The following is a 65,867-nucleotide window of genomic DNA, read 5'->3' as shown; positions in this document are numbered from 1 at the left end:
TTGGTAGCTCTAGCTCTGGATCAATTCCAGGGGGGAAATTATACTTTGAGCTCTCTAGACTGGATTACTTACTGTATTATAAATTCCTACAATCCTGCCAAAGCTATTATGATTCATTGTTTTAACGTCTGTTTACCCCTCTAGACGGCAAGCTTTGGGACAGTAGCCACTCAGAAACAGAGCCCCTGCGCTAAGTGGTAGAAACTTACCTAGACTACTGAAGGAGGAATAACCAAATTAAATAAGATCCCTCCTTTGGCTTCTCTCTGTGTGCTTCCTCTAGTGTCTTTTATTATCGTCTGAACAATGATCCTGCCAAAATCCTACCTGCACATTTGCTGAAAAAAATGCCACTTTGGCAAAATATGCTCCCTCTGCTCCCGCACTCAACGATGCCAACCCAGCTGCGTTTCTGTAGGGATCAAGTTCACTGTTGTGCATTTTGTTCGCTGTTGTCACTCCAGTGCCTGGCATCGTCCTTAATCAATATTTCTTGAATAAATGAAGGAATGTAAACAGACAATAGAAGGGAGGGTCTGTGATGTCCTTTGATAAGCAGAATTTCTTAATTTTAATGTACTGAAATTCATTAATGTTTCTTTTCATGGTTTGTGGTTAGGGTATCTTGTGAGAAAATCTCACCCTAAGGTCACAAAAATACTCTCCTACAGTTTCTTCTGTTAGGTTTATGGTTTTACCTTTTGTTCTAAAGTCTTTACTCCATCTGGAGTTTACTTTTGTATGTGGTGTGAGGTAGAGACACAGCTTGATTTCTTTTGTCTCATAGAGTGAGTCAGCTACTTACCCCATTTGCTAGACCTGTTTCCACTGATGTCATTCTACCTTTATCCTATATCAAGTATGCAAATGGGCTGTTTCTGCTCTCTCTATTTATTTGTCAGTTACTAAACAGTACCCATTGTGTTTTTTATGTGTTTGTTTGCTTTGACTTTTGTGGTGTTTTATATCTGACAGGGCAATTCCCTCTACTTCACTCTTCTTTTTCAAAACTGATGTGGCTATTCACATGCCTTCATAATGTCATATACATTTTAGAATAAGTGTATCAAGTTCCCAAAAATTTAACTTATGTTATTTTAGGGAGAATTTACATATTTATAATATTGAGTTGGTCCATCCAAAGAGTTTATCTCTCCATTTATACTGAATTTTATGTCTTTTAGGAGCTTCAAATTTTTTCCATAATGGGCAGCTGGTTAGCTCAGTTTGTTAAGAGTGCAGTGCTCTCAACAACAAGGTTGCCGGTTCAATCCCCACATGGGCCACTGTGAGCTGCACCCTCTGCAACTAGATTGAAACAACTACTTGAGTTGGAGCTGATGGGTCCTGGAAAAACACACTTAAGACAAATTTTTTTCCCCATAAAGATTTTACATAAATGTAAAGGAAGATGGGAATTGTATTATTTTTCATTTTATACAATTGTCATACTTTACAAAAATGGATATAGTCCATAGAAGTGTAACCTAACCCATTGCATCTGAAAGGAAACACTGTTTGTAATTGTTTAAAATGGGCTTGAAGAATTATACCAAGGTTTTCCTCTGACTTGGAGTGGTTTTCTCCTGGACTATCGGAATCAGCAGAACCCTTGCTGAAGGCATCTACCGTCCCATCACCTTCTCCACCACTATCTTCTCACTGTCTGAAGCCAAGTCCACAGTGTCCTAGAAACTTCTAGAAACTTCTTGGGAATGTACTGTCCATTCTTTAGACATTGAGACTTCCCTTTCCTGACTCATTTTCTTGTCTTCCTCTATTCTGAAGTGAGAAGCTTTTCTGTGTGTGTGTGTGTGTGTGTGTTTTAAAGATTTTATTGGGGAAAGGGAACAGGACTTTATTGAGGAACAGTGTGTACTTCCGGGACTTTTCCAAGTCAAGTTGCTGTCTTTTCAATCTTAGTTGTGGAGGGCGCAGCTCAGCTCCAGGTCCACTTGCCGTTAGTTGCAGGGGGCGCAGCCCACCATCCCTTGTGGGAGTCGAGGAGTCGAACCGGCAACCTTGTGGTTGAGAGCCCGCGCTCCAATCAACTGAGCCACCTGGGAGCTGAGCAGCAGCTCATTGACTTCATTCTAGTTGTGGAGGGCGTAGCTCACTGGCCCATGTGGGAATCAAACTGGCAGCCCCGTTGTCCAGAGCTCATGTTCTAACCAACTGAGCCAACCCATCTGCCCCTAAAGTGAGAAGTTGATTCGAGATCTTTAACAAGGTGACCAATATGGACTTTCTTTCCTGAAGGAGTAAGTCCAAAGGATTGTTTCTTCTTCACCCAAGTCAGTAAGGAGGTTGCCGCCTGGGGACAGCTAACACTTCACCTAGGGCCTGAGGACTCCATCCGTTCTCTCCCCCACCCCATTAATCCCCCTCTTTTTGTGAAGTTATTTATTATGATTCTTTACCATTCTCATCTCTTTTCAGAGAAGCCAGCCACCCTTCCGCTCTGGCCTGCTGTTTCCCTCCCACACCTGGACCCACCACCGTCTCTCTTCCCAGGGGCTTCTCAGTTTCACAGCAGTGCTTTCACACTTGCTACATTTCCAGGTTTGGGTTTTGAAGAGAGAGCCAGCAGGCCAAGTGATTTCACCACCTTCTCAGCTTTTAATGGTTTTCTATGAGCACTTTATTAATAGAGGAAACAAGCCATCGGTTTCACATATTTTCTCCCGGTTTGCCATTTGCTTGTCTTTGGTTTTATATTTTTTACCCTACAGAAGTTTTCTGCATTTTCTCTTTTTCTTTATGGTCTCTGATATGGGGCCCCTGGGAAGGGAAGAAAGGCCTTTCTCCCTCCAAAATAATGAATATATTCATCCTTGTTTTATTCTAGAACTTTCTTGGCTTTATCTTACATTCAAATACCTGACCTACCACCAAATAGAAGTAGAGAGATGAGGGTCTTGTGGTTATTTTGATTATTGGTTTTCCAATGATCTCAAAGGTCTTTATTTGTGTGCCTTATTTTCTACATTAATGCATTATTTTCTCTTCATTGTATTGCAGATTCTCATATCTTGGAACAAATATTATTTTGTTCCATTGATATGAATAAGCAGTTGTCAAAGGAAAAAAGAGATACATATAGATGGTCAGTACATCAACAGTTAAAAAAAAAAAAAAAAGAAAAGAAAAAGAACTCTTTGTCCCAGAAATTTCAGTGCTAGGAATTAACCCTATAGATATATTTGCAAAACTATGCCAAAGATAAATGCATAAATATGTTCGCTGTTGCATAGTATATTATTGCAAAACCCAAGATGGTTAGCACTTTAAATGTCTATCTGCTAGGAAATGGATAAATTATCTATGGTACATTCGTACAGTGGGACACTGTGCAGCAGTTAAAAAAATTAGGAAGACTTGTAGGTACTGATATGAGCCAATCTCTACAAAAAGTTGCTGAATAGTAAACACAGTATAATACTTTTTGTATCCATTTATGTAATATTATATATGTGTAATATATATTACATGTTATGTATTATATATAATATTACATATTACAGAGGGTGCCAAAAAATGTATACACATTTTAAGAAAGGAAAAAAACTGTATTAAAATTGTAATAATATATACCAATAACAAAAGATGAATACAAATCACGTGTACACATTTTTTTGGCACCCCCCATACAAGATCTGACAATTAAGTTTGTGAACTTTTGCAATGATGTTGCTAAACTTTTTTGATATCAGAGGCATTATTCATTATGAATTTGTACCAACTGGACAAACAGTTCGCTAAATTTACTATTTGGAAGTGCTGAAAAGGCTGCGTGAAAAAGTTAGACTACCTGAACTTTTCGCCAACAATTCATGGCTCTTGCATCACGACAATGCACCAGCTTAGACGGCACTGTCTGTGAGGGAGTTTTTAGCCAGTAAACAAATAACTGCATTGGAACACCCTCCCTACTCACCTGACCTGGCCCCCAGTGACTTCTTTCTTTACCCAAAGATAAAGGAAATATTGAAAGGAAGACATTTTGATGACATTCAGGACATCAAGGGTAATACAACGACAGCTCTGATGGCCATTCTGGAAAAAGAGTTCCAAAATTGCTTTGAAGGGTGGACTAGGCACTGGCGTCAATAGCTTCCCAAGGGGATTACTTCGAAGGTGACCTAGTGATACTCAGCAATGAAGTATGTAGCACTTTTCCTAGGATGAGTTCACGAACTTAATTATTTGACCTTGTGTGTGTGTGTGTGTGTGTGTGTGTGTGTGTGTGTGTGTGTGTTTGTGTGTGTGTATGCTGGACTTTGGTGTAGAAAGATTTACATTTAACTGAAGCCGTTAACCTTTGGAGAGGAACTGGGTAAAAACAGGAAAGCTTTTGATTTTCATTGTCTTTCTGCACTTCAATTGTTCTAGTGATGGCATATATCACTTCTTTTTTATTGTCAGAAGGGTTTTTCTGGATATTGTGTTATGAGGCATTTTTGTTTATTTCTTTACTATTTGGAAGTACATCCTAATATCGTTACCTCAGGAAAAGGGGGATTTACTGGAAAGATACTGAGGTACTGAGGTACCTCATTCAAAGGAAGTACTAGGCTGTCTGTGGGAGGAGACAAGAGCTGCTGGGCCTCTGGAGCTTCTGGGACCGGGGGCTGGGATGCTGGGGGCCCTTTCTTGTCTCTACTTGTCTTTGTGTATCAGCTGCATTCTCTCTCAGCCACGAAAAAGATGAGGAATGAACATGGCTGCCTCGTACATTTAAATTTCATATCTTACAGCTCCTACAGCAGAAAGAGATGGACTTCCTCAATTCCTGATTGACAAAATTCTCAGGGAAGGGCTTTCTTTGGCCTGGCTTGGGTTTGGTGTTTTCTCCTGGACCCATCAACTCCGGCCAGAGGTGGGGTGCCTCTAAGTGCCAAGCAAACTCTCTGGGGTCACACAGTTGGAGAAGAACAGTTCTCAGTAGTAGGGAGGGTGCTGGGAAGGTAAGGCACTCCTTCCTTCAGTTACTCATTTGTTCAGTAAATTTTTATCATGCACCTACTATGCGCTAGGCTCTGTGCTATGTGCCTTTAACAAAGTAAACCAGCAAGGTCTCAGCAATCAGAGAGCATAGGTTCCAGTGAGGGAGACAGTCTAGAAATCAGTGTCTGCTGTCCCTCCCTGTCCTAGCTCAGCCAATTCACTCTCTCCATTCACAAAGGGAAAAGGGGCTCTTTTTGTTGCATGCAGAGGGTGCCCTCATCAGAACAGCTTGGGGATGTTTCCACAGTGAGGACAGTGATGACTAAGAAACAGAAGCTTGGCAGGCCTGGCTGCTGGGGCAGCTGTAGCGGTTCTGAGATACCAGCCAAGAGTCAGTAGGTGAAGGGAGTGGCTTCCTGTTGAGCTAATAAGATCTTTGGGTCTAGCTTGGAAGCCAAGGCGTACCCAGAAACAAAATTGTCAGGCAGCTCACTAAAAGTCTGTGGATTTTCATTATAAAAAACCCAGGCCTGAGTCAGGTACCTGACTCTACCATTCTACCAACTGGCAGGAAGTCTCAGTCCCTTAGGCAATTGTCATCCTGAGCAAACAGAAGACACACACACACACACACACACACACACACACACACACACACACAGTGGCTCAAGTCTGTGCCAGCACTAGCGGGATGGACTGTGGCAAGGATGGGGGTGGGGTGAGGGTGGAGAGATGGGAGGAGGGGAGGGTGTTCTGGGTAAGAGCCTCTCCTGGAGACACCCCAGGGGAAGGTTTCCGATGTGCTGACTTTGCAAGAGATGCCCATGGGATTCACTGATCTGAGCAAGACCACCACCCAGGAGTTATCATTCCAGTCGGGGACCCTACAGCAAGGCGCTATGCTGGAGAACGTGATACATGCTGGGCCAATAACTAAAGGTGCAACACATGGGCTGGGGCATCAAGGGACAAGGATTTCTACTTACTCTCCCTCCACCCCAAACTACTCTTCCACGTGTAGGTTGTTAGTCCAAATGTGCCTTTGTCCCACTACTGTATCTTTTTTTTTTTATTAAATTTATTGGGGTGACAATTGTTAGTAAAATTACATAGATTTCAGGTGTACAATTCTGTATTACATCATCTATAAATCCCATTGTGTGTTCATCACCCAGAGTCAGTTCTCCTTCCATCACCATATATTTGATCCCCCTTACCTTCATCTCCCACCCCCCAACCCCCTCCACTACTGTATCTTATATGATGTGGGCTGTGCGTGTGTGCGTGTGTGCGTGTGTGTGTGTTTATACATGATGTAGTGATGGTGATTTAAATTGAGGATTTAGCCCATATATTGGAGAATGGATGAAAATCGCACCTGGAGGAGACTGTGTGTAACCTGAGGACACAGGACTCTGAGGTTGAGAGCTTTTTTGAAGGGCCCCTGCCACAATCATTTTTGGAAGCAAGACATCAAGTTTCAATCCTGCTGGGGAGGAAGTAGTGTATTTTCAGTCGCAGTAATGAGAACGGGGTCGTGACAGGGTGTTTTGGAAACTAAATATATAGGCAGTGGGCTGGGTTGGTAAGAAGTGGAAGGCTCTGGAGAGGCAGCCACACCTACCACCCTTGGTAAATGTGGCTGCCTTAGGCCAACCCCATGACCATACCGTACCTGAGCCCATAGCCGCACGGCATCAGATAGGTAACGATGGCAGCAAAGGTCGAATTGGCTGCATCTGCAGAGAAAAGCCAACGGCTCGACTTGGGGCCAAAATCGAGGTGAAATGAGGCAGAAGCCCCACAGTATAGAGAATTCACAAAGTCGAGAGAAAAGGCAGACTGGTCAGGAGTGAGAGGAGTACAGCAAACACAGCGGAGACAGGAGAGGCGGGCGTGGGTGGTCCTAGAGCTGTCCTAGCCTCTGACACTGGTCCAGTTTGTCCCAGTCTGTGTAAGTCTACAGGAAACCTGGCTTGTGGATTTGATTCTTGTAACACAAAGAAGCTACCTACAACTTCATGGCTCCTGTGTTGTTTTTTATTATTATTACCCTTTTGATAGTTCTGATGTCACTGTCTGCTTCTAGGTCTCTCCTTTCACCTCAAGACCATGTCTGACTCATCTCTATAATAACAGCATCTGACCCTGTGCAGGGAATCTTGCAGGTGCCCATTCATGTTTGAACAAATATCTGTATTTATCACAACTCTTGGCCCAGGCACTGACCCAGACACTGTGGACTAAGCAGCAGCACAGATTTTAGAGTCAATACGTTTCAGCCACATGCAAGGAGCCGAGTTGGGCCAAATAGTTTCTTTCTGGGAAACATGGAATGATAAGGCAGTTAGCAGTGGAAGCAGAGGCTTCAAGGATGTGTAGGAAATGGACAAGCTGTGTGGACCTTCTGGTGTTTAGCGTCCTCCTGTCTAACATGGGGGCAATTAGGAGGGACCTCACAGTAGAGGAAGGAGACCCAAAAACGGTCAGGAAAGTGTTCTGTGTGGTGTAAAATGAACACAGGTATACAAGTACACGATTAATAAAGCTGACTGACAAGTCTCATGCCTTATTGCCAATCTATTTGTGTGACCTTGCACCTGACTTTAGAGTCCTCTTTCATACATTCAGGACAATGGTAACTGCTTTGCTGGATTGGTATGAGAAAGCAATGTGTAAGGCATAAAAAGTACTTAGTCCAGTACCTCCCACCCGTGAGGAAACATATGGATATCTTCTTAAAAAACCAGATTCCTGGCACCCCATCTCTGCCATCTTCCTAAATGGGGATTCTTTGAAGATGGAGCCTAGGAATCTGAATTTTAAATAAGCATCCCAGGTGACTGATTAGGGTGGCCCAGGGAAACGTGAAGAAACACTGAAAGTATCAAATAAGGTGTGTGTGTACCGGGTGGGGGAGGCAGTACTATCATATGTGGCCACCAGGGGGCAGCAGGGAGCTGCAAAGAGAAACTTGCCTGTCTGGCAGGTGCCCCAGAGGGGCTGACGATGGGTAGACATAGATGGCTTGTGAGAGGTGGACCTTATATTGCAGCGTCTCCTTTGCCCCGTGGAGTCTTTTACTCTAGATTAATCCCCTGTGACTACCTGTCTCGTTACCAGATCTGATAGACACTTTGCTTTTGCAACATTCTACCAGCAGAAACTGCATCAGTGTGACCTTGGCCAGGCTGGGGCTAGTGGTAATGTTCCACATGGGTGAATACGGGAGGCAAGGGATGTCACCTGCAGAGGGAAGCTTACGCAAAGGACACTGGTGCATGTTGAAAGCAGGACCTCCCATCTCCCGCTGCCAGTTTTGTTCTCCCAGGTGCTCTTGAATCGAACCCGCTCGTCATGAGAGGATCATGTCTGTGGCTGGGGAGCTGGCAGAAGACCAGGCAAAGGATGCTGGGATGGGGCAGCTGCCTCTGGAAGCAGCCAAGATGTCCCTGGCTGCAATAGGGGTGGGAAAAGGATTAGGTGACAGTCCCCTAACCCAGCCCGGAACTAACACCCTCCTCCCCCTCACTCAGCACCCTGGCCTGCCCCACCCCAAGCCTGCCAAAGCTCAGAATAACCCTGAGGACCAGACAGCAGGATGGCAGGAGCTCTGCTCAGCGTCCTGTTCCTCTTGCAGCTCCTCGGTATGGACAGAGGTTCGGGGAGTGGTCGGACACATAGAGATACGAACATAAAGGGACGGGACAAGACAAAAACAAGATGTAGACTAGGATGCAGTATTTGGTCGCCAGGCACAATATCACTGATTTGGAAGACACACACGGAAAAATACGTCAGAGACAGATACACAGAGGAGCAGAGCCCTGCACAGACCCAGAGGGGACAGAGGAGAGACCCCCCCAGCCTCTTCATCTCTAGTGACTCTACTGCTTGACCCCATCCCCAGGAGGAAGTGAGGGGAAGAATGAGGAGTTGCGTCTTTATCACCATCTCTTTGACAACTATGACCCAGGACTCCGGCCAGTGAGGGGGCCTGAGGATACTGTCACCATCAGTCTCAAGGTCACCCTGACCAACCTCATCTCACTGGTAAGATACCCCACTTCCATCCCAAGCACCACCACTGAGCCTAAAATTTCCCTTCCGGCCCCAGCCGCTGAGCTCTGTCCTAAAGTTCACTTCTGGCCCTGGAAATCCACTACCGTCATACTAATCTCTCCACAGAATGAGAAAGAGGAGACCCTCACCACCAGCGTCTGGATTGGAATCGTGAGTGAAATGTGGGGAACAGTGTGAGAGGTCTTGTTCAGGGGACCCCTTTCTCCCAAACTCCTGGCGGGCACCAGGTGGGAGATGAAGGGCACAGAACCTTCCGTCCCTACTTTAGGATTGGCAGGATTACCGACTCAACTACAGCAAGGACGACTTTGGGGGCATACAAACCCTACGGGTTCCTGCACAACTCGTGTGGCTACCAGAGATTGTGCTGGAAAACAAGTGAGGACCGGGCGGACGTCAGGCTGGAAGGAAACCGAGGCCTGGGGGTGCTGGGCTGGACCTGACTGGGGCGGGGGGGGGGGGGGAGGGTTGCTTGGAGGGCGGGGAGCCACGGACCTTCGCAAACGCTGGGTATCCCCGAGCCCACAGTATTGACGGCCAGTTCGGCGTGGCCTACGACGCCAACGTGCTGGTCTACGAGGGTGGCTCTGTGTCTTGGTTACCCCCGGCTATCTACCGCAGCACCTGCGCCGTGGAAGTTACCTACTTCCCCTTCGACTGGCAGAACTGCTCGCTCGTTTTCCGGTGGGAAGATTTATTCAGAGGCCCGGACGATTATGGGATTATGGGAGGGGGCGGGGCTATATGGGGGAACTCTAGCTTGGGGGCGGGGCTTTGTGCTGGAGGCGGAGCCAGACACTGGAATTGGGTGGGGCCGCCTGCTGAGTTAGAAGTACGCATGGAAACAAGGGTGGTCTGGTAATAGGCTGGAGCGCTATTACCCCGCTAGATCCCACCTTACAGGGTAGGGCCTGAGGCAAAGGCTGGGTCTGATCTTCTGGGGTGGGGGCCCCGGCCCTGGCTCCGCAGCTCTCAGACGTACAACGCCGAAGAGGTGGCGTTCGTCTTTGCTGTGGACGATGATGGCAAGACCATTAACAAGATCGATATCGACACCGAGGCCTATACTGGTGAGGCCCCTTCCTGCTCCGAAAAAAACCGGCCTCTAGATGGAATCCAGAGAGGGGAGTCCAGAATGGGGCTGCCCCAGACCATCAATACTGGGGATTGACTTTGGCAACCATACTTTAACGTGCCCCTTTCCTAAAATCATTCTCGATTGTTGGACTAGTCCTACTTCCTCGCAGTCGTTTTGTACCCTCGCCGGGAATGCCCCTTTCTTTCCGAATTGCCCTCATGCCGATGACCCATGTCCCAAGCAGTCTAGACCATCTGCCCCACCCACGCTGGTCCAGACAGTTGCATCCTCTCCTCAGCCGGGAGTTACAGGTTCCCGCCGTCAAGTTGTGGGGCCGCAGAGCAGAGCAGGGCACCCCATCCCCCTGAGAGCGGGCTGACCATGCCATCTGTCCTGCAGAGAACGGCGAGTGGGCCATTGACTTTTGCCCCGGTGTGATCCGTCGCCACGACGGTGTCTCCCCTGATGGTCCAGGGGACACTGACGTCATCTATACGCTCATCATTCGCCGGAAGCCGCTCTTCTACGTCATTAACATCATTGTGCCCTGCGTGCTCATCTCAGGCCTGGTGCTGCTTGCGTACTTCCTACCAGCGCAGGGTGAGGAGTCACCCCAACCCTAAACCCGGGATTGCTCGTGAGGGGTAGGGGCTGCTCTCACTGCTCTCACCTCCTCCAGCTGGCGGACAGAAATGCACCGTCTCCATCAACGTCCTGCTCGCCCAGACTGTCTTCTTGTTCCTGATTGCCCAGAAAATCCCAGAGACGTCTCTGAGCGTGCCGCTGCTGGGCAGGTGAGGGCACAGCGGGTCCCCGAGGGGCCCACACGGGGTCCTGGCTAACGCGAAAGGCGGAGCCGTCAAACTGACAAAGGGCGCGGCGGGGACGGGGCCAAAACCAAATGATACTGGGAGTAGCTTAAGCGGTTTGGTCTCTGCCTGGGCTTTATTTGAACGCGTGTGGGGCTAGGATGGCGATGGATTCCCTAGTTCCCCGTCCTCAGCATTGTTGCTGGACGCCACCTTGAGGTCTCTAGGGTATCTCTGTTGGGGGCGGGCCGGCTCAGTGCCTGCCTCCCCAGTCGCGCCTCTTCTGGCTCCCAACTCACCCCCATCCCAAACTCACCGGTTCCCCGGGGGCTTCGAGGCTCAGCTGGCATCGGCATTGCTGCAGAAATGAGGCGGACCCTTGCAGATCCCGTCCACACAGACATAGCCACGTACCCTGGAGCAGGAGCCGGGCGCTCGCGCCCGCCGCAGCCCGGGTTTGCAGAGCCCCCTGCCCCACGGCCTGGGCTACCCGAGCCAGTCCTCCACCCGGATCCCCGACGTCTGGGGCCTGGGCCGGGCCGGGGCTGCCGTTGTCGCCGTCTAGTCGGCGCACCTCCTGCTGCAGCCCCAGAACTGAGACGTGCAGCGGGAGTACAGGGTTAGTGAGGATGCGGAGGCCCCCATCCCTCTTCCCCGCCTCTCCTCCACCCTCCAGCGCCTCCCACCTCTAACTAGGTGGGCCGAAGTTTAAGACGCTGGCTGCGACTTCTCTTAGCACCAGCCCCAGGGTGGGTTTCGGGGCGGGAGGTTTCTTTGGCTCCCGAGGCTCCAGGGACTTCAGTTCTCTGAACCTCTGCTCCAGATACTCATGAGCTGCGGCCACCGCGAGTTCCAGGGAAGATAGAAAGGGGGGCTGGAGGGCCACCTGGAGAAGCAGTAGGGGCAGTGGAGCCACTGGTTCGTAGGACAGAGGTCATGGTGTGTGTGGGGGGTGCTGGAGACCTTCCCAGAGGGTCTCTAGGTGCCACTCTTGGGCGAGGCCACTGGCATCGCCTCACCTCCGTAGAGCTGTGGAAGGGGTAGACCCACAACAGTTTCCAGGGAGCTGGGAGTCCCTTTCCTGGCTGCCAAGGGTGGTAGGAGGGGTTGAAGGACCGGGACACGCGTTATGTCCCCGCAAAGGAGGAGCAGCTGAAGGGAGGGCCTCCACCCCCTACGGAAAGGTGTGTTTGTGAGGTGAGAGGACGAGCGGCGCCCTCTGTGGCTGCGGGGTCGTGGGGAGGCTATGATACCACGCACTCCGGGCTCCTCAGGTACCTCATTTTCGTCATGGTGGTTGCCACGCTTATTGTTATGAATTGCGTCATCGTCCTCAACGTGTCTTTACGGACGCCGGCCACCCACGCCACGTCCCCGCGACTGCGCCACGTAAGCGCCGGGTGGGCGGCTCCGGGATGGGAGGCGAGGCTTCGAGCTGACCCCCGCCCCGCCTCGCCCGCGCCCCCAGGTCTTGTTGGATTTGTTGCCGCGGCTGCTGGGCTCGGGCGCTCCCCCCGACACCCCTCGCGCCACCTCGCCCCCTAGACGGGCGTCGTCGGTGGGTATACTGCTCCGTGCGGAGGAGCTGATACTGAAAAAGCCGCGGAGTGAGCTGGTGTTTGAGGGACAGAGGCATCGGCACGGGACCTGGACTGGTGAGCAGAGTGGCCTGGGCAGGCCAACCCGGGCGCCCGCTGCGGGAGAGACTCCTAATCACCCCCGGGGTTGCCCTTCCCCCCGCAGCTGCCCTCTGCCAGAGCCTGGGTGCCGCCGCCCCCGAAATCCGCTGCTGTGTGGATGCCATAAACTTCGTGGCCGAGAGCACGCGAGACCAGGAGGCCACTGACGAGGTGGGGCTAGAGCCAGAGGCGGGGTGGGGTGCTGCAGAGGCCCCCCACTAGCTCTTGTGCCCCAGGTTCTCTGCAGCCTTTAGACTCAGCGTGTGCCCTCCCCTTCCCCAGGAGGTGTCCGACTGGCTGCGCATGGGGAAGGCCCTTGACAACATCTGCTTCTGGGCCGCTCTGGTGCTCTTCAGTGTGGGCTCCATTCTCATCTTCCTCGGGGGCTACTTAAACCAAGTGCCCGAGCTGCCCTACCCGCCGTGTATGTAGACCGGCGCCCGTGGCCACATTTTAAACTTTCCACCTATTCCACGAGGAAGTAGGTTTTGAAAACAAGCTGCTGCCCCTGCTATATTAGATCCTTTCCCACTGCCGATAATAAAGCAGTAGTTTGTAAACAAGTGTGTGCACAAGCGTGTAGGTCTAACCACCGCACAGGGATCAGAAAGAGGGCAGATGGCTCATGCAGGCTCTTGGGGGCCAAGCCTCTGCAAAGCAAGGACCACCCTTGATTCAGCCTTTATTTCTCAGTTTTGCTCAGGCCCCAGCCCTATGAGCTTCCAACTCTATTTGATAGCCACACAGGAGACCCCTTGGCAGGACTAGCACTTAGGGAGTTCTGGAGCCAGGAAGCCAGGTCCCTCTGGCCTGGCCCTGCTGGAGTGAGCAGAAACCAAATGCCCTCAGTACAGGTCCTCCACAGGTGCACAGGTTTAAAGCTGAGGGTGTGCTGGACCTCCTTCAGTTGTTTCTTCTAGGTTTTCTTGACGGAGCTCTGCCCATCTCCCGGCCCCCAGACTCATTCATTGCAGACCCCCCCCCCCCACCTCCAGCCCCTTCATCCCAACTCTGCTGGCTTGCCCTGGCTAGTATCCAGGACTGTGAAAGGAAACAGAATAAAATGGGGCCTGAAAGGATGGAAGCTGGTTGAATTGTCTTTATTAACAAACGGGATATCCAAGGCCACTACATTGAGGGGTAGGGGCAGGGAGGGGACAGGGCTACTTGCTGCTCACACTATATACAGATGCAAGCAAGGGGGTGTGGGGGGTCAGAGCTCCCTGTTCCCTCCATCCACCAGGGAAGGGCAGAGGCTAAAAGAGATGGGAATTGGAAAGGGGAGAAATGTTTTGGCTGGCGGGGGTCCCCCCTCCATTCCCTGGGGTTTGGGGGGAGGGGAATCATTAAAGTGCTTTCAGAAAATGAGGAAATGGTCCCTGCCCCTGGAGTGGCTTGTGACCCCCCCCAAAACCTAGGGCCCAGTGACCCCCCCCAGGGTCTGGTACATTCAAGGGGGGAGCCGGCTCCCCTGACGTGCAAATAAAGGGGCCCAGGGCCCTGCCCAGTCAGCAGCAGTGGGGTACCAGGTCCAAGCCCCAAGCACTCTCCTCTTAAGTGGAGAAAAAGGGGGTTGGGGCTAGGCCCACTCAATTCCTGGTAAGGGAAAGCTGTGCCTCTCCCCAGAAGTTGGGACAGGCACAGTTTTGGGGAGAGAACATATTGGGGAAGAAGATGGTCACGTGATCACAAAAGCATCAGGGGTCAGAGGTCACGTTCCCAGCAGGCTCCAGTGAATCAAACCAGTAAAAGCAAAAGCCCAGGGAGGGGAAAGAAGGGCGGCCTGGGAAGTCTGGCTGTGGGGGGAGAGCTGGGTCCATGTGGAACAGCCCCAGCCCAGGGCCCGTCACCAGTTCATGATGCAGTTACGGTTCAGAGTCATGAAGTAAACTTGGCTGCTGCCCCCAGAGCGGACTGAGGCAAAGAACACCTGGGTGGGGACAGAGAAGAAGTCACTGAGGAATGGGGGACATGGGAGGGGGCTCAATTAATGGGGAGAGGGAAAACTGCAGAATTTAGTCTCTCAGAGTGTGCCCCATCTTCTCTGAAGGGCAGAAAATGCTTGGGGAAGAGAGTAGCTAGCAGACTTTTAGGGTGAAGAACCCTGGAGAGTTCTCAGGAACTGAAGGCGAGGGAAGGGCAGGCTGTGACTGCATGTTGTGTTCCCCGAGGGCCACAGAAAGACTCCCCCAATTGTCCCCTGCTTGGCAGGGACCTAGGGTTGTGGAAGCCAGCCCAATGCAGGAGCCTGGGCCCCTTCCAGGGGGCAAGGAGCTCCCACCTTGTCATTCCGCTCACACAGGAATTTGAGCCTCTGAGCTCGTTTGTGCATGAAGACCCCATCCAGGTGGCCCGTCTCCACGGAGCGGATCTCAATGGCTTTTTCGCCCCAGCCCATTATCTGGTTGGAGCAGATGTAGGCTGGGGGAGAAGGGAGTGGAGGGGCAGTGAGTGGGCTCCAGACAAGCCCCACTCCTGGCCCAGCTCGGGACCCACAGCTTCGGGCGGGCACTCACCCACAGAGGTGGGCATCTCTCCCCACTGCAGCACCACATCCTTGATGATCCGCCCGTACGTGTTGACGTACACACCCTCGTCCTCGTAACACAGCAGCATCTCCATGCCATCAGTGTTGGGGAGGAAGATGATGGCGTGGGGTGTGATCTGACTCTGGATCTGGGGAGGAGAAGGTGGGCTGGAGGCCCTGCGTCTGGGGCCCCGACTGGCGGTCCCGGTCTGCCCGCAGCCCCGCCGCACTTACGTGCACAGGGATGTAGATGTCATAACTGTTGCCCGAGTCGACATCCACAGCATGGAAGCCGGCACTGGAGCCGTAGATGACCTTGAGCCGCTGTCCCTCCTCTACTGTCAGGTCAACCAGCAAAGGGCGGTGAGGCAGGTCGGCGAAGGACTGTGGAGGAGAGAAGGGCTCAGGAACACAGGCGGAGGAGTCAGACCTTAGAACAGTGCGGGGTCTGAGGCAGGGATTACCTTGAAGGCCATGAATTTGTGGTAGGGCTTGGGGGCCCAGGCATACACCTCCACGGAGTTCTTCAGGGCAATGACCAAGAACTTTATGCGTTCATATTTCACTGAGGGGCGGGGGAGGGAAGAAGAGGGACGCTAGGACTCCCCTTCTTGGGCTGCCGGCCCCCTCCCACAGGTCTCTCACTACACCCCAACCCCAGGCCCCAAGACTCTGTCTTCAAGGACGTTAAGCCCAGACCCCCGTTTCTCTCTTCTCATAAATAAATGTGCCCCGGCCACTCTGTTGTGACCTCCTCACCAACGCGGTAGTGCCCGCAGCCCTCCATGTCCCCCACAGTGGTCCAGCCCTGCTTCTTCTCCACTTCCGGGTCATTGTGCAGAATCTTGTTCCGGAGCCAGGACAGGTAATACACCCGCAGTTTGTTCCTTTTCCCTGAGTGGTGAGGATGGACAGACACACACACACACACACAAACTCCCTCATTGGAGGTCCAGATTCTGCCTCCCGCCATCCTTTTCTGCGTACCACAAGGGGTGAGAAAGTGTGGCCCCACCTTCTGGCTCCTGGACCAAGGTTGCCCTCCGCCCAGGCTGAAGATGGTGAGAGAGAGCGGAGGAGCTGAGCCCCCTCCTCCCAGCCCTGCCCCCGCCCCTGTACTCCACACACACACCTGAGATGGTGATGAGCAAGTTGAGTCCTTCCAGCACATCCATTTGCTGGAAACGTCGCCGCCCAATGAGTCCGTATACCTTGCCCTGCCCACTTCGATCCAGCAACATCAGCCCATTCTCTGTGCCCACCAGCAGGTTGACGCCTACAAGAGGAGCCCTTGGGCAGATCAGAGGCAGAGCCAGGCCCTCACCTGACCAGGAGCACAGGGACACACCAGATCCCTCTTTTCCTTCCTGGCCCTGGCTTACCCCAAAGGGCTGCACACAGGATCTCGGAATTGAATCGCTTCTTGTACTTCCGAATCTCAGGGGTTTCACTGTGGGCCCGGGTGTTGGTGGGGTTCACGTTGACCACAGAGCCTTTCCGCACATCATACTGTAGCTGATCCAGCCGACTGCCCTCTCCACCCACTAGGGCTGCCGGGGAGAGAGGGAAGGGAGGTGGGCTGCTGCTCCCTTACCGTGTCTCTGCTCAACCCACCCTTCCACTTGGTCTTGGCTCCTCCGAATACTCAGAAGGAAACGGAAAGACTGGAGAATGGAGGAGGTGCACAGAGGAGTTGAAACAGCTACAAGGCCTGGCAAAGGCCTTGTTCTGTCATGCAGGGCCCTGGGCTGCTCTGAGCACTGGGTCAAAGCAGCCTCAGAAGCCCTTATTGCCTCTGTGCCCGGGCAGGTGCTCAGGTCAAAAGGAAGCTGTGACTGCTTCGTGAAGCCATGTCATCAGAGGCTCACCTGTGCCTCTCTCAAGGACTCAGGGCAGACCTGTTCTCCCATCCTCACCTGTGATGGGGATGGTGTCCCCACTGCCTCCAGGCTGGTAGATCCCTAAGTCGACAAACATCGTAAATGAGCTCTTGCCAGGAGCCTTTACCAGCCCACGAGACTGGTACTGTGGAGGGAGGGGCAGTAGTCAGGCAAGCACGAACCTCATCCTGTGGCTCTCCCCCTGCTATTGTTCCCAGGTCCCCAGTCCCCCAAGATCCCTGGCCAGCTAGCTCCCAGGTGCTCCGCCCAGCCACCGGAGTGCCCCCAAGCACCCCTGGACTCTCCCCTGGCCCTGTGGAGCTGCCTGCACCCACTTACATCGCTGCCTCCATCCTTTGAGGGGGGGCTTTGACCTTTGCTGCTCTCAGTTGGCGAGTGGCTGGGCTGGACCACATCTGGCAGGTTCGTATAACCATTGCTGTCAGAATGCAGCACGCATCGTTCCTCCTCAGGAGTCTAAAGCAACAGAGGGAAGGGCCAGTGCTGGGGCCAAAGAGGGTACAGAGTAGGCGCTGAGAAGAATGAGGTGTCTACTCACACGCTGGACCACCATGGTGCCACCCCCGTAGGGGGTCTGGGTCCCGGCTATCTCTTCCACATCATGGACCACCATGGTGCTGACACTGTCTGTGTCCCCATCGCTGCTATGGGAGAGAGGAAGGTCATGAGCCCTCCAGGCCCTGCCTGCCACCGAAGTGCCACTGGAGCGGGTGAGAGCAGGATGCCTAGCCCTGGCGGTTTCCGTCTCTATGCAAAACACAATGCACTCAGCACTCACTGAGCAGCCTTTTCCCCACTGCTGGGTGTTCCATGCCCAGCACTAGGGGAAGGCTGGCTGAACAGAGGAACCCAACAGGCCCAACCCTCACTGACAGGGCTGTGGGAGAGAGACGGGGACACTAGTCCTTGTACCCCATTCTTTAGAGAAGGAAGGGAAGAACTGAGCAGCACTGACAGCCAGGGTCCCCCACTCGGGAAAAGGGGAACCACTTTCCCTGAGAGCCCCCCCCACACCTGCAACCCTTCTCTTTGGGTACCTCCAACGTGGGAGTGCCCCAGCGTGCCCCCATACCGGGTCCCAGGGGTATCTCTGCTCCCCTCTGATGGTTCACCATTGCTTTCCTCCTCATCATCCTCACTGCTTTCCACCTCCTCACTGGACGATGAGTAGTCCATGGCCTTCTTGGGGGGCCGGGGGGCCTCATCCAGGGTCCGCTCTTTCAGCAACACAAAATCCTGCAGGGGAGGAGCTGCATGAGCAAGGGAGGGGAGAGGGCGGTAGAACAAAGGATGCCAGAGGAGAAGAGGCAGGGTAACAGAGGGGCTCTGGCAAGCAGGCCCCTTCTCACTAACCTCACCAATGGCTCGCTTATAGCTCTGGGAGGGGCCACAGGGGAAGAAGGGCAGCCAGGAGACGGCAGGAGAGAGGTTAAGAAAGGTTAGTAACTGAGAAGTGCATCTTGTTACCCCACAGCCCCTCTCACACAGATTAACGAAGGCCCCACCCCTGGCACCCAGGCTCAACAGGCTCCCCAGCCAGCCCCCCAAAGCCCCAGACCAGGAGAAGTCAGGGCTACAGCTGCCACCCGAAGACTTACTGCGGGCCGGCCTGGCCGTGAGCGGTGGTCATCAGGCTTGGCTTTGTTCCCAGGGGAGAGCACTGGGGAGCTGTCCAGTTTGGAGGAGGCTGGATGTGGCAGGATGGGAGAAGGGAGGTCACTGACACCTGGACAAGGGATGGCCTCAAGCCATCCTGGGCTGACCCTCTCGGGCCTGAACCCCCGAGCTCGGTGACATGTTCCACGCCCAGCCCAGTCCCCACCCACCTCCAAGGCTGTCTCAGTCCCAAGCTGCCCAGGGCAGGGCCCACCCTGACAGAGCAGGCCGCCAGGCCCAGCTCACTTACCTCCCACACGGTTCCGCTCCAGTGAGCCGGCCTGGGGGAGGTGCCCGTGAGAGACGGGGAGGACGCTGTCTGAGTGCTCCCAGCCAGGGTCGCTCCTCCTGAGGTCAGGGTTGCTGTGGGAACGCAGAGGCAAGGTCAGGAAGACAAGGTTCTCCCCTCCCTGGGGGGCTGAGCTGCACCCAAAGAGCCATCACCAGGGGAGGCAGGTGGCAGAAGTGAGGGTGGGAGTGAGTGGGGGGACAACTCCATTACCTACAGGCGTTGGGCGGGCCAGGGGGCTGAGCAGGGGGCCCTGGAGGCTTGGGGGTCCCCCGCTCTGCCCGCCTTTGCAGATAGATTTGCCAGGCGGAGTTGCTGCGAGGTCTGTGGAGGGAGCACAGGGGTGCCGGGGGCAGGGGCAGGGAGGGGGCTAAGCTGACTGGGTTGGGGCTTGCCCACCCCTAAGTGGGTAACCTGGCAAAATCCCCTCTGCCCCCGGCCCTGCTCCCTAGGCTGCTGCCCAACTCCACCCAGGTGTTACCTGGCACGGACAGCCTGAGCTGGCCGGGACCCTCCGGCCCCACTGGTGTTAAGGGCAGTGGCAATAGATGAGGTCCTCTGAGGCACCTGAGAGGAGAAGAAAGAGGAGTCTGTATGGTTGGCGGGCACTGCTGGGCCCTCCACAAACATTTTATCCACTCCAAGGCTCTGAAAGGGACTCCCCAGGTTTTTACGGAGAAGTAAACTGAGGTCCGGGAAGCTAAGCCATCTGTCCAGGGTTATGAATCTGGGAAATGGTAGTGCTGGGATTCTAACCCAGAAAGTCCAAAACCCTGGGCATTCTTCCACCCCCACACTCACCACAGGCATCACCGTGACACTCAGGAGTCACAAGACGTTAGGGCAACCCCTGCGGGACAGGGGCCATGGCCTTCCCTTCTCTTTCCTTCCAACCCTGAACCCATGTCCACCTTGCTGCTCCAATTCCTCTCTTACCACAGTTAACCCTCGAACAACTCAGGTTTGAACTGCTCCATTTATACGCGGAGTTTTTTCAAGAAACACGTACAGTACTATAAATGTATTTTCTCTTCCTCATGATTTTCTTAATAACATTTCCTTTTCTCTAGCTTACTTTACTGTAAAGATACAGTATGTAAAATACGTGTAACATAAAATATGTGTTAGTTGACTGTCTATGTTATCGGTAAGGCTTCCAGTCAACAGTAAGCTATTAGTAATTAAGTTTTTGAGGAGTCGAAAGTTATACACAGATTTTTGACTGTGCAGGGGATGAGTGCCCCTAACCCCCACATTGTTCAAGGATCAACTGTATTTCTCTGCTCTTTCCGGGTCCACAGGGCTATCCTTACCTTGGGTGGGGCCTCATTATCTGGCCGGACCCAGGCTGGGGGGTTCGGGCTGGGGCCAGGCCCTTCGGAGGTGGGGTCTGAATTCTGGCGGATGACAGCTCCTCGGGCACTGGGCGTGGCAGTGGGTGTGGGGACGGCAGGGTCGGGGTCATGGGAAGCTGGGAAGGCAGCCAGGTTTCGGGTGGGCTGGTCCTGCAGGGACTGGGATCGGGGTACAGGCGCTGCATATGGCTTCAGTGGGACCCGGTGTGCCACCAGGCTCTGCGGGAGAGACCAGGGAGGGTGGGCTGCCCGCTCTGTGCACATCCCCACCAGTGAGCTGGGGCCTGGGCTGGGAGGAAGGGGTAAGTAAAGCCTCTGGTTTCCAATTATCCATCGAATGAAAGGGGCTCCTAGAGTCCAAGAACAGGTAAGACATAGGAACAGACATACAGCAGCAAACAGGTGACATCTCTGCACATGTATCCTGAGGTTTATGACCCCTGGCTAAGAGTGTGTATGTACGACTGTGTGCGTGCGCACGTGTGTATCTGCGCTAAAGCTCTCTACTTCTGTGTGTTACGACAGGAATGGGGAGAGACTCACCTTGTGTGGTCCCTCCTGGGGCTCCACCGGCCTCTGCATAGGAGGAGTTTGGGAAAGTGGTCCTGGGGGTCCAGGGGAGGCCTGGGGGATGGGGGGCTCAGGCCCTGTGCTGCTTGGCTTGGTCTTGGCCAAGGGAGAGTTCTGCTGCTTGTTCATCCTCGTTCTCTCTTCTACCTGTGATACGACAGGATGCCAAGCAGGCCAGCTTTTGCTTCCCTGTTCTCAAATTTAGGTCCCCACCTGCCCCACCGCACCAGCCCTCAGGCCTGTGCTGCGTGCCCCTCTCCCCTTCTCAGGACTGCTTCTTGCAGCTCCCAGGCCTCAGGCAGTGGAACTGGGAGGATGGTGTCTTAGGCGGCAAAGGAGGCAGTGAGTACCTCTCGGGCCCAGGCTGGTTTGTCAGCAGGATTCATGCCCCGACCATAATGGTACAGGGGCTTCCTGTCCCCAGGCAGGATTTGCTGCTGCTGCTGCTGCTGCTGCTGTTTCTGAAGCTGCTGTTGCTGCTGCTGCTGCTGCAAGGACTTGAGGTAGGCGTGCTCCTGCTGCAGCTGCCTCTGCAGACGCTCTGACTGCCGCTGCTCCTCCAGCTGTTTCCGCTTGTATTCCTGGGCCCAAGGGTAGGGAGAGAGGGCTCAGCAGGGGGTGGCCCTGGAAGTTAAGAGTCGGCATGCCCTTTCTTTTCTCCAACTGCCTAGAGAAGAGATGTCTTCCCTTGACGCTTAGGAGAGTCCCTTCCCTTGAAGTGTTCCCATCCCATTCCGGCAGAGAAGCTCTGAGTACGAATCTTCCCAGAGAAAGCTGGGGGACCCCGTTACCAGCAGTAGGGCCTGTTCCTGGAGCAGCTGTTGCTGAAGGATCTCGAGCTGTCGCTGCTCCTCCTCTAGCCTGTGACGAATATATTCCTGGGGGGCGGGGGGCGGGTGGGGGGCAAAGGGCAGGGAAAGAGAGGCGGAGGAGGGGCAGCGGCGGCAAAGGAGTTGGAGGAAGAAGGGATCAATGGGGTGAGGATGAGGAGGCGAGCAGGGGAGAGCAGTAGAGAGGACAGGGATGGGATGAGCCCCATAGAGGGCAGGGAATGAAGAGGAAGCGAGGGTGGAGGACCCATGAGGGAAGGTGCAGGGGCAAGGAGGCAGGAGTGGGTAAAGAGATGGGGAATGAAGGCACAGAGACAGGAGGGCAGGGAGCCAGGGTTGGGGTTGAAGGGTGGGAGAAAACAGAGAGAAAGAGTGAAGCTGGAAAAGATAGGGGGAATCTAGGGGTAGGGAAAGAAGGGGGAAAGGGTATTGGGGAGCAGGGGGCCAGGCAGCAGGAGCGGGCAGGGAGGCGGGGGCGGAAAGGGTGAGTGCGGCGTGCGCTGGGGGCGCTGTACCTGCTCGCGCTCCGCCTGCCGCCTCTCCTCCTCCCTCCGCAGAACTTGCATGTCCTCCAGCCGCCGCTGCTCCTTCTCCTGCAGCTTCCGCTGCTCCCGTTCCCGCCGCTGTTGCTGTGGGTGAAGAAAGGTGTGGTCTTAAGGAATGACGGCAAGAGAATGGCTTCGGCTTGTTCTGACAAACCTACCTACCCCTCCACAGGAGTGTCCGGGCTTGGGAAAAAGTGCTCGTCTAAAGTAGCTGTGGGCTTGGGACCAGAGAGGCTGAGAGGCTGACTACTGCCACTGGAGTGGACCGAATTGGATAATATCTTCTCCTATCCACTCCGCCACCAAACCAACCAACCGACGAACCAAAGAAGCAGTAACAACAAACCCTACACGACACATTTCTGGCCTCTCAAATCAACCTCTGCCTGTAAGTCTAAATAGTGTGCTGCAACGATAGCCTTTGGCCACAAGAGGGCAGCAGGGATTCATGCACAGAAGCGCAACCTAGAGAAGAGGGATTTCACCAGTTCCTTGGCAAACATCAATAGCTCACGTTGCACTTTCACAATCTTTCAGACCAAGGGTCTGCCCAAAGAAAAAGAAAGAGCTCTCTATTAAAATGAATTCCTCCCACCCACCTTCAATTAGTCAACTGACAAGACTACTTTCCAGCAAATCTAAGCCGAAACAAAAGCAAAAGGAGGGTCAGTCTTCAAAAGTGTCTTCTTTCATATTCAGAAAAACAGAAAGGGAAAGGGGAAAAAAAGAAAGAAAAAGGAAAAGATACAGAAAAAGAAAAAAGCGCAAGCCCCTAAAGGGCCATTACAGTTGGGGGAATTTCTCTGTTGCTTATTTCTACATGGATCTGGCTCCAGGAAACACCCTGGTAGACATGATTTTCTGTTACTCAACTAACTACCTGAAAACAACATTTACTAAAAGAAATCTGCACTAGGTTCTCTTGTGGGAAGCTTTCTTGCAAATTAGAGTTTGTCCAACAAAAATAGGGGCCTGCTTTGGGAAGCAGTATGTGGATAGAACAGATGCTTCCATTACTCAGATCATTTTTTTGTTGGGTCCAGCTCTCCATGAACTTTGAAATCACGTAATTGTTTCAACAAAAATCTCATTTAAATCATTTTTTAAACCAAACCTTTCCTTTCCCACCATGCTCCCCTGCAAAATAAATACATTTAAATACATATGCATACAGATATGTGTATTTTTTAAATTGTGTTAAAAAAGTGCAGCTATTTAAAAACTAAGATTCTCTATTAAACTGAGTTTCTCCCACCCACCTCCAACTAGCCCAACTGACAAGACAGTACTTTCCAGCAAATCTAAGCCAAAACAACTAAAATTAAAGGAGGGTCTTTAGAAGGAGCTTTTTCATGTTCAGACCAGATGGCTGCTTGACAGTCAGATGCCCAGAGGCCTGAAGTATTTGTACAGACCCCTCGCTCCTGGAGATTTAAGGTCAGTGGGGCTGACAAACCCGGAGTGGAGGTTTATATGTAGAAACAAGGACAGGGACGGTCTTGTCCGTGGGGAACCGGTATGGCTTTTCAGAAGTAGCTCTGTTCTGAAGGGATGCTGACGGCACAATCATGCCAAGAATCCACAGAGCTGGTGGGGGCACAGCGTGGCTGGGGGCCCGGCTTCTAACAGGACAGAGCCTTCCCCCACGTGTGAATGAAAGAGATCAGAAGGCCCTGCCGGCTCCGCGCCCCCAACACAGGCTGCCCGAGGCCCCGCCCATGGCAGCCCCTCCCCCACCTCTTCCACGCGCCGCCGCTCTTCCTTCTGCTCCTCAATGCGGCGCTGCCGCTGGTGCAGGAGGTGTTTGATGTGGGCCTCAGGGTCGCGCTGCTGCTGCTGCTGCAGCTGCTGCTGCTGCTTTAAAGCCTCTGAGTTGCTCTTATTCTCCTGCTGGAGCCGCAGAAATTCCCGGCGTAGTGTGGACTCGCCAGGCACGTTCATGATGGAGCTGGGTGGGGTGGCGAAGCGCAACAGGAGGCTGGTTTCAGAACCGAGCCACTTCCCTCTCCCATGCCTGGGGAGCCTGCCTGGGGAGTCACCTGAGTGGGCGCTTTACCTGGACCAGACGGTCTACCTCAGGTAACTCCCAGGTGGCCAGGAGGACGGCCCGACCCCTGCCCAGTTTTGAGCCCTGTCCTCCTGTAACATCTCAGCCTGCGGCCCTGAATCACCTTCTCCCCACCTCTTGCTCATTCATCTGGTCCATTTTTTCTCAATGTTCAGACTGTTTTAGGGTCTCTAACTCTGTGCCCACCACCCCCAGACTGAGAGTCCCCAAGCCAAGGACCCCTGATGTGCCCCCAACCTCCACCTGCCAAGCCCACCTCGGCTCTCCTTCTTCTCCATGGCTGTCATCTTCCTCTTCGCTGCCGCTGTACTCATATTCTGTCTCCTCTGCAGGGGGGAGAGCACTGCTGTTTCTTCACCCAGCGCCCCAGACCCCACCCTGGGCTAGGGAAACCTTAGATGGGGACAACCAATAAGGTCTGTGCGGATGAGCGTGCACCTGGGTCCCCGCCCACTTCCTTGGAGCAATGGGGTGACAGTGGGTCCCAGGTTGGGCCTGGAAAGAGATGCAGATTAGAGCCTACAGCAGCTGCGATGTGGTGGAATGTGTGCATACACTGACATATGCATGCACTCAACAGGAAGCGTTCGTAAGGATGTAAAAGGGCCACACTCGTTTGGAAGGCTGACTTGGATGGAAGTGAGAGAAAAACCCCTCTGGGACCGGAATTTCGGAAAAGGAGATCCCTTTGGCCAGGGAGAGCTGAGGCCTGGGTGGGGAGCCTGAAGAGGAGCCAGGAAGAGCACGGGCTGCTGAAGAGGAGCAGGGGCTGCAATGTGTCTTGAGACCAGCCCCCTTCCTCCTCACACTGACCTTTCTCGCCTCGCTTCTTCCGGGATCGGTCGATGTGGTCCTTGAGCTGAATGCGGACCTGCCGCTCTGTGGGCTGGTCGCGGATGAAGGGAAACTTCAGCAGCTGCTCCGTTGGTGGGCGGCTCAGGTAAGTCTTGATGAGACACGTGTCAATGAAGTCGATGAACTTCTTAGACCTGGAAATGACAGTGGCTCAGCTGGGAGGGCCCCCTTGGAAGGGGGGGTCAGAGTAGGAAGAGGGGAGAAGATTCCTTCAAAATACAACTTTATTTCCCTCCTGTCTTCACATCCTAACAAGCGCCCCCAGTGCAGTGCCACCCCCTCCCAAAACCTCTTCTATGATCAGGCAGATCCAAGCCTGAACACAGAGGGTTAAGACAGGGGTGGCCTTGTCCAGAGACCTTCCTAGACACCAAACCCAAAAGACCTACCATTTCTTGGACTTGAGCCGGGGTGGCGGGTTCCGAGGGATGAGGAAGAGGGCTCGCATGGGGTGCATGTCGCACAGAGCTGGGACATGGAAGAGATACCATCAGGCCCTTTGCCTGCTGAGAGCCTCAAAGCCCTTCTCACCACGACCTCCCGAGCCCCCCTCCTCCCAATAGCCACTTTCTGGGCCCTCCCTTCTCTCTCACACACTGTACTTACGGGGGGCTCCCTCTGCCATCTCAATGGCTGTGATTCCTAGAGACCAAATGTCACTCTATGGAGGAGAGAGAGGAAGGGACAGGTGAATGAATGTTCCCGACAACTCTCTTCACTTACCATCCCAGGTCTCTTCAGGACCACTTCCTGGTTCACTTCCACATCCCTTCCTGAGGCCCCTCTCTTCTAACCCTGTACTATCCCCCAACTCGCCCAATATCCCCATTCATACTTTCCTTGCCACAAAATGGTCCCCAACCCCTCACGTCTAAGCTAACACGTCATTAGACCTTCGTTTTGTCCAAACTGCTCAAGCCCCCAATATTTTCAATGTACCCATCACCCTCATCTCACTTCTTGCCCTTGACTGCCTCCATGCTCCATACTTTCTGGTCCATACCCTGTAATCATAGGTGGCATCAGGGTTCTCATCACAGGCGATGACCTCCGGGGCCATCCAGTAGGGGGTCCCAATGAAAGTGTTCCGCCTGCCCACTGTGCGGTCCAGCTGAGCACTCACCCCAAAATCCACTGGGAAGACATGGAGGGAGGGTGTCATAAGAGAGCATCACGTATGCTCCCCTCATCTCAGACCCAGCATGAGCGCGTCGCAGGCAGCTGAGGTCCTTGCCTTACCCAGACCAGACACTCCCCGGCACCTCTTCCATCCCATCAACATCCTGAAGAACCTGACCTAGTCTTCCTATATCTCGGGGGAAAACCAAGGTGAAAGGACCAAAGGACAACATCCCAGGTCAAAAAATCTCATCTACCCAGAGGGACCTGCACAGCACCTGGGACATAACAAACAGCAGGGGAAAAAATTCTTGAGTGATTTTCAGCAGGAGGCAGGGCATCCCAGAGGAGGAAATGGGAAAGGGAGAAGCAAGCTTGCCTCCCAGCCTACAGGGAGTGGGAATTAAGCCACCAGAGGGGACAAGGGGCCTCTCATTCTGTCCTGGGGGTGAGAGGGCCCCGTCTGCCTAAAAGGAATCAGCGCACCTAGCTTGACCTCGGCATTCTCCGTCAGCAGCACGTTCTGCCCCTTGATGTCTCGGTGGATCACCTTGTGGGCGTGGAGATGGGCCAGACCCTGGGGCGGAGAAGGGGGAAAATTAGCTTTGGTGTTGGAGGTGGTGGGAAAGCAGGACGTGGATGGGGATGAGGGGAGGGGAGGTCATCAGTCTTGACGGGGCCGGGCTGCAGGAGCTGCTCCTCTCCACCACGGGCCCATGTACAGGCTGACCTTTCCCGGGGGGACTTCCTCAGGGTGCTGGCTCCCAGGAAGGCCCAGCAGCTGAGGGTTGCAAGTGGAGGAGTGGCGGAGCTTGGAAACAGAGGTGCTTGTCTCCAACAGTTTGAGATTCCCCAAGGTCGGGACCCTGTCTCCACCCCACCCCCATCAGTGCAGGGAGGGTCCATGCCCAGGGAGACGCTCCAGCAGGGGTGGCCCAGGAGGCGAGGGGGGGCCTGCTGCTCACCCGGAGAATCTCCCTGCAGATGTAGGCGATGCAGTCCTCCTTCAGGGTGTTCCCTTTTGTGTTCTTTACCAGGTCTGTCACAGAACCAGCACCGCAGAACTCCATCACCAGCTATGGTCCCAGGGAGCACCAGAAGGAAAAGCGTCAGTCAGGCAAGGCCTTCTTCCCCTTCCCTCCCCTGGAGGAGAACCAGAGGCCTTGGGGCCCAAATTGGTACGAGCTGGAGGGCAGGGGCCACGTGACCCCGTCACAAAGGCCACAGAATTTCCTGAGATTAAGAGAAAAAGGGGAAGGAAATACAGTCGGAAAAGACAGGGAAGGTGGGTCTGGGGAGATGGTCTGGGTCCAGAGTAGGAGCCCAAGGAATCCCAGAAATTGCAGACTGTGATGTGCATTTTCCTTGGGGAAATCCAACGTTCTCATCAGATCCTCACTGGGACCCAAACCCCCAAAATGATTAAGAACTACTGCTTTGGAGCAGGGTTGGCAAACTATGGTCAGTGAGCTAAGCGTGGTTTTTAAATTTTTAAATGGCTGGGGGGAAAAAGAAAAGAACCACATGAAATTCAAATTTTAGTGTTCTAAATAAAGGTTTTTGGGGGGTACAGTGATGCCCATTCACTTCTGTATTGTCTACGACTACTTTCATGGTACAATGGCTGAGCTGAGTCGTTGTGACAGACAGTATGACCCACAAAGCCCCAAATATTTACTATCTGCCCCTTTACAGAAAAGGTTTTCCCCCTCTGACAGAGACAAGAAAGGGGCTAGAATCAGCAACGCTCTAGGTCTGCTAGAGACAAAACAGTGCATGGGGTCCACCGGGGAGCTGCAGGAGGGAAGCTGGTAGCACCTGGAGAAACCCTGCAAACAGTGACAGCGCCAAGGCAGGGAGATGAGAGCTCCCTGTGGCACCTCTAGAGAAGAACCAGAGACCCAGAGGCAGGTGCTAAATGGGAAGTCCCCCTGGGAATCAGCATGCCTGTCCAAATGTTTTCACTGTATGTTTTCTGAAAGCCACACCCAATACAGAAAATGGTTAGAGGACATGGATATTTGCATATGCAATAAAAGTAATTTGCATATGCAAAAAGCCTACATCCGGGCTTTCCTATGGACAGCAGACCACAGTGGGAGGACAAAGCCCAACAGGTCCAGGAAGGGGCGCCTGGTCACTAGTGCCTGGCTTCCGGTCCTCAAGGATCTCTCACTACACAGTTGGTAGGTAAACCTACATGACATGTTAGTCACCTTTACTTGTGTAAGAGATAGTTCAAAAAGACTAAGTGCCTAGGAGGCAGAGACCATCACTTATGCTTATCTGTGCAGGGTACACACAAGGTGCTCAATAAGTACTCATCTGGCAACTGCTGGGAGTGGAGACCTGGCATGAGCTCCAACCCCTACCCCCACCCCAAGCCATCGCCACTGCCATGTTCCCTGCTGCTGTCCGTGGGACTGGCTGAGCACCAGAGAAGGGTAGGGTGAGGAATCAGCTGGCACCGGTGCCCAGGTAGGAAGGTAATGACCTAGGAATGCTCTGGGTCAGGAGGGAATGTGGGGGAGGCCAAAAGAGCTACAGCAAGCTCTGGTTAGAACAATCATCCAGAAGGGCTGTGCACTGCCAAAAGGGGTCCAGGCCCCACTGCCTCCCACAGATGTTTTGGTCTGGTGCTTTCCCAAGAGCTGTGCCAAGGCAGGAGAACTGCTGGACCAACCTCCCTGTGGTCTCCCAGCCCTTGCTAGTATTACATTGCTCCCTACTTGCGAAGTGCCTGCTGGACACGGGGTAAGATACTGGTCAGGGCAAAGGTGGGGGCAAACCCCAAAATCCCTGCCATCAAAACGCCCAGAGGAACAAGCGGCTGTGAAGTGTGGGGGTGGTCTGTGTGGGTCTGGAGGTTCCTCAATCCAGACACAGGAGAGGCTGTGTAGACTGAAGGAGGGCAGGCGAGAGGAGACTCTAAGCACTGATGCTGAGTTCCTAACAAGCAGCCTGGAAACAGGGAAGGGCAAGGAGGCTCAGGGGGGCAGGCCAGCAGGCACTTACCCAGAGCTGGTCGTCATTTCCAGGGGGGCTCTTCTTGATGAAGGCTCCATAGTAGGTGGCAATATTGCGGTGGTGAGAGTATTTTTTCAACATGTTGATCTCCTGTTTAATCTCTTCCTCTTCATCCTAGGTGAATGCGAGGACATGAGCCCTCTTCTCTGTGTTCTGACCCTCCCTCCGCCCCAGGACACTCCCTACCTCCGTGACATCCATGACCTTGATGGCAGCCAGCTGCCCAGTCTTGACATGCCGACCCTGCGGACAGAGAGATGGGCATGGAGGGATCTGGGTCCGTGCTAGGCAGGGCTTGATTCTGGGAGAGGCCACACCTTCTGCCTGTTTTCTGTCTTAAAAAGTACCCTCATCGTGGTTAGACACTTCAATTTATGGGTTGGTCATAGAAGGAGGCAGTGGGCTATAGAAAAACTACCGAGCCTGGATTTCCAAGCACTGTGCTTGAGAAAGATGAAGGGTCTCCTCCCCTAAAACATTCAAGAGACAGACGAGTGAGAGACACTTATGTTCTAGTCCAGCCTCTCTGGCTTGGACTTCCTACAGTTTGAAAGTTAGAGCAGGGAGTGAAAGATCCCTTTTCCATCCTCAGATGGAGCTGGGGAAGGAGGCTGAGGAGGGAGGACCTTGCCTCTGTCTGCATCTTCTATGCAAGACAAGCTGCTTTCTTGACCAGCTCCCTCTGGACAGGAGACCTTTCCCAGGATTCCCTGCCTCCCCTCCCTCACCTCCAGGCTTTTTATTATTGTTGACAGGAAAGAATAAAGACAACTGAGATTTTAGGGAGCTCAGGGAAACACAGAAGGGCCGACTGATGTGTCGATGGCCAGCGCTAATGGGAAGAAATGTCTCCTTTTAGAGTATGTCCCCGACATTCCGCCTCCTCCTGAAATTCCTAGCAGGAGCCATCTCAGGCTTGGGCAGGAAAGTCCAAGGCTTCCTAGGGAAGAGCAGGGTGAGGGAAGGTAGCCCCTCCTGGGGATGAACGTGGGTACTGCCAGCCCAGGGATTATTTTTATCCTCAGCAGTCATTCAAGACCCCAAGCCCAGAGAGGCAGAACACAGAGCTACAGTTTCCATGGCAACAACTAGGCAAGAGATGGGGAAATGGGGGAAGGGAGCACCTTTTCCCCAAAGCTTACATGGAAGAAGGATAAGAGTAAGGCACGTGGTCTCAGTGACCCAGGAAACAGGCCCCTGAGATGCAGAACAGTCTTGTGAAAAGACCCAGCATCATGTCTGGAGACAAGGAAGCGGGTATGTGCTCTGGGGGCCTCCTGCTCTGGGGCAGTATCCACCTGGACCATCATCTCTCTCCCCCTATTCAAGTGTGACCCGTGGTCAGGCCAGTGAGAGGGCTGGGCTGGCCGGGCTAAACACTACAATTAGTAGCCGAGGAAATGCCACTTCTATGGGAAAGAGGCAGCCTCAAAAGCGGAAGGCCTGAGTGCTGGCTCCAGCCCCGTTGCAGGCCAGCTGTGGGAGCTCAAGAAAGCCACTTCCCCTCTGCAGAAGGTCCCATTAGATCCCCCCCACTCCAAGTCCTGGGTCTCTCTGTGGTTTTGGGAGAAGCCCAACCTGCACCTTTGGCTTGAGCTCTGCTGGGAACTCCCAGGTGAGCTCTTACACATACGTCCCCATACCCTTCCCACTGCCTCGGCAAGTCCCTTTCTCACACCCCATTCAGCTCCACACTTGTTCCTGCTGTACCCAAGACTAGCTTTAAATTCAGGCAGAGGCCAGCAATAACACCCCACCTCTTGCTGCTTTCTTCCCTCATTACTTCTATTCTCCTCTCCTCTCTCTCCCCTTTCCCAGGACCCCCAGCCTCTGCAATCTCCCACAGCCCCTCAAATCTCCTGACCTGGGGCCCACTTCTTCCACTCCCCTTGAGAGGGCCCCATGGAAGACAGTGACGCTCCTGCAACATTAGAGTCTCACCTTATAAACCTGTCCATAGGTTCCATTGCCGACCACCTCCACCAGCTCAAAGATTCCAGCAGGGTCCTGGGGGAGAGGAGGGGGAGGAGGAGAGAAAGAATAAGGTGTCAGGATTTCAGAAAAAGCTCCGTAGTTAGGTGGGGGAAAGAGGTATTCAATCAGGAGAGGAGAGTGAATACTAGTACATAATGAGGGGCCCACAGTGGGGAGTCCTGATGGCCAGCTCCCCTTTTTCTGGATTGGTTCAGAGTTCATATTCTGAGGGGAAAGTCAGAAGGAGATGAGATAAAACAGAAGCCAGAGCCCAGATGGCTTTTCAAAGACCTGCTCCTGATTTCAAACTCAATGACAAACTCTGAGTCTGTAGCCTCCCTGCAAAACAGGGTGCCTAAGTACCCACCTCTGGGGGTGGTGTAAACTTTAAATGAGGCAATGCCCATAAAATGCTTAAGACAATGCCTGGCACAGAGCGTGGGTGCAATAAAAGTTACTTACAATTATTATTATTTTATTTTTTAAAAGCTAAAAAATAGCAGGGAGCTAGCAGGGAGTCGGAATTTGAAAGCCACCATCCCGTTGTCCTTTTTCCCCTTCTCAGTCCTCCTGAGATGGAGGGTTTCCCTGAGCCAGTGTCTATGGCATTTGGGAGGGTAGAAGGGACCTCAAGGTGGGAGGGAGAGCAGGTGACAGTGAAAGGGCCACTGGGAGAGGCAGAAGAGAAGGCAGAACTTTCAATTCCGCTTTTCTGAGCCGAGCAGTGCCAGGAGGAGAGGGCCCGAAGGGCTCAGACAAAGCCTCCAAAGAGGCTGATCGCTGGAGGGGCCGAGAGCGGGCAGCCTGGCTGAGCAGCACAGGGCCGCCCACACCCTCCTGGCAGGACCTCTTTTTTGAGAGAGACAAGCTGGGAGGTGGAGCTGCAAGCTGAGAGCCAGGCTGGCCCAGTGCTGTCCATCCTCTGGGGCTCCCACAGACTGAGCAGGCCCCCTCCTGCCACCTGCAGGACTGAGAGGGGAGGCAACAAAGGGAGAATGTCACTTAGGAAACAAACTCTCCAGGCAATGCTTGGGCCTCTATGCTAATAACTCTAAAAGTATACCATCTAAAACTCCTTTCTCACTGATTTTGAAAACCAATATAGGATTTCTGATAAAACCAAAAATCCCCCAAGCAAACCAAAAGAACCCTTCCCTCACAGCAACAGGCACGTGGAACTTAATAACCTGGGTATGTTGGAGACCAGGGCGACACCCGCCCGAAGCTTTTCGTTTTTACAGCGTCCTCACTGTACAGTCTGTCCATTTTCTCACACAGGGGAACTGCAGGATCAAAAATGTACTTCCCCTATCAGAGCATGTGTCATGCACAATTGTGTATTTACTTGTCTGCAAATTCCTGGAAGAAAGGGACAGAGTCCTCCTCGCTCACCAGTGTGTCCAGCGCCTAGCCCAGGCCTGGCACACACAGCAGCCTCAAAGAACACCCCAAACCTGCTCCAGCGGGAGACTGGATAGAAGTTGAAAAGGGGTTCTTCCTATGAGCTCTGAAGGGACCTGGGGCTGAGCAGACCAAGAATTCGTGGTTCTATGTTCAATTATTTAGCTCCAGCTGAAGTTAATAATAATAAAAAAATAGCCTTGAACAGGTCTAAAAAACACCGCAGGAGCCACAGGAAAGGGAGATACCGTCACTGCAGTGTGGGGGGCTAACGAGACGTCTGTCTGAACCTGAGAGCTGCAAGGAACCTGGGAGAAGGTATCCTGTCTCTCTGCAAGTCTACACTTAGAGGAAAGGAACACAATTTCCTAAAAATCTCCCCCAAAGAAGGGCTCATCCACTTTGGGGCCTCTTAATTCTGACTCCTGGGAAGTCCTTTCTTACATCTAACTTAGTACTTTCTGAGATGTGCAGAGACAGGAAAAAGGACCTATGGTCATGATTTTCTAGATGCTCCTAATCTAAGAGAGAAAATATGATGGGCCTGTTAGAGTCGTAATGATACACCACCATAACCTCAAATCAGCACAAATAGATTTAATTTTATAATCTTAGCTCCAAATCTGTCTCCTTCCCTATGTCTGGGAGGCACAGAGAGGCGAAAGAACCATGAGGTCAGACATACTGGGTTCAGACATTGATTTAATGGTTTCAAGCCTGTTTCCTGACCCACCAGCAAGGGTAACACCTACTTGAAAGGGTCATTCTGAGAATTAGGCTGAAACCGTGCATGTGACACAGAGGTTATGGTTTTCTAACATCCACCAGAAGCCGTTCCCTCTCCACTGTTCAAGAACAGCACCACTTTCCACACCAAAATCCTGCCCTGTACCATCCTCTACTCCCCTTCCTCCTTCCTTCTCCACATCAGTCACCTTATCCTTTCTCCCTTCAAAATGTCCATTTGTCTCTTCCTCTCCCTTCCTGAAGGTGCAACGCAGACCAATCCCTTCTCTTCTCCCTCCTGGAGCTCCTGACTCACCACTCTTCTTCCTCCTGCTGCTGCTGCTAGATTTAACGTTCCTAACACGGTGCTTTCCTAACTTTATGCTTCTGCCCAGAACCAGCATGATTTCCCAATGCTTACAGAAGAGGGTTCAGACACCTCAGCCTGATAGTAAAGTTGCCTTATATTACTATTATTATTATTAATAGTAAATATTAGCCTACCAATAAATATTTCCTGAGTGAGTGTCTACATCTACCCTGCACTGGGCCAGGCCCTAATCAGGGAGTATCTATAAAGCAACTTTCTCTTCTTTCATTCACCCATTAAATATTTACTGAGCACCCAACTGAGTGAGGACTCCTCAATTAGGCACAATGGGGAGCTCAGAGATATATGAGAAACACGGAAAGTCCCTCACGGACCTTGGAACTTTACAGACAGGCCAAGTACCCCAATGTGGACACACGGCAGTATAGGATTAGATGCCATAATGGCAACTGAAAGCACACAAGGCATTAAAAAACCCACTTGGTATAGTGGCAAGAGCACGGATTGTGACTTTCTAGGAAGAACTTTAGCATTAGCTGTGTGCCCCTGAGTAGGTATGTCACCGTTTGGGGCCTCATCTTCCTCACAAACTAAGAGGGAGTTGGACTGGGTGAAAAGTCTCTTTCATGGTTTCAGGGGCCAGAATTCAATTCAGGTTGGAAACGTCAGGCAGGCTCCCCAGAGGAGATGGTGGCTGAGCGGGGCTTTGGAGGCTGGTGAAGTATTCAATTGGTGAGTCTGAGATACCAGGGGACGCATAGGAGTAAATGCCTCTCCGGCACTTAGAAACAAGGGTCTGCAGATAAAGCTTTCGAGGACATTCATGAGACAGGAGACAAGATGTCCAGGGAGAGTGCGCAGTGAAAAGAAGAATAAAAGAGTCAGGGCTCGCCTCTGAGGAACGGGCACAGGCTACACACTAGAAAGCAGAACAGATGCCGGAGAAGGAGACGGTCAGAGAGGCCAGAGAAAAACAGCACTGGCCTTAGCACCTCCGCAACCGGCAACCGGCAACCGCTGGGAACCTCTGCGGGAACTCTGCAGACAGACAGCAGGAGGCCGGAGAAGGCGGTGACGCGGCAGTGAAGGCTATGGGTGCAGCACCCTCTCTGGAGAAGGCTGACGCGGAGAGGAAGGGGGGAAATCAGATGACGGCTCGAGGAGGAAGCAGGGCCAGACAAAAAGGTTTTCAAAATCGGGAGGATCTCTCATGCTTGTGGAAGGGAAGGAGCCAGAAAGAAAGGAGACTGGTGATGTCTGATGAATTGATTTTCTTAATGATATATGTATGTATGCATGGATGTATTCCATAGTATATAAATTGTATCATCCACTGGTTAACACAGTGATAAAATACAACGGTGCATAGTCTCTCTTACACACATACCCAAAGATTCAGAATGCCCAGAAATGCATTACAGTTCAAATATGATTTATGCATTGATCTGGCTTCAAATGTGGGCCCTTCAAATATGCGCCTGTGTGCTTGGTCACCCTGTTTGATTTAGAAGAGGCGCCAGCAGAGGGAGGTGCATAGCTCCTGGGAAGCCACCAGGGGGGCCCGGATGGCCCTCTGCACGTGGCCACAATCTGTAACAACGCTGTTACAGGCCTTTTTCCACTCTATCTCAGAGCGCAGACTGTTCTCAGCAATGATTCTTGTCCAGTCAGCCGCTGGCTGGGCGGTGGGAAGGGATGGGGACCAGGCTATGGGTAACTAATGAGAGGAAGGAGAGAGCACAGGAAGAGATGAGAAGTGAAGAGATACTGGTCTGTTGAGGTAAAGAGGAAGGAAGATGAGGGAGCTCCATAGATACCTAATGACCTTGACTTTTATGATTCCTTCAGAGGGAAGACCACCTGCTAAGCAGGAGTAGGGGGCCTGAATGAGCAGGGAACAGACGCCACACGAGGTGCTTCAGGGTAGAGGTTCTCAAATACTCCATGGTACGCAAGGGTTGGGAAGCAGACTCTTAGGATCCACTTCCAGAAATTCTGATTTAGCACCACAGATCTGGGGTGAAGGAATTTGTGTATTTAACAGATCCCCCGGGTGATTCTAATGGAGAGGGCAGTGGACTCATCTTGAGAAATGCTGTACTTTAGGGAGTAACTAACAGGTGACTGGAAGGTGTAGGACTATCGGAGAGCAGAAGGGACCTGTGTGAAGTCAGGCAGCCTGAGCGGTGGTAGGAGACCAGCATCGCTGGGTGATCAACTACTGCTCTCTCCTACGAGTACAGTAGCGCTCCAGGGCCTCTACCCTTCCTGTCCTTTTTACACTGTTCACGTGCCCATCCGCCTGAAGATCACCTCTCTCCTGTCAGCCACGCCACATCCCAAGTTGCCCTTTTCCTCAGGAAGTCCTTCTTCCCTAGCTACTCCAGTGCACCACACACTATCCCACCCATGAATTTCAACCCTAATTTCACATGATTTCATCTCCACTGTGAGTCTAAGTTTCTCAAGAATAGCACCAAATTTGGAAAGAGAACTGACTCTGGGTGGTGAACACACAATGTGACATATAATGTATTACAGAAGTGTACACCTGAAACCTATGTGACATTACTAATAATTGTCACCCCAATAAACTTTAATTGAAAAAAAAGAACAGCAGCAAATGGATATGTTTTTCAAAAATAATCTAAGAACAAGACAAAGTTGTTGACGCTTGACACTTCTATTCAATGTTATACTGGAGGTTCTAGAGAGGGCAATTAGGCAAGAAAAAGAAATAAAAGGCATCTGGATTGGAAAGGAAGAAGTAAAACTATCTCTGTGTGCAGATGACATAATCTTATATGTAGAACATCCTAAGAAATCCACTAAAAACCTATTAGAACTAATCAAGTTCAACAAGGTTGCAGGATACAATGGTATTTACATATACTACAATCAATAATACAAAAATGAAGTTAAGAAAACAATTCCATTTTCAAAAAGCATCAAAAGAATAAATTATAACCAAAGAAGTACTAGCTGTGTACACTGAAGACTAGAAAATGTTGAAAGAAATGAAGACCTAAGTAAATGGAAAGATAGGCCATGTTTATGGATCAGAAGACAAGATCGCTCAGATCTACAGAGTCAACTATCAAAATCCCAACTGGCTTTTTTGTAGAAATTGACAAGCTTATCCTAAAAATCATATAGAAATGCAAGAGATCCAGAAGAGACAAACAATCTTGAAAAAGAACAAAGTGAGAGGACTCACTTCCCAATTTCAAAACTTACCACAGAGCTACAGTAATCAAGACAACGTGATACCGGCGTAATGCCAGACATACAGATCATTGGACTTGAATGGACAATCCAAAATAAACTCCTACATTCATGGTCAATTAATTTTTTTAAAGGTTTTATTGGGGAAGGGGAACAGGACTTTACTGGGGAACAGTGTGTACTTCCACGCCTTTTTTCCAAGTCAAGTTGTTGTCCTTTCAGTCTTAGTTGTGGAGGGCGCAGTTCAGCTCCAGGTCCAGTGCCGTTTTCTAGTTGCACAGGGCACAGCCCACCATCCCTTGCGGGACTCCAGGAATTGAACCGGCAACCTGTGGTTGAGAGCCCACTGGCTCATGTGGGAATCGAACCGGCAGCCTTTGGAGATGGGAGCATGGAGCTCTAACAGCCTGAGCCACCGGGCCGGCCTCCATGGTCAATTAATTTTTGACAAGAGTACCAAGACCATTCAATAGTTTTTTCAACAAATGGTGCTAGGACAACTGGATATCTATACACAAAAGAATGAAGTTGGACCATTACCTCATACCATGTAAAAAATAACTCAAAATGGATCACAAACCTGAAAATTAAGAGCTAAAATCATAAAAGCCTTAAAAGAAAACATAGGAGTAAATCTTCATGACCTTGGATTAGGCAATGGTTTCTTACACAAGCAACAAAAACAAAACAAGCAACAACAACAAAAAAAGATAAATTGGACCTCATCAAAATTAAAAACATTTGTGCTTCAAAGGATACCAACCAGAAAGTGAAAAGATGACCCACAGAATGGGAGAAATATTTGCAAATGATGTATCAGATAAGGGACTTACATTTGATAAGAGACCTGTATCCGGAATATAAAAAGGACCCCAATGATAAAACAGCTTAACAATAAAAAGACAAGTGACCCAATTAAAAAATGAGCAAAGAATCTGAAAGATGTTTCTCCAAGGAAGATATACAGTGGCCAATAAGCACATGAAAAGATGTTCAACATCATTAGTCACTAAGGAAATGCAAACCAAAACCACAATATACCACTTCACACTCACTAAGATGGCGAGGACCAAAAGGACGGACAATAACAAGCAAGGGCGAGGATGTGGAGAACCTGGAACCTTCGCACATTGCTTGTGGGAAAATAAAATGATGAAGTCACTTTGGAAAACAGTTTGGCAGTTCCTCAAAATGTAAAACAAAAAGTAACATATATGACCCAGCAATTCTACTCCTAGGTAGATACCCAAGAGAACTGAAAATATATGTTCACACAAAAAAATTGTACATGAAATGTTCATAGTGGCATAATTCATAATAGCCCAAAACTAGAAACCTAAATGTCCACCAGCTGATGAATGGATGTGATATATCCATACAATGGAATATTATTTGGAAATAAGAAGGTATGAAGCAATAATTCATGCTACAATATGGACGAATTTTTAAAACATCACGTCAAATTGAAGCCAGTCAAAAAAGGCCCCATATTGTATGGCTCCATGTATGTGTAATGCCCATGACAGGCAAATCCATAAAGACAAAAGTAGATTAGAGGTTTCCAGGGGCTGGATGGAGGTGGGAAAGGGCAGTGACTGCTAATGGGTTCTGAGTTTTGGGGCTGATGAAAATGTTCTGGTATAATATAGTGGTAATGGCAGGTCTGTAAATATACTTTTAAAGGATTAATTTTGTAGTATGTGAATAATATGTCAATAAAGCTGTTATTAAAAATAATAATCCTGGGGCCAGCCTGGTGGCTCACACGGTTGGAGCTCCGTGCTCCTAACACTGAAGGCTGCTAGTTCGATTCCCACATGGGTCAGTGGGCTCTCAACCACAAGGTTGCCAGTTCGACTCCTGTAAGGGATGGTGGGCTGTGCCCCCTGCAACTAGCAACAGCAACTGGACCTGGAGCTGAGCTGCGCCCTCCACAACTAAGATTGAAAGGACAACAACTTGACTTGGAAAAAGTCCTGGAAGTACACACTGTTCCCCAATAAAGTCCTGTTCCCCTTCCCCAATAAAATCTTAAAAAAAAAAAAAAATCCTAAAAGAACAAGACAAATGAAGAAACAAAAACTCATAGACACAGACTATAGTTTAGTGGTTACCAGAGGGTAAGGCGGGGAGGGGGGTGGTAGATGAGGGTAAAGGGGATCCAATATATGGTGATGGAAAGAGAACTGACTCTGGGTGGCGAACACACAATGTGATATATAGATGCTGTATTACAGAATTGTACACCTGAAAGCTATGTAACTTTACTAACAGTTGTCACCCCAATAAACTTTAATTTAAAATAATAATAATAATCCTGAAGGGAGTCAAAAGGTACAAACTTCCAGTTAGAAAATAAGTAAGTCATAGGGATGTAATGGACAGCATGGCGACTATAGATAATAACACTGTATTGCATATTTGAAAGTTGCTGAGAGAGTAAATCTTAAAAGTTCTCATCACAAGAAAATAAAAATTCTCAACTATGTATGGTGTCGGATGTTAACTGGACTTATTGTGGTGATTGTTTCCTGGTATATACATGTCAAGTCATTGTGTTGTACACCTGAACCTAAAATAATGTTGCATGTCAATTGTACTTCAATAAAAATTAATAATCCCAAGAGCACCTCCCTTAGCACACAGCACTCAATAAATTATTATTGATTACTGACAGTTTCTACTCTGAGAAAGCTACCCCACTAACATGAAAGGAGCTCTCAAAGTGCTTCTGGTCTAGTAACACAAATGAAAAAGTCCCCAAGACAAACACAGAAAATGATGAAATACAACGACGTATATGATTAAGAGTTAGTCAACTTGGTTTCTATTCTTGGCTCTGTGACTAACAGGCTGTGTGTTTGGGGGCAGGTTACTTAACTTCTCTGGGTTCCCTTTCAACAAGATCGGAAAACTTTCTCATTCTAACTCCGATTCTAAATGCTCGAGTGAGTCCACACTCCAAGACGCTGCCAACCTAATGACTATTACTTCCTCACTGTGCTGCCAGGAGCTGTGTTAGGCTCGGAAACATGGCAGTGAATAAAATGGAGGACTCCCTGTCGTAATGGCGTTAACATTCTGATGGGGCAACTCAACAATCAATTGTTTAATTCTAACTGCTGTACGTCTTACATGCTATGGAGAAGTACTGGGCACACAGAGAACAAACTTGACCAAGTCTGGGGAATCAGAGAAAGGTTCACTCAGGACGATATGCATGTATTTAAGCTGGGGTTTAAAAGCATTCTCAGTACTGCTCTCCTCTGAGCAATGAATGCTATTATCTGTCCCATCCTTGTGGCCCTTATCTTTACTACCTGATGAGCTCTCCCCGATCGTGTCTTTCATTGCCCACCCTCCCCATACAGCAATAATTAAACAGCTAGCAATTTTTGAGCATTTTGTTTCTAGCACTGCTGAGCATGTTAGAAGTATCAGCTCATAAGAAAACTTGGGGGTTGGTGCTATTGGTACATATATTTTCACAGGTAAAGGAAGTTTAGAGCAATAAAATGACTTGCCCAGTTACACACAGTCAGGAAGTGGTGGAGCCAAGGTTTGCCCTCAAAAATTTGACTCCAATACCTGCTTCGCCCTGCTCACAGCTCCTGTTGTCTTAAGGGACTATGTTTTCAACCATTTGGTCCCTTTGTTGCCCGAGACGTAGCTCATGAGTCCAAAGAAAGGGTTCCTGATCCAAGGATAGCCAGCCCAAGACTGAAGAGAAAGGATGAACGAGGACAAATTAGCGAGGACAAATTCTCCCCTCAGACTTTCCAATTAAAACCCAGAGGGAAGATGCCAGATAGGACACAGAGAGCCAGGACTGGAGAGGCCATTATTATCTCAGGTAAAGGAAAGCTGAGGACAAAGCACAGAGAACAAAGCGGGGCGGAGGGAGAGGGAATGAGAGCAGCAGGACGGCAGTGGGAGAGCGATTGCCTGATTTGTTCTAGCTGTTCCCCGGTGTCACGGAATCCAGAACAGCCCCACAGTTCCAGTTCCAAGGAACTGGCTATGCTGCAGTTCTGCTCAGATGCCAAGGAGATCCTGGACCTCAAAGCAAATGAAAACTGATAGAGGTGGCCAGCACTGTTCTAAGAGCTTTACAAACACCAAAACTCCATGACATTCGTATTAGTATTAATCCAATTTTACAGACGAGCAAACTGAGGCTCAGTGAAGGTAAGTAGCCTGCCCAAAACCAAACAGCTAACTAAGTGGCAGAGCCAGGATTCGAATGCTCATAGCCTGGCTCCAGAGTCTGTACTACAAAGACCCCTTTATTTGACAAACCTTGAGCAGATTCCTTGTAATCAAACAAGTCAGACCACAATATCACTATTTAACTTTTCACATGATCATGTCTCAATTCCCCAAGGAGCACAGAAGCTCCTGAAAGGCAGGAAGCAGGTGGTACCTGGGACTACACAGTATGAGTTATGCGGCCTTGTGCTGCTACGGGTGTCTGAACAGAAAATAGGAGCAGTTATGGTACCTGTGCAGGTCAGAGTCTGTGTCCTACACTAAACTACTCTTATTACACAGTGAGCATGTGGAGTAAGTCTGTGGCTGCTTTCTTTCACTCACGAGAACTGGTGTTACTAAGCATTTCTTATCCTCCATATTTCATATGCATTAAAACTTGATAAAAGCCTTCCATTGATGGAGAGGCTGTGGAAGGCACCATAAAAGTGTTGGAATCAATTATTAAAGAGTAGGGCTCTGAGACAACTGACAGACCCCCTCATGTAGGTCAAAAAGTCGGGGCTCTGTTACACGGCACTGGGCTTTACACTGTATGGTGTCATTTCTGCTGTATAATACAATACAGATCTGAAGAGACAGCACTGATGGTACCTGAAAAGCTCTCCAGGCAGACGGAACTCCACATAAGTTACCGACAGGCAGCTCATTAAGGACGATACCTTCGCAAGACTCGGGAAATGCCTGTCACCTATTGTTTTCTTCGCAGCACCAGGTATTTTTCTGAGTGTGCATGAGGTACTCAGATGACTGTTGATTTGACGTTTAAATGCCAGACAGGGCGAGGGTTAAGTCAAGGAAGGCTTTCTGGAAGAAGTTGAGGATAAAGAGCTCAAAGGAGAGAAGAGCATCAAGCGGGTGGGTAAAGAGGAGGCCTGGCCTGGAGACCTGGCCTCAGGGCGGGCAAGGGAGCAGAACGGGGATGAGTCCGTTCAGACTCTTCCCCTCTGTCTCAAATTCCTCTTTAGGAATTTCAAGTGTGTTGATCTCCCCAGCTATAGCCCAAGGACATCAGGAAGGCACCACCTAAGGCTTCAGAATCACCCCGCATTTGGCACATGTTACGTGCTCGGTAAAGGTACGCTGAGCAATGATGAGCACAGCGCTTTGATCCTTCCCTAGATGCCAACTTACGCCTTCATCACGGGCGCTGCTCACTAGGACCGGCCAGGAGGGTACCGGGCACAAACTGGCCTTGGGCCTGTCCTTCCTTGCTCTGCTGACCCTCCAGGGGCTCCCTCGGCCCCTCCCACAGCTCCTATCTGGAGAAAGAACTACAGGGAAATGGCGGGCATAGCTCTGACAAACAGCAAGGCAGTTAGTCTGATGCCTGGGGTCCAACACCAACTGACATTTTCCTTTCCCTTCCCTGAAACCAAGAAGTCATTCTATGTAGCAGCAGGACAGACGGAGCTAAGGTTATAAATGAAGGCCGTGACTATTTCCCGGGAGAAAATGCGAAACAGCTTGCGTATCACCTGTTTCAGGACTAACAAGCCACAGTCCCGTTCAGAGGCTGGCATGGGGCGGCAGGTACAACTTGAAGCTCAAGAACAAGGGAGCAGTGACTGAAGGCTGCAGGACAAGTTGAAGGAGAGAAGCCGAAAACGCTAACGACTCCCTTACAATTAGTGTGTGGCTCCCTAGAGACGCACAGGAGAGCTCTGGAGTCACAGTGGAAACCAGGAGGAAAGGGTGGGAGTCGGAACGGGCAAAAGGAGGCAAGCCCTGAGGTTTGGGGCCGCATTTCTTGGAAGTGGCCCAGAGCTGGCAGATTAGAACCCTGGCCTCCAGTCCCATTCCTCTAACAACATGCCTCCTCCCCCGGTTTTTCAGATTCCCTTCTCCAGATGGAGAAAGTCATTGTCCTATGTCTGCTTTGCATGTACATGAAACCCCCTGAGGGATACAGGTTTTTTTGTGTTTTTTTTAAGTACTTTAACAAGAGCAAACTTATTATCAATATTAGCTGGCATCTTTTTAAAGTGTCTGTCCAAGAATGCCTTCTTAAACCTTGGCTCTACCTTCTAGGAGCTTCTAAGTCAGACATTAACACACAGAACAGAATTAACATGGTGAGGAGAGTTACACATGCTAAAACACACAAGGCAAGATTGTGAGGCAAGTGCAGGAGAGGCAGGTAGAATAGGAAAATGTATCCCCCATTTTTCTGTTGACCCATGAGCCTCAGAATTACAGAATCTCAGAGCCGGAAGGGTCCAACCATTAAGAATTCCAGGCAATCCTAGGAGGCTGCTAGAATGGCAGAAAGAATGAGAACCATAAAGCCTGGGAAGGGCTAGAAGTCCTTGGGAAAGATGAGGAAGGACTGGTCTCTCCTGTGCTTCAAGCCACGCAATGATTATTCACTCGAATATGCCCTGGCAGGTCCTGCTGCTGTAGCCAGTGCCATCCCCAAACCTCGGCAAGGTGCCATCCTACCCCCAACAGGAAAGCAGCGCCAGGAGGTGGGGCTGCCCCCGTGCATGGGGGGATAAGAGGACGAGGGCTGGGGGAGGGGGCCACAGCCCCAGCTCCTCCCACTGACAGGAGACAGGCCCACTCCAATGCCAAGCACACTAGGACTCCACAGAGGACGGGAGACTAAGAGAAACCTGTGATAGAGACAAACAGATGGGGGAAGGGGGAAAAAGAATGGCAGGGCCACTAGGGAAAGAGAATGGGAACTTGTGGTCTACGAGGGAATCAACAAGAGCTGGCATGAGAGAGTCCCAAGACAAACAACTCCCTTGCCCTGGAAAAGCAGGGCTGCCAGGGCCTGTGGAGCCTCTATTTATCTGGTACCGAGACTGGGCTGGGCTGAGAGGCCCTCCCGCCCCAAAGAAAACAATAGGCCTGTTTTCCTGAGTTCTTCCTGTGACCCAGAAGGCCCACACAAAGAGGAAGACGGGGGCAAAGGCAGTGTGGTACCAAGGCACAGCCTGGGGGTGGGGGCCTTCCACCTCCCAGAAGGTCCTCAGTGGCCTCAAAGCCACACCCACAAACCCAATAACCTAAGTGCTAAAACAGTGACAGCTATGCAAACGCAGCTTTAAACCCCATTCCTTAGTCCTACTACCGACCAGGTTACTAACCATAAACCCCCGTCTATAGGAGATACTGTGAAGCCACCACCAGGGGAGGGGCAGGTGGGGTTAATCCAACAGTCCAAGTCCCACAGGGACAAACGCCTTACTCAGTCCGGGCAGAGATATAGAGTCAGGGGAGTATTCTGATAGAAGGGTGGAGATTTAGACATCTTTCAATTAGCTGTGAACAGCTACAGGATATGTGTACATGTGTGCACATGATAAAAAATACTGGAAGGTGTGTGTGTGTGTGTGTGTGTGTGTGTGTAAAACAATGTGTGTAAGAGGAAAAAAATGGGAGTGGATGTGGGCTGGGGATAGGGAAGTGGCAGGAAAGGTTTCATTATGTCACCTCTTCCTTCCTACCCAAGCAGAGAAACCAGACACAGCCCCAAGGAGCCACTGGTCCAGATGCCTGCCTTTATCAACAGGAAGTGGCCCTCCAAGGCCGGGGTCAGTCTCCGTCTACACCTAAGCCAACCAGGGAAAGAATGTCCCATTACCCCCATTCCTACCCCACAGGGCTCAGTGCGGAAAGCAGGCCCAAAGCCAAAGCAGAAAACAAACTAATATTCCTATGGTGAGAAAGGAAGTCGATGGAGAGGGATCACCAGAGCACCTCCTCACTGAGCCAACAAACTGGAAGGCAGAGAACACAAAAGGAAGGTAAAAACCCTCATCAATTCCCCATTGTCCATCAAGTCCAAAAATAAACTGGACTCCAATAAAGCCTTCACACAACTCCTTTTCCCACATCATCATTGTAAAACTCACTCTCCACTCTGCTCTGGGCTAACCCTACCTCTCCCACTGTGAAACCGAATCGGATCCTTCTACTCTGGTTCCACACTGTGAAGTGCCAGTCCTCTGTTCATCTATTGACCGCTAGACATGTTCTGAAGTGCTGTTATGGGAATAGAGGGCAGGAGGGGAGGAAACCGAGTAGGCTCTGGGCGGGGGGGGGGAAGGAACCCAGGAAAGACGTGCTGGGGGACTGTAGTTTTTAAGGCACTCCTCCCAGAAGGACACGACCATGAGCATGAACATACATGCTTGCAGATACATGCAGAAGCAGAAACAAGTTCAGACATGACACATACATGAACACAAATGCCATTCTAATCAGAAACCAGTCAGAACAGAAGGGGCACTGCCTGAGCACGGAGGCTGGGAGCAGCTCCCCTCCACGCCTCCATGCCCAGGATCCCCACAGATCTGCTTCTGACGGGGGCCCTGGGCTGGTGCTCTATCCAGACCAGAGGTCTTTACAGCTGAAGAGGCCCCTGGGAGGCGAGTGGCTGACACATGGAGGGAACTAGATGAGAGAGGTTTTTGGAAGACTGCAGAGGAGAGAAAGTCTGGCAGTGGGGGACGGAAGGAAGAAGAGGGACCAGAATTCAAACAGCCTTGTGCTGGTTCTAAAATGGCCGCAGGCAAGGCAGGGGACAGATGGTCCTTTCCTGGTGCTGAGACAGAGAAGTGGGGAAAGGGAAAAGGAAAAAATAAATACCATCGCCGTCAGAAATTTAAAAATAAACCCAAAAACCTAAAAGATAAACAGCTTGCTTCTGAAGTTCCGCCTGCCTGCAGAGCCTTCTAAAGGAAAACAGAGCAAGCACTACAGGCCCGGGAGGACAAGCCCAGCTCACTCCTGGGGCCAAGCACACCAGGTCTAAAGACTGCTGGACGTCATTCTAGCCATCCCCCTGTCCAGTCGTAAGATCTTGCAAAGTTTTCTAGGCAGCTGAGGTAGTATCTTCCCTTTTCCTCCCCAATACTTACTTCCCAAGTCTCAACTTTTTAAGGCCTTTGCTTTTAAAATGTTATAAGCTGCCAGAGCAGTTTGATCTTGGCTCTGTTACAAGAATCAGTTTCTTTCTGCGGCCAGCAGAATCAATTTCATCACCTCACTGCGGCCATCACCCAATTGCCCAGCACCTTACAATCTACAGGGTGCCTTCATAGTCATTATCTCATTTGCACCTAGCCCTGTAGGGAAACCAGGCAGGAATTATTACCCCATTTCACAGATGAGAAAACCAAGCCTCCAAGAAACTAAATGTTTGCCAAGATGAAGCTAGAACCCAAGCCTGTTTAGTCCTCTGATGGCAAAGCCAAGGAGGCTTCCCATGGTCTGGCCCCTATAACTCCCACCCTCGAGCTCTGGCCACTAGATTCTATTCACTATCCATGGGCCAAAAGGTTCTTCTTCAGGCTCAGATCTGACGGCCTTACAGCTGATTATCCCAGGGGCAGTTTATCTGGAGCTTTGCCAGTTCCCATCTTGGGGTCATTTTGTTTTTTCCTAGTGTGGGAACGAGGCCGAGGGGAAGGAGCCCTACACTCCACTGGGTTTCCTGGGTTTCTAACACACCATGCCCTTTCTCGCCTCTGGGTCGTCGCACATGCTGTTCACCCTTCCAAACGCATCACTCCCCTCTGTATCTAGATGTCCCATGCCCATCCTTCCAGATCTCAATGTACACATCACATCCTCCAGGAAGTTTCCCTGACTAGCCTCTGCTCCCACAGTACTCTGTACTGCCCCTTTCATGGCACCAATTACATTTTTGTGATTGATTCTTTAAGTGTCTGTCTTCTCTGCTAGACTAAGTTCTTGGAGGTCAGGGCCACATTCAATACCTGTCTGTTGAATGAATAAATATAGTAATAAAGGAAGCTGGTGTTATCTACAAAAATCTTCCCCTCTCCCTACTACATGGTTTCTCTAACTCTAGTGTTGGGCTTATCTCCATTCTTCCAAAATAATCCCTGAATATTTACTTAAAAGCAATGCACTAAGGCAGCTACTAAAAATGAATCCTTTTTTTGTCATGTGAATCAGCACTCCATAATTTATATACTTGGTAAATATGTGTCATTAGAAAGTGGACTTGCTTTATCCAGTCGTCTACTGATGGGTACTTAGGTTGCCTCCATATCTTGGCTATTGTAAATAGTGCTGCAGTGAACACAATACACCTGAAACTAATATAAAATAATACTGAATGTTAACTCTAATTGAAAAATAAAATACTTAAAACAGGGAACTCCTATATTGTTGGCAAAACCCAAATGGGAACATTAAAAAGGACCGAAAGACCACAGGAAACAACAGGGCAAGAAGAGACAAAGGGAAGGCTTCCTGGAGGAAAAGGGAGCTAAGCATTCTGGAAAGGAGAACGAAGTGTGCAGAGGCTGGGTTAGGTGAGAAGGGCAGAAGGCGGTCCCACCTCAGAGGACAACTTACAGGAAAGTTCAAAATTATAAAAGGATAACGCAGGGACAGATTTCTTAGCTGAAGCAGAAAGAAAGACAGTAAAATGGAACGACAGGGTACGGTTAGTGTTTATACTTCATCAAGAATCAGAAGGCCTAGCCACTGGTTCTGATTCTTTCGTGTGGTTTAGCAAATTCGCGTAACATCTCAGAGCCTCTTTTCCTGATCTACCCAATTCCATCTCGTAAGAATTCATGAGTGTAAAACATTTTGAAATCCATGAAGTGCTACAAATTTGCACAGTCATGATGAAGAGACCGCCTCCCACTGAACAAGAAAAAACTGTGTCAAACCTAAATGTCCATTGATGATGAATGGATAAAGATGTGCTACATTTACAATGGACTACTACTCAGCCATAAAAAAAGATTAAATTTTGCCATTTGTGACAACATGGATGGATCTTGAGGTTATTATGCAAAGTAAGTCAAGACAGAAAAACACAAAAACTGTGTATTTTCATTCATATGTAGAAAACAAAAAGGAAACAAAACAAAAACAAACTCGGGGCCGGCCCAGTGGCTCAGGCGGTTAGAGCTCCATGCTCATAACTTCAAAGGTTGCCGGTTTGATTCCCACAAGGGCCAGTGGGCTCTCAACCACAAGGCTGCCAGTTCAACTCCTCGAGTCCCGCAAGGGATGGTGGGCTGTGTCCCCTGCAAGTAGAAACGGCAACTGGGCCTGGGGCTGAGCTGCGCCCTCCACAACTAAGACTGAAAGGACAACAATTGAAGCTGAACAGCACCCTCCACAACTGAGATTGAAAGGACAACAACTTGACTTGGAAAAAAGGCCTGGAAGTACACACTGTTCCCCAATAAAGTCCTGTTCCCCTTCCCCAATAAAATATTTAAAAAACAAACAAACAAACTCACAGATACAGACAACACATCCGTGGTTACCAGAGTGGGGGTGACTGGAGGAAGGCAAAATGGGTGAAGGGGGTCAAATATAGGGAAACTAGACTTTTGGTGGCAAGCATGGCATAGTGTATACAGATAGCCAAATTATAATGCTGTACACCTGAATTTATATAATGTTATTAACCAATGTCCCAACTTTTAAAAAATTCACGTGTAAAAAAAATATGATTTACTAAGATTGTTGGGACTTAGAGTGAAGAGTAGCAGCGCGGGAGAAAAGAAACAAGATGAAAAAATAGAATTGAAAGGAGGGCAGGCGAAAGAAAAGGGAAAATATAAGATGTATGGCCTTGGAGGTAGGGCTGAGAGGAGCAGGGTGGAGTCCCTGGGAAGCAGACACTGGGAGAGCAAGGCAGGGCAGAGCATGGAAGCAGGAGGCGGCGGCAGGGAGGGGAGGAGACGCCAAGCCCATTCAGGCTGGCACACACCAAGCTCATGGAGGAGGACAGCAGTCATCAGGGCTGGATAATAACAAGGCTTCTCACTGCCGGTTTTCAACTGCAGCACAAACAATTCATTATACCCCATTGCAACCTCCTCCTGTAGGAGTCAGGTGTCCACAAGTCCCAGGCAAGAGACCGGGGAAGCTTCGTGGCCCCTTGGCCTTAGAGATCTGTCTTACCCCCGTGTTACTTCTCATTCCAGATGGGAGACCAACTAGCCACCATGAGAGAGAACTTAGGGAAGACTTTTATGGAAGACAAGAGGACTATGAAAAGAGAACCTAGAAGGAAGGGGAGAGGGCACAAAGCTGAGTCAGTCGGGAGAAGCACAGGTGAAGGGTAGGGCCAGCAGGGAGGGGAGAAAGGACTGTCTGAATCACAGACCTACAAAGGAAGAGCAGGATTATTCTACAGGTAGAGACCAGATCGTCTCTGGCCCCACCACGGACCAACTCAGAATAAATTACAGCCCAAGGGATGAACGTGAGACAGGAAACGGAAATTTCATGACCAGCAGGATGGAGCAGACAGGCTCATCCAACTTTTCACCAAGCCCGTCTCTCCTCATTCTCTTAAGCAACCTTTACTGCCTGGATTCTTATCAACTCTCGGGCCCAGGAAACCAGTTCGCGTATTCAGCTCAACAAATAGTGAGTGCCTGCTAGATACTAGACTGTGGCAATGAACAAAACAGAAAGGGTCCCTTCCTTCGTGGAGCTTATAGGAAGCAGACACTAAAGACGTAATGACACAACAATTACATAAATTCAACTGTGACAGACTATGAAGAAAAAGTACAGAGCACTATTACAAAGATTAAAGGGAGGTCATGATGGGGGAGGGGGACCGGGAAAGGCCTGCTGGGGAAATGCTATTTAAGCTGAGACCAAAAGGACAAGCCAAGAGTTAAGCAAGCAAAGGGCAGGGAGAGAGGAAGGCCCAAAGCTCTGAGGCAGGAAAGGGTCTTAAATCTCCAGGCAAAGCCTTGTGAAGAGTCAAGAGGCCCTAGCCACCCAACACGGAATCTGTGCCTCTCCACAAAGCACTTGACACATTTTTGTCCTGTCACATCCGAATAAAGTTAGGTATCCCCATCAGAATGTTCCCAAGGGTGAGGCGCAGGTTTCCCCCCTGAGGCAGAGTGTTTCCTCTGGGTGGGCCCAGAGAGCTTTTACACAGAAGGGTAAGCAGGGCCACAGGGACGGCCCAGCTACTGCCAGGATTCCTGAATCAGGGGGCAGGACAAACAGGAGTTTCAAGTTCGGATATTAGATTTTGAAGCTGCTTTCTTCCAATGAAGCTGGAAGACTTTCAGGAGATGGTAGAAAGCTCTAGGGCAGGGAAAGGGAAGCCAGGCTCACGGAATTCTATGCCCACACCCGGGGGCTCAGTGACTCACCCACCTACAGCCATTAAGAGAGAACTCAATTGGGTGATTTTCTCTTTCCCAAAGAAAATACAGGAGAAGAATATTAACAGAACCCCAGGAGTGACCCTTTCTGAGCACTTGCTTTCACAAGAGCAGTCAGGCAGTTACCACCTATCTAATGAGCAGTTACCAGGCCCCATATTTTACCTACATTTTTATTTAACCCTTGTAACAGCCCAATTAGGTGGGTCTTTTTTGACAAATGATGAAAAGGAGGCATGGGGGTAGTAATGACCTTGCCAGAGGTCACACAGTGACAAAACTGAGGTTTAAATTCAAGTCTGTCTCCAAGGGTTATGCTTTGGAGGGTAAGTGCTGATGGGGAAGGCCCCACCCTTCTGGCCCATCGCTAGCTTTAAAACCCAAGCGAAAATTCCCTTTCTTCCCCAGTGAATCCTCAGCTGGTCTGACTCCTCTCCCTAGGAAAGGAGAGACTCAAGAAATGGTCTCTGGAGTACTCATATTCTGAAGTTCAGACTTGGAACAGTCCTTCAAACCTTTTGCTGAACCTTCCCTTTATCTGTCGCCTTCCCAGATGCCCAGTCCCATGCCCACACCCCAGCTGCACCCCGACCTGAGATCGCTGCACAGCCGGCGCTGCTGTTTGCCAGACGAGCTCAGAGGCCTCATCCTGTTACCCCACCCTGGCCACCTCCTCCCACAGTATCCTGCTCTCCCGTAGCTCCTCCTTGGCCCCGCGTCACCCACAAAACCACCACCCCACAAGTACACCTTTCTTTACAGACTCTACATTGCAAATCACACGTCTGATAGTTACATGTTTAAGTCAGTGCTGTGAACAGAGCACCCCACAGAGTAGGCACTCCAAGATTTTCAGGGAGGGAGGAAAGAAAGCAGGAGAGGACTCCTGGGTCAAGGACTTTGAGGATCATCTGGTCTAGTAGTTCTGGAAGGAAATCTGCATGGAATCACCTGGGACAACACACACACAGCCCGGCCCCACCCTGGATGACTGAATCACCTCCGGGGGCAGGCCTGGGCGGATGTAGGTTAAAAAGCTACCGAGATCATTCTAACTGAGCCTGTCTGTGATAAAGAGCCACTATGCTCGTCCCCTCATTTTGCAGGTGAGGAAACCAAGTCCTAGAGAGATGACACTTATCCTGCAAACTAGAGATGGGAATGAAACTAGAACCTGGTTTCCCAGTTCCTAATGCCACACTCACTCCGTATCACATTGCCTAAGCTCCCACAGCCACTCCTGTCAGCAGGCCTCCAGCTGGGAGCTCTCTGGAGACCATCAGTTTTACCCAGTTGAGGAGGTGAGGAGGCCGGGAGGGGATCTGGGCGGTAGCAGGGCATTCATCATTGGCTTGTAGAACACACCTCATCTACACAGAATGCAACTTAAATCCAGGCTGACCATTCACATTGGAGCCCTTCTACCTGGTGGGGACAGGGCAATGCAGCAGCGTGGTCAAGCACAAGACTAGCTCTGAGACCCTGACCTCCTGCTGGCACCTTAAAAATGTAAGGTGGGGGTGGCCACATGGCTCAGTTACTTAGAGCGTGAGCTCTCAACAACAAGGTTGCTGGTTCAATTCCCACATGGGATGGTGGGCTGCGCCCCCTGCAACTAAAGATTGAAAACAGCAACTAGACTTGGAGCTGAGCTGCGCCCTCCACAACTAGACTGAAGGACAACGACTTGGAGCTGATGGGCCCTGGAGAAACACACTGTTCCCCAATATTCCCCAATAAAATGTATTAAATAAAAAAAAAAGTAAGATAGCCAATGCATGATGCTCTGTTTTAAACACAAGCACTTCAGTTACTTTTTCCTTTTACTAGTGGTGGTGACGAGAATCACACGCAGGCAGAGTGTAACGCCTGGCTACACAGGATACGGGAGGCAGCGTTTCTAGGACTGAGTGAGGGGAGCATTCCTTCACTCAAACTTTGAGCACCAGGGTTAGGTAAAACAGGCTCAATCCAAGGAAAACAATCAACCTCAATTCATACCTGGCTGAATCTAAGAGAAAAATAGGTTTTAGAGTGCACTGAGGGGTTGTGGTGCGAAGGGCCATCGCTACTGGGCAGACCCTGGAAGATAATGCTAAGTATGTAGAGCCTCCGCCTGTTGTGCACAAAAGACGGAAAAAGATTATGAGTCCTCCAGCTTCCCCTCAGTCCCTGGGGACCATCACAAGGACTGGTGATCTAGGGACACAGCCCTGACCCGTGGATCCGAAGTTGCCACCAACAACCGACCAACTCTAGGCCTCTGGGGCCTGCATTGTGACCTGCAAGACGGGCATCTCTACGACATGGGGCTCTCCTGCCTTCCTCTCTTCCTGGGTGACTTGAGAGCCACGCCTGTGTCTATTTCCTTTTTTCCCCTTTCCCCATGAAGGTCAATGAATAAACTGCAAATGGTGTGGACAAAGGAAAGTGAGGAGGCCAGGCTGGCATTGAATTTGTCACCTCCATTCTAAAAACCCAACTCAGTTCCAGGTCATGCTTTGGGTCTGTCCAGGGGTGTGGACACCACAGAGGGATACAAGAGCCTGGCCCAGCTCCAAACTGGGCAGGCCTGGAGGGCCAGAAGGGAACATCAAAGGGGCCTAAAAGGCTGCCTGAGGTTTCCCAAAAACATCTTTAGCTATTAACCACCTTCTTCTAATTTTTTAAGCCTGTTCCATTGCCCATCATCCCACAAGAGACAAGCATCCAAGCTCACACCACCCGATATTAAAAACCTACCCTCCCTTTACTTGATGTCACCCACATATGAGCTTTCAGCACCTAGAACGGCTTCTAACAATACATGGACACGTTTGTTGAATAAAGCTTCCAGCCAGAGATGCACCGCTGGCCACCCGTTGGGAAAGGAGGAACATAGAAGGGACAGCGACCCTCGATGGGGTCCAAGGTACTCATCTAAGGTTGGTTTTCTTCTACCACCAGGGAGACGCCGGTTAACATACGTATGTACCCCTCACACACATGCAGAAGTGCTATTACATTTTATTATCTTCATCCCCTAAATGAACATCTTTCCAACTTCTTCTAGCACTTACCCACGAGATCCTCAGGATGAGAAGAAGTAAGAGCTGAGAGCAAACGAGATGATGAATATAGCGCAACAGAACCAGAACGCAAGTCAGAGCGGGGAGATGACAAAAGGAGCTGAACCAGGAAAAGAAACCCTTCATTTTTCTTTCCCCTGCCTAATCCTTTTGTGATTCTATTATATGGAGCCATTTCATTTAAAATCCCTCTCAAAGGCCATCACCTTTCATTGGAGCCAGAGGGAGGGGTGTGTTCTGTGTTGGCTGATGACACATGGACTTCTGGGACAGGTCACCTAACCTGACTCAACAAACATTAAGCATCTGCTCTGCCAGGCACACAGAGAAAGGGAGGAGACACAGAAAGGTGGCTGCCAGGGGCCGGGGGAGGGAGGGATGGAGAGTTCATGTTTAATGGGCAGAGTTAGTCTGTGATCATGAGAAAGTTCTGGAGATGGCTAATGGTGGTGATTGCACAACAATGTGAATGCACTTAATGCCACTGAACTGTACACTTAAAAATGGTTAAAATGGTAAATTCTACGTTGTGTGTATTTAACCACAAAAAATTTACCATTTTAACCATTTTTAAGCGTACAGTTAGTGTAGAGGAAGGTGAGACAACCTTCCTCTCCTCCCTCTGAAGAACAGGCCTTCTTCTCAATCACTCAACTCTCTTTCCTCCTGAGTAAAGACTCTGAATTCTTTTGTATCTTTCCCATCCTGTCATCAGAGTCCTCTGACCAACAGCCTCACATCCAGAAATCCCTCTCAGTTCTGGGCACAGGTCCATGAAGCGTTGTATTCCCAGCATGGGCCCACCAATGCCAACCTACTAGCAGCTCCCAAAGGCTCAGACTATTTCCTCTTCTCAAAAAACGTCCCAGGAATATGAATAAAACCAGTCCTCTACCAAGACACAGAGCCAGACCGTGCTCCTGGAGGGCAGTAACCATTTCTCATACAGGCTGTCTCCAATCCATGAAACAGGCCCTATCCCAAAAATCTCCAAATACTTTACCATAGAAACATTATGGATGGTGTGATATCCCCAAGCCCACAAAGCCTGTTTGCCACAGGTCACAGTTTACAATTAAAGCAAGCAGCAAACAATATTGCTCAAAGTACCTAGTCTAGAATGTTGGCTACACGCTGCCCTCCCCTCAACATGCACCCCACATACGCGTACACCCGGCCACCTGGGAACAGGCCTCCAGCAGCACAGGGTGAACCAGCTCAAGTTTTGGAGTCTGAGTCTAAACCTGGGCTCTACCGCTTACCGGCCGTCCAACCTTAGGCAAGTTAGTAACTTCCAAGTTCTGTAAGCCTTGGCTTCTTCGTCTCGAAAATGAGGATATCATCATCCACCTCAAAGGGTCATTGTGAGGGATAATGAGAATACACAAGGAGAGAAACTACTGCATAGTAAGTGTCCAGTATTGTTCTTATTCTAACTCCAAAACACCTCCTGAAGTGAATACACATTAAAACATAAATGACTTGTTCTGAACTTAAGAGAGAAAAGGGCTTACAACAGGTCTGAAGGGATAAAGGAACTGAGGAACTTCTGAGTCACATGCCGCCTGACCCCCAGCACCACTGTGACATGTGGCTCCAGGTAGTTTCCACAGAGTAGAATGACCTTGTTAAGGTTACAGGGACTTTCTGCAGCTTCTCCAAACCTGAGCTAGACAAGGACCAAGAGCCAGTCAAGCTCTAGTCTCCTAAATCAGATTAGCACATAGAGGGAAGTGGACACAGCTCATTAGCTTGTCCCCATTATCTCTACTCCCCGCCACTCACCACCCACCCCACCCCCACCCCAAAGCTGTTTTTCTCCAAAGAATGCAGTAGGCAAGTTACCTTCTACCCTCTGGTGACTCCCCTGAAATCTGAGTAATGACACTAACTCACGACACCTCTGTCTTCAAGGAGACAACGGTAGATGAAAAGACCCGAGAGGAGATAAATAAACGTGCTGGCCTCTCTCAAACACTGTGTGCACACACCTTATCTCTGCCTCATGCTGCTCGGGTTTTGGGGTGCCCTATCCAGTTGTTTTCTTGAAGCCTCCTTCCTGGGCCACTCAGAATGAAAGACCAAGTACTACATGCTTCAGCCACTTTCTTACAAATGTGCCTTGAAAGAAAGAATGGGTAGGTGGTGAAGAGAGAACATGAAAATCTTCTCCCTTACAGGCTAGGAGCTGGCCCATTTCACCTCCTGAGGTGAGCTGGCAGACAAATAAAAGGTCTTGGAAGAGATATGTGCCATGCAGAAAAGTAATTTAGAACCTACATTCTTCTTCCCACCCAAAAGAAGTCAAAGAGGTGACTTTGGAACTACTTCCGACTTCATGCAAGAAACCTGTTTAGCCCTTCACCTGACCTTTCCCTCGTCCCTAACAAGTTCACAAGAGGCAGTATTGGAAATTTGGGTGAAAACACAATTTTTCAATGTGCTGCCCAGACTTTGCATGGTGGTTAACACCCCCGATCCCCACATGCTAAATGCTATTAATACTTCCAAGGCCTCCCTCCTCAACATTTCCATACACCCGCTGGAAGGCAGGGCCACCACAGTTGAAAAGCACTAAGTACCTGTGTTGTTTTGTGTTGTGCAGGTGCCCAGCATACGAGGTTGGACAATTAAGTTCGCGAACTCATCCTAGAAAAAGTGCTACATACCTCACTGCTGAATATCACTACAGTCACCTTCAAAGTACTCCCCTTGGGAAGCTATGCACTGATGCCAGCGCCTAGTCCACCCTTCAAAGCGATTTTGGAACTCTTTCTGGAATGGCCATCAGAGCTGTCGTCATATTATGCTTGATATCCTGAATGTCATCAAAATGTCTTCCTTTCAATATTTCCTTTATCTTCAGGTAAAGAAAGAAGTCATTGGGGGCCAGGTCAGATGAGTAGGGAGGATGTTCCAATACAGTTATTTGTTTACTGGCTGAAAACTCCCTCACAGACAGTGCCCTGTGAGCTGGTGCATTGTCATGATGCAAGAGCTGTGAATTGTTGGTGAAAAGTTCAAGTCGTCTAACTTTTTCACGCAGACTTTTCAGCTCTTCCAAATAGTAAACTTGGTTAACTGTTTGTCCAGTTGGTACAAATTCATAATGAATAATCCCTCTGATATCAAAAAAGGTTAGCAACATCGTTGCAACAGGCTCACAAACTTAACTGTCAGACCTCCTATGCAAGGCATGCTTTGTTGTTTGGGGATTGAGTCTAGAAGGAAAAGACAAATCACAGGAATATTTACACCCATATCTCTTACCAAGCAAGTGATTAATGAACCCCTACTATGTGGTCGGTATTTCTGTAGACACTGTGAGGAATCAATGGGAAATATGGATCATGGTCAGTCCCTATATCTGAGGAAGTGATAGGAAAAACAAGATCATAGAATATTATTCAACACAAGGCAATATATAACCAAATGCTAAACTGTAAGGTCTGTGTGTGGAAAGGTGGAGAACATGAACAGTGAGGGCTGGCATAGCCTAAAAAGGCTTCATGGAAAAAGCAGAAGTTGAAGTAATTCTTAAAGGAAGTGGAATTTTCTTCATTCAGCCCTACTGATCCTCAATCTGTTTAGAGAAAAATTCCTGCAAGGACCGCTGTTCATAGAAAAACTCCCCCAAACCTGTGGTTCTAGGAGCAGTTCAGCACTCCAAACCCTTCAGATCACATCTCAAATGGTTCCTTATGGGAGAGGGTGTGAAAAATGTCCTATTCTCCTTCAGAAGACAAACTAATGGCAGCTGCTTTAAGGAGGCAAGGCCGTGCTCGCCGCATGCACTGGCTCAGTCACACTGAGTTGGAGGGGGTTCCTGGTTGTGATGACAGAAGCTGTCCACTTCACCTGTCACTTGTGATCCCGTAAGATTCTCCTGCTATGGGGACATGCACTTTCCAGGAGAGTGTGAGGGCCTAACTACCTCCTCTGTCGAAGGTCTGCTTGCCTCCTCGCTTACCAACCATCACCATTTGTCTTAGGCAAAGTGTCCACTTCCTCCATTCATTCATTTCTCTCCAGCCACTAAGGTTCCTCCCACAGGCTGTGCCCCAAATACTTCTCACAGCCCATCCCACTGTCTTCTACTCTGCCATTCTCCTGACATTTAAGCTGCTTCTAGAGTCTGGCTCCTTCAAGAACATATTCAGCCTGAGACTGGCTTCCCCAACCGTTTCATTCCAAACATGCAAAATCAGTAACACTCCCCCCACCTACCCCACTCATCCTTTATTTGTACACAATGTAAATTGAAAGTCTCTTCTATTTATATACATTATCTATCTAACTGTTAGGAAAACCCCACTTCCCACAGATCACAAGAGCCAAGCCCAAGGCTGGGCCTACTTGTGCTTATTTCTGTGAGATTTACCTACCTTCCAACTCCAGCCACCACTCAGGCTAAGAACACCTAGCGATAAACACACAATGGGAACGTGGAGGAGATGGAATGGTAATTATAATAGCTTGACTGCAGTAACCATTTTACTGTGTATATTAAAACATCATGTTGTAGACTCCAGATACATACAATTTTTATTAAAAGATAAAATATTAGTGATACGCCCTTCTCCCTCATACGCCCTCTAGACAACAAGCACATTCACCCCCCCTGACAGGGAACATGTGAGTCCACAGATTCCAGACTCAGAGACCCTCCCCCCACTAAATAAAAATGAGGGTCATATGTCCTTTCCATATACATAAGCCCTTACCCTTTGAAACAGATAAACAAACTTTTTTTCCTCCCACAGGAAGGCTCAGAAGAAATCCTTTTGGAAATTTAAGCCTCGAGTTTCCACCCCATCCTCAGGCCTCAAGCCCTTGATTTTTGACCAAATGCTCCGCCTTAAGAATAGCCCATTCCAGGGTCTCCCAATTCTGCTCATCACCAAACTCTACCTGCTGGTTCACCTTTATTTACGCTTTCTGTGGCAATGCCAACTTGGTTTTCTGATATGTGATTTATTTCTCTATCAAGCAACCAACCAAATATTTGTTTTGTAAAAATTAAAAACAATTGTTATATGCTCTCATGGCATACAGAAGTTTTCTACTACAGTCCTATCATGGTTTGCCATATACACACACACACACACATATATATTTATATAAAAATATATAAAGATATAAAATGTATTTATATATATATAAATTATATATAATTACACATATACATATATATGTAATTATATATGATTTTTAATCAGTGTCTCTCACACTACACTACTACACTATAGAAAAACTATAGCTGTTTTCTTCATCACTGTGTCCTCTGTGCCAAGTTCTAGATCTTTCCTCAAACAGAGCAGGACATCCTTCCCACAGTTAGCAAGTACATTTTCAGGCTGTAGGGCCACTGAACACAACTCCAGGGGCTCCTTGAGTCACCATATTCTAGCCCTTTCTTCTCTCCTCCCTCTACCACCATTCCCTACCCTTATAAAGAACCTCATATATCTTTTCAACTACCCTCTGGAGGAGCTTCCTGTAAGTGGGAGAATCCCAGACTCAAGTCTAGGGCTGGCTGGTTGGGAGGAGAATGGCAGGAAGAACAGGAGCAAGGAGACAATGAATGGGGGCTGTGGACAGGGTCCAAGCTTCCACTTGTAAGGAAGACTTGTGTCTATGTCATGTGGGCATTCACGAAATGCTCTGCGAGTAGACGACCCGATTACTTTTTGTTCTATTCTTCAACCTAGGAAAGAAAAGACTAAAGGAGTTGGGGGTGTAAAGTGGGTGCTGGGATAGGGAAAAGCCTGGCTATCAGATTTCAAGATGACTGACCACAGGATGACAAAAAAAGAGTGTAATTCATGGCAATCAGGTTTAACAAAAACGTCCTGACCTCGAGGGTTCTAAGATATTGAGTAAAGCAGTGACAGTTCAGAAAAGGGGAGCCAGACCTTGCAAAGGCATCTCTTAGGTGAATGCTCCCCGAGCTCTGATTAAACAGCTTCTTAGTACAGTATTGAGTACAATATTACATCCTTCCCATAGTATCTAGAACCTAACTCTCAATGCAGCAGACTGACAATGCTCGTGACTGATTGATGTAGGAAAGGACATTATTTACTTTCTCTGGCACAACTTTATCAGAGACAGAAAGTTTAGTCAGACAGACTCTCAGATGGCTTCTGGAGATGCTCTCCAGTCCCAGAATTGTTTTATGCTTCTGGGTTGAGAAGTTACTGCATTCCTTATTTACAGACCTATGCCAGAATGCCAACTTGAAAAGAACAGTTGCACACTTCCTGTCATCTCGTCCCTAAGATGACAAGTGAGGACACTTTACATATGCAAGCTTGTGTGAGTGACACTGTTTCAGGCATTCAGTTCAAACTTGAAAGGAATGGAAGAGGCCAAGTCTGAAATCAGAATTCTGCACAGTATAGTGTTAACCGAGCTCTTGGGGCAAGCGTGAGGGGGTGGACCAACTGGCTCTCTTACTAACTCTCTTACTGTTATCTTAAATGTCAAAACCTCACTTTTCCAAAGACCCTCCCCCTCCCCCTTCACTAAAGACCCTCCCCTTTAGTGGTACCCTGCCATGCATCACTAAAGGCTATGGCAATCTGTGCTATCCACAGCATAAAGGGTGGTGGTGTCTCTTCCCTCATTTGGGGAATCTTCCTTCCATCATTTTGCCAAAGCAGTATTTCACTTCACTCCAAAACAGCCCCACTCCCCATTTGCAATTCTCTAAGAAAAATGTCACTACTTAATGCCATTACTTCTGCTGTAGGAGGTCAGTTTCTCATTCCCCTGCCTGAGGCATCTGTCATCAACATTTGGACAGCTAGCACATCAGAACACAGCAGCAGTCCCACGTTGCTCAGCAGCCTAGAAACGCATGCCCAGAAATGCCAGCTTTCCAAGTGGTGCTGGCTCCACAGCCTCATGAAGAGAGAAGGAAGGGAAAGAGACTTCTCTGAAGAACAGACACAACAACACAAAATCATTGGAAAAAGAACGTCTCTGTCAGCACCACCTCCTAGCAACAAGTTCCTCCTGACTGCACTCCATGCTATTATTTCAATACAACAACACTGAGCTTAGCTCCATACTTTCAAGGACACTGCAGTCTGAAATTTCCAACTGGTTAGACAGTTAAAGAGAAGCTGTTTGATTTATGAAATGGGTCAACCAAAAGGAGTGATGCAAAAGGAAAGAGGTCAGCCCGGGGTCTGTTCCCTCCTTGTCCTGTCAACTTCCACTGACACTTGTCCTTTGTGAGAAGCCAAGAGTTCCAAGTCAGAAGATTCTTCTGGAACATAATCAAGTTTAGACACAGAGAATGTTTGAAACAAGAGGCCCCAATTTTCTCTTGGATGATCCTAACTTTACTTCAAGGGCATCACTCAGATGGAGGCTTCCAGAACTCTGTCTACCACCAGATAAGGTCTGATTCCAAAACAACCCAGAAAAGATGTATTCTTAATTGTGTGTTTATAAAAGAGGGGTAAGAAGAAGCCTAACAAGCATGGCATTTATTGAATGTTGTCTCTAAGCAAGCACTGTGCTAAGAACTTTCATTTGTTAGTAATACATACATTTACTCAACAAACATTTGAGCCCCGACTAAGCACTGGAGACGCAAATATGAACAAAACAGTCGAAATCATAGTTTCACTGAACTTACATTTTAGAAAGTTGAAGAAAATAAATATATATGTCAGCTGGTAATAAATACTATGAAATAGAATAAAGCAGACTAAGGGAGAGCTATATAAAATTTTATATAAAAACAAAGCAGGGAGGGGAGTGCTTTTTTTACATACAGTTGTCCTGGAAGGCTTCTCTGATTGTCACTTGATAACAATTAACAACAATAAGGACCAGCACGTGGTCACTACATACCAGGAATTGAACTAAGTAAGTACTCAGCATCCTCAGTAACTCCGAGTTCAATACTATCACCATCCTCACTTACACAGAGGAGAAAACAGCCTCAGCGGGGTTAAGGCTCTCTGCAGAATCTGTAGCAAGCAAGGGGAGGAGGAGGATCAAGGCCAAGTTTACACACAGAGGAAGCCAGGACTTGAACTCAGGAATACAACCTCATGCTACTGTGCTGAGGGAGAAATGGAGCCTCAAAGAGGTCAAGTGTGCCTGTGGTCACAAAGTGGCAGCTTCACCTGGCCTCCCCACACATGGCTTACAGATTAGTGCAATTCAATCTTCCCTAATATCAGACTATTACTCTCATCACCAGTTGAAACATCAAGCCTTATCGTGAAACAAGAGAAGCAAGACAACTTAGGCTCTTCAAGGCCAGCTAATAAATGGTGAATATGTTCCTCTCCCATCCCCCTCCCCAGGTCCCCAACGCAACACGATGTAAGGGGAAACATGCTTTGTCATTAATTCTTCAGGTTACCAGTTTCTCACTGAAAAACACAGGAACAGAGCAAGAGATGACTGAGCTAGCTGCTCCACGGTGCCACAGCAGCTCTGTGAAGTAGAGGAGAGAGGACAGGCACTGAGAAGAGGTCAGCGGCAAGGAGGAAGCAGGCCCTCTTTAGCCCCATTTCAAAGAAGACACAAGCCCTAGAGTACTGGGGTGGCAGTGGGGAGAGGGGGATGCTTGCTTAAGAAGCCTGAGGCAGGAAAGACAGAAGCACTGGGAACATGTCAGTGGGATCTCTAGAAGGAGAGAGAGGAGAATAAGACAGGAGACGACAGAGGAAGGAGGCTAACCTTGCTTCAAGCAGAGAAGTCCGGAAGGAAAATACCACATCCAAGGTCAGAGGGTGTTTGCAGAATTGCTGGAAATCCCAAGCTGAGGGTCCAGGCCAAACCACCAGAAGAGGATACAGGAAAAGAGAAGCCCAAGCAGAATCCCACAAGGTTTAAACCAAAGGTCATGGTTTGGACCCACCCGTTTTTTTGTTGTATTTCAATCACCACAGCCACAGAACCTGTAGCATGAGTTAATCAACAGCCAACGTGGGAAGAAAGGGTGGGGAGAGCAGCACATCAAGGGGAGCCTGGATTACCATTTTATACCCCAACTAGTTTAACTTGAGAATCACAGTTTTAACTGACCTTAAGAATCTCCCTTCTAAAGTCTTCAGACCCTCTCCCCACCAACACACACACACACACACACACACACACACACACACACACAGAAATTCAATGCTCAGTCTCCCTCCTCAGCAATTTATCACTTTATCTGAGCAAGTCAGGTCTCCTAGCCCAACACTGCACCAGACAAATTATGACCTGAATGGCAAAAAAAAACTGTGTCACCTAGAGAAACCCAATTAACGACATGACTCTGCTCTCTTCAATTCCAGTCTCCCCTCTAGTCATATCCGGGGCACCTGTGTGGCTGACCGCCTTTTCACGATACTGGCCATATTCCCTGGCTAACTCTTAAGCCAGGAGACAATTTAGACAGGGCCTCCAGAGAAAGGAACCAAGAGAGGGGAAATCCTGCTCCCCTCACACCTTGGCCTGTTGAGAAAGCCCAGAGGCCACAGGACAAAAACACCACTTGAATGACAGTCTGGAGTATTCACCTTGAAATCACTAAGCTGCCCCTTAGGTCAGAGCTCCTTGCTGAAGAAAAGCACATAAATGCTGCTGAAAGCTCCCAAATGAGGGCATGCAAGCGCCCCAGGAAGAACAATAAATAGGTATTTCGAAGAAATTCCTGTTGCTTAGTTTCCTCTCATCCGTTTTCTAATTAGCCTCTCCCTTGAGAGATCTCCATTATTTCCTCCTCTCTCCAGCAGGTTTTCCAAACCTCCGGATTGACTACGTGCAGCCTGTGTTTTTTGAGTGTACATACAGATAAACATCCTCTTCTTAGCCCATGGCAGAGTTTCTGAAGTGAATAAAAGCGTCCCCTCTTCCCCCAGTGCACTTGTCTCTCCTCCCAGCTCCACACTACTGCAGAGTTGGTAATGTAATATTCAGGGACCCTGAGACCGGAAATGCCTGGGTCTGGACTGCTGCACTTGAAACACGAGAGAAGGAATAAGGCGAGTTGAACATGGATGAGGGCGATGGTCGGAGGTGTGGGGTGGAGACGGGAGGCTGAAATTCCGACCAGGGAGAGATGCAATTCGGGGGTGGGCGAGGAGGAGGAAGGCTGATGAGGGGGAGGATGTCAAGGCAGTTGCAAAGTCAAAATTCGAGAAGCCCAGAAAGAGGAGGGGGAGGAAGAAGACATAAGTAAGGCAAGGGTGGAAAGAGGCCCAAGAGGAGGTGGGGGGCCAGGGAGGAGCACCACAATAAAGAGTCTGCAGATGATGGGGGCTTAAGTTTAGGGGAACCAGAGGATTGACCCTCAATCACCTTGGAGGCAGGGGGTCCGGAACCTGAGCAAAGGTGGAGGTGGGAGACAGTGTGGGGGCGGGGCACCACCGGGTGGGGGCTGAACTGGCTCCCAGAATCTGCAGCTAGTGGAGAAAGGGGAGCAGAGGGCAGGGGCACAGCAGCGGCGGGCGCCCAGGAAAGGGGCGGGGGTCACCAAGGGGGACTGGGCTGGCGGAGGGGGCGCCCGGGGAGCACATGAGGCGTGCAGCTACCCGCTCCCCTGCGGCAGGGACAGGAACCGGAGCGAAGCTGGGGGGCGGCGCGCTCACCCGCAAAGCAGACAGGTCGATGTCGTCCAGGCTGCGGGCGGGGGCTGGGTCGCCCATGGTCTCCGCGGGGAATGGGGGCCTGGGGCCGCTCACGCTCCGGATCGGTTATTCCGCTGCCGCCGTCGCCGCTTCTCCCCCATCGGGGGATCCTGGGGGCGGACTCCACCGCGCCTCCCCCAGGGAACGGGGAGGGGGAGGGACGGCGGGAGGACCGACCCACAGGCTGACAGGAGCTATCTATCGTCCGGCAGCCTGCAACCCGAGCCTCCCGACTCTCCTGCGCAGGCGCGGTGTAGCCAAGCGCCGGGAGGGCGGACGACAGAACGTGACGCGAGCGCGCCGGGTTCCCCCCACCCCCAGGCACCGACACCTGCGCGCAGGCGTAGGAGAGACCGAGAAAGGCGCGTGCGAGGACTGGGCAACCGCGCGAGCCTGGCGTGAAAAAAGTGGGCGGTGGCCGAGGCGGCCGCGGAGCTCGCCCACCAGCTCCCGCGCGTGCGCACACACGTTCACTTCCCTTTCCCTATTTTTTGCTTTTTTTCTCTCTCCCATTTCCTTCTTAGCTCTCCTTTGACGCCTTTCCTTGTCTTTCCCTCCTCTTTCGTGTGCCCAGCTGCCAATCAAGCCACCCACCTCTCTACTTGCGGAGGAAGGGGGCGGGACCCAACCCCCTCTAGTACCAGAGGGGGTTGTTATGGTAACTCCCCACGCGAGGGTTAGGTGGCCTCTAGATAGTATGGGCTGTCCACCCACCTAATTGCCATGGCAACATTGGAGCCTGTGAGGGAGGAGCCTCTCAGTGAGAACTTGGCTGAAGATACCACTTGGGAGTTGGGGATTGGAGGGGGTGGGGCTGGCTGCCTCCAGAAAGCCCTTTATCCCCTTCCAGAGCTGGAGTGGGGAGTGAAGTGTTGAGGAGGGGAATCTCAGATCTCTGGATAGGGACTCTTACCGCACACCTTAATCTCTGCACCTCTTGTTATGCATAAAGGAACTGTTTCAACAGTAATTCCTTGATTGATCACTGAAGCCCCGCGTGGGGGAAAAGATGGCAGGGAGAGACGGAGGAGAGGAGAAGGAATCTATGGCCAACCCCTTCAAATCTTAGGTCTAGGCATGTTGGCACAGCACCCCCAGCCATTTAGCTTCACTGGAGGCTGAGTAATGCTAAGAACAAGGAGTCATGTTCTGCCATTGACATGTTGTGTGACCTTGAGCAAGTTGCTTTGCTTCTCTGGGCATTTCTTGTCCTGTTGGAGAAGACTGATCCCAAAATCACTTCTGGCAACAATATTATCTCTGTAAGAGCCCACCACCAGCCTTAATGTAAACCTTATTTAGGAGAGTTTGAATAAAAAGTCCTTGGAAAGGGGCTAACACCCTTCTTTCTGGACCCTCCTCCTTAGCACTTTCAGATGCACCTTCATTCAGTTTTGCTTCCCTGCCCTCCCATTTACCTTGCCATTGTCTTTGTCCAAGGCACAATCAATCCCCACTCACCTCCATTACACTTATCAGCCTCCTACTTGGTCTCCCTACCCAACCTCCTTAAATCAATTCTCCATACCCAGAGTGATTTTTCTAAAACTCAAATCTGATGTCATTCTCCTATTTGAGACTCTTCACTGGCTCCCTACTGTCTTTTGAGTTAAAGTGCAGTATCAAAGCCTTCAAGATTCTGCCTGCTTCTCCTGCCTTGTTTTTCAACATTCCACCATCCAAATCTCTCATATTCTAGCCATACTGAAATCCTCTACTCTCAGTTCTCAGAATTCAACAGAC

General features: G+C 50.0%; 3 protein-coding genes across 21 annotated transcripts; 1 reads left to right on the top strand and 2 right to left on the bottom strand.

The window, feature by feature from the left end:
* The first annotated feature begins 8,492 nt into the window (after window positions 1–8,492).
* On the top strand, window positions 8,493–13,675 carry CHRNE (cholinergic receptor nicotinic epsilon subunit). 3 transcript variants are annotated; one of them, XM_019715116.2, is made up of 12 exons: window positions 8,493–8,594; window positions 8,858–9,000; window positions 9,136–9,180; window positions 9,299–9,408; window positions 9,559–9,714; window positions 10,000–10,100; window positions 10,508–10,708; window positions 10,788–10,902; window positions 12,192–12,306; window positions 12,386–12,572; window positions 12,661–12,767; window positions 12,879–13,675. In XM_019715116.2, the coding sequence occupies exons 1-12, from the start codon at window positions 8,549–8,551 to the stop codon at window positions 13,026–13,028; spliced, it is 1,476 nt and encodes a 491-aa protein (XP_019570675.2). In that variant the 5' UTR covers window positions 8,493–8,548; the 3' UTR covers window positions 13,029–13,675. The 3 variants fall into 3 exon arrangements, with proteins under 3 accessions (XP_019570675.2, XP_074177029.1, XP_074177028.1); XM_074320928.1 differs by lacking the exon at window positions 9,559–9,714 and having other exon boundaries at window positions 12,879–13,161; XM_074320927.1 differs by having other exon boundaries at window positions 8,858–9,180; window positions 12,879–13,161.
* Window positions 11,076–12,180, bottom strand: LG15H17orf107 (linkage group 15 C17orf107 homolog; the record flags this gene model as incomplete). The annotated part of the gene is given in 4 exon segments (XM_074320342.1): window positions 11,076–11,526; window positions 11,611–11,803; window positions 11,937–11,970; window positions 11,972–12,180. Coding segments are annotated over 4 exon segments (750 nt in total), but the record flags the coding sequence as incomplete, so codon positions are not given.
* A 2-nt stretch (window positions 13,676–13,677) lies between the features above and the next one.
* On the bottom strand, window positions 13,678–64,379 carry MINK1 (misshapen like kinase 1). Of its 17 annotated transcripts, none has more exons than XM_019715107.2 (34): window positions 64,086–64,363; window positions 31,280–31,345; window positions 29,525–29,581; window positions 29,327–29,452; window positions 27,277–27,387; window positions 26,798–26,888; window positions 26,196–26,326; window positions 25,799–25,853; window positions 25,582–25,660; window positions 25,151–25,326; window positions 24,594–24,663; window positions 24,007–24,217; window positions 22,240–22,353; window positions 21,686–21,772; window positions 21,245–21,475; window positions 20,868–21,041; window positions 20,283–20,543; window positions 19,451–19,536; window positions 19,183–19,293; window positions 18,931–19,043; window positions 18,623–18,711; window positions 18,378–18,401; window positions 18,097–18,260; window positions 17,563–17,668; window positions 17,343–17,480; window positions 17,040–17,148; window positions 16,506–16,673; window positions 16,256–16,399; window positions 15,883–16,017; window positions 15,588–15,688; window positions 15,358–15,507; window positions 15,113–15,272; window positions 14,878–15,017; window positions 13,678–14,526 (listed from the first exon to the last, which is right to left on the bottom strand). In XM_019715107.2, exons 1-34 carry the CDS (start codon window positions 64,140–64,142, stop codon window positions 14,443–14,445), a joined length of 4,119 nt encoding a protein of 1,372 aa, XP_019570666.2. In that variant the 5' UTR covers window positions 64,143–64,363; the 3' UTR covers window positions 13,678–14,442. The 17 variants fall into 17 exon arrangements, with proteins under 17 accessions (XP_019570666.2, XP_019570667.2, XP_074177018.1 ...); XM_019715108.2 differs by having other exon boundaries at window positions 17,563–17,665; XM_074320917.1 differs by having other exon boundaries at window positions 20,283–20,483.
* Window positions 64,380–65,867: the final 1,488 nt, after the last annotated feature.

This window comes from Rhinolophus sinicus, linkage group LG15, assembly GCF_036562045.2.
Source record: "Rhinolophus sinicus isolate RSC01 linkage group LG15, ASM3656204v1, whole genome shotgun sequence".
NCBI classification, from domain to species: domain Eukaryota; kingdom Metazoa; phylum Chordata; class Mammalia; order Chiroptera; family Rhinolophidae; genus Rhinolophus; species Rhinolophus sinicus.
Note: the sequence above shows the minus strand (reverse complement) of the source record. Positions and strands in the feature narration are given on the sequence as shown.

Excerpts from the sequence above, each read along its gene's own strand:
- CHRNE (XM_074320927.1), top strand. The coding sequence starts at position 8,549 with ATGGCAGGAGCTCTGCTCAGCGTCCTGTTCCTCTTGCAGCTCCTCG. Across the intron at positions 10,709-10,787 it reads GTACTTCCTACCAGCGCAGG|CTGGCGGACAGAAATGCACC; the intron begins GTGAGGAGTCAC and ends CACCTCCTCCAG. Across the intron at positions 12,573-12,660 it reads TCGGCACGGGACCTGGACTG|CTGCCCTCTGCCAGAGCCTG; the intron begins GTGAGCAGAGTG and ends TTCCCCCCGCAG.
- MINK1 (XM_019715107.2), bottom strand. The coding sequence starts at position 64,142 with ATGGGCGACCCAGCCCCCGCCCGCAGCCTGGACGACATCGACCTGTCT. Across the intron at positions 20,544-20,867 it reads CCCAGGAGGGACCACACAAG|AGCCTGGTGGCACACCGGGT; the intron begins GTGAGTCTCTCC and ends TCTCTCCCGCAG. Across the intron at positions 15,018-15,112 it reads AGAGATGCCCACCTCTGTGG|CCTACATCTGCTCCAACCAG; the intron begins GTGAGTGCCCGC and ends CTTCTCCCCCAG.